The sequence below is a fragment of the Perissodus microlepis genome, chromosome 3 (genome assembly GCF_051167445.1).
Source record: "Perissodus microlepis isolate ML-2025 ecotype Zambia chromosome 3, ASM5116744v1, whole genome shotgun sequence".
NCBI classification, from domain to species: Eukaryota; Metazoa; Chordata; class Actinopteri; order Cichliformes; family Cichlidae; genus Perissodus; species Perissodus microlepis.
The window spans coordinates 38,591,192-38,654,098 of record NC_140463.1 but is presented as its reverse complement, the minus strand read 5'-3'; the positions used below and the strand labels follow the sequence as shown (position 1 = coordinate 38,654,098).

At 38.9% G+C, this 62,907-nt stretch overlaps 4 protein-coding genes and 2 long non-coding RNA genes across 6 annotated transcripts; all 6 read left to right on the top strand.

Annotated features, from left to right (window-relative positions):
* Window positions 1-2,972: 2,972 nt before the first annotated feature.
* Window positions 2,973-6,325, top strand: LOC146391408 (uncharacterized). The gene is made up of 3 exons (XM_084924350.1): window positions 2,973-3,089; window positions 3,225-3,278; window positions 3,456-6,325. The coding sequence occupies exons 1-3, from the start codon at window positions 2,973-2,975 to the stop codon at window positions 3,738-3,740; spliced, it is 456 nt and encodes a 151-aa protein (XP_084780476.1). The 3' UTR covers window positions 3,741-6,325.
* A 6,755-nt stretch (window positions 6,326-13,080) lies between these two features.
* LOC146391407 (uncharacterized) lies at window positions 13,081-19,279 on the top strand. Its single transcript, XM_084924349.1, has 7 exons — window positions 13,081-13,134; window positions 13,895-15,821; window positions 15,911-16,074; window positions 16,156-16,379; window positions 16,659-16,788; window positions 16,860-16,957; window positions 18,014-19,279. The coding sequence occupies exons 2-7, from the start codon at window positions 13,907-13,909 to the stop codon at window positions 18,261-18,263; spliced, it is 2,781 nt and encodes a 926-aa protein (XP_084780475.1). The 5' UTR covers window positions 13,081-13,134; window positions 13,895-13,906; the 3' UTR covers window positions 18,264-19,279.
* Window positions 19,280-25,096: 5,817 nt separating this feature from the next.
* On the top strand, window positions 25,097-32,312 carry LOC146391406 (uncharacterized). The gene is made up of 2 exons (XM_084922817.1): window positions 25,097-26,611; window positions 30,498-32,312. Exons 1-2 carry the CDS (start codon window positions 25,179-25,181, stop codon window positions 32,026-32,028), a joined length of 2,964 nt encoding a protein of 987 aa, XP_084778943.1. The 5' UTR covers window positions 25,097-25,178; the 3' UTR covers window positions 32,029-32,312.
* Window positions 32,313-34,421: 2,109 nt separating this feature from the next.
* LOC146391405 (uncharacterized) lies at window positions 34,422-35,518 on the top strand. The gene is made up of 2 exons (XR_014799155.1): window positions 34,422-34,737; window positions 35,144-35,518. It is a non-coding gene; the product is annotated as an uncharacterized LOC146391405 (long non-coding RNA).
* Window positions 35,519-40,324: 4,806 nt separating this feature from the next.
* On the top strand, window positions 40,325-42,020 carry LOC146391404 (uncharacterized). The gene is made up of 2 exons (XR_014799929.1): window positions 40,325-41,239; window positions 41,646-42,020. It is a non-coding gene; the product is annotated as an uncharacterized LOC146391404 (long non-coding RNA).
* A 1,812-nt stretch (window positions 42,021-43,832) lies between these two features.
* Window positions 43,833-45,584, top strand: LOC146391403 (uncharacterized). Its single transcript, XM_084924344.1, has one exon. The coding sequence runs from the start codon at window positions 43,873-43,875 to the stop codon at window positions 45,298-45,300; it is 1,428 nt and encodes a 475-aa protein (XP_084780470.1). The 5' UTR covers window positions 43,833-43,872; the 3' UTR covers window positions 45,301-45,584.
* Window positions 45,585-62,907: the final 17,323 nt, after the last annotated feature.

Here is a 62,907-nt window from a genome sequence, read left to right as displayed (position 1 = left end):
ACGAGACAAACAAAAGCTTTGTTGAAAACAAAAGTGAAAGGGCTGCTCACACATTAGACGTGGGTTGAGTTAAGTCACATCGTATACAAAGCATTTGCAGCATGTTATCTCATTATGTTTTCAGTCTTTGCCTGTACGGTACAGCAGCTTTTCCTAGATTCACACAGCAGGTAAAAAAAAAAAAATATATTACATTTTTAACAATCTATTGTTCCAAATTTCTTTGTTTTATCAACTTTTTCTCAAGTTGAGCACTTGTTCCACTTTTACAAGCGATGGCAGCAGCAGATTTTTCCAGAACCAGGGGACCAGCTGGTGCCAGAGGCTTATTTCTCATCTTATCTCTGCTGTGCCTCATTTCAGTCTCAACTTCCCTGTATACCGAGGACCAACTGGTGAATTCATTCTTGCTGAATTCCCTTTTATGATACAACCATTACACGTTTCTGTGTAGATGTACGGTTACAAGCTCATTAACTGCTGTTATTTTTTTTCTTTATTTGCAATGAACTATAGATGCTTGAGTACATGAAGATAGTGATAAAAGAAGCAGACAATCGGAAGGTGGGTTGCTTAGGTTCCAAGTTAGTTTTTTAAAATCTGCTGTGTATTTACTTAATGAGTGCATTTCACATTGAACTGTCTATAGTGATAAACTGAAAGTATAGTAACTGCAGTGTACAGGATGCAGAATAATGTGCTATTTTTTCCATCAGGCAGAAGACAAATATAGAAGGGAAACAATCACAAAACTGTTTGATCTGTCAAGTTCACTGAATGACAAGGAGCAACTGGTAAATGCTAATGTTTTCTTTGCCTTTGTTAATTAGTTTTACATATATAATATGTTCTTGTTAGAATTTTCTTCTTTTGCTGTGGTTTTCAATGTGTTCCTCAACCGGCTGTCACACTCACTATGCTCTGCTTCTTTCATTTTCAGAAACTATTCAAGGAAACCCTGCACAAAGCTATAAAAGAAGAACAAAGGCTAAAGGTGGGTCAGTCACTCTCCATGTTACTCACACGTTGACTGAGAAAGTGTTTAATTCATTACATCAGTAACAAAAAACTCCAATAACATCAGCATACATTTACTGATCTGATAATTAGTGATTTGTTTTTGTGATTCTGCTAAAACTTTTATTTTTCTCATTCAGGCACAATTCATGTACAGAATAGCAACATCAGGTGTTGAGGAAATGTTGGAGAAATACACTCATCAGCTGGAAATGGTCAAGAGATTATTGCCTGATTCCAAACCACTGAAGGAAATCGTTAACATCTGTTCGCACATGTTGAAGAATTTAAGAACTTTAATAAACAAGAAGATGAGTTTGCTGCAAAAATAGAGCTGCGTGCGACAAGGAGCTTATATCCCCATGAAGTTATTCATATGGAACTTTACTAAATGAATGTGACACAATGTTGCAGTAAACAGAGAATGTCTTTTGCTTTACTGATATTGACCAATAATTCATTAATGTTCGAATATATATTTAAACATTATACATTTGTATGTATCTGTATCATGTGAAGATTTTTTTCTTGAGCTTTCTTCGTCAAGCCCTAAAGTTAAAATAAATCAGAGCTGATGCTTCTCGTACTAACTGTAGCATCCTCCCCCGCCCACTTACAATGGAGACGATGACAGTCTTACTTTGCTTCCTAACTTTTCTAGAATTTGTTCTTGAAATTAAAAATTCAGAAGTTTATGGATTTTATAAAATATAAAACTGCAAAAAAATATGTACAAAGCCAGATTCAATATGTTACCAGGAAATGTACAGAGGATGAATTGAGGGGAAAATTAAATCCAAAGACTTTTAAAGCAATTAAACAATGAATAGTGGGATTTAACAGAATGTTGTGCATGGGATAGGGATTAATAAGTATGTACATACTTCTTCCTACTCCATTTCAGACTTAATAATTGTAATTTCATGTCATTTAGACTCTATTTTATTTAGTTTCTTTTTTGTTGTTGTTTTGTCTGAGCACATACATGTGTGTATTTACATATGTATTTGTACATGTAAATGCAAGCATGTGTACTTGTATCTATTGGTTTGCTGTATATGTCTGAAATAAAGATACATTAACAATAACAATATCATACCTTTTGTGTTCATACCATTTCTCACTTTTTAAAAATCCAATAAATACTCTCCTGTGTTGTGTTGTGTTTAGTTGCTTAGTGCCGACATGGGACAGTTTCCAATTTCGCTGTACTATTGTACAAATTATAACTGTGCGATGACAAAAAAAAGAGTTATCCTTATCCTTATATCTGATACTGTCCCTGTGAAAAGCAGTTGTTGATCTTCACGTTACTCTGATTCTCAGTGCTCATTAGTATCAGTGAGTATTCAAACTGTATTTGCTGAAGATGTTTTTACCTAAAACGATAGGAAGTATGTGCAACAATCTTTTTAAGACAGATCTTTTAATGTGATCAAGACACGCAGAAATGTCTGCAGTCTGAATGTCTGAACATACACTCACAGATACAAATGTTAAAAATGTGGAGCTGCTTTAAACCATTTACATGTCACTATATAATGAAATAAAAGCTGTCTGTATTTGACAAATATTTACTTTATTACATTTTAACTAGGTGTTTGAGGTTTCACAGTGACCAGCCTTACCCTGTTACCAGGATGACAGACAGCTAGTATGAACCCACAGCAGAACGTGACTTTTTGGAATTGAAATGAAAGAAGTACTTTGACCCACCCACAGCTGAGCCGTGTCATAGAGGAGGGGCCACTCTGTGTGTGAGTTTGTGTGTCCGTCCTTCATGTCAGCATTCATCAGTTCGTTTGTCACTGGCAGGTAAGAACAGCAACATTGGACCATGAAAAAATATTGCAGGCAGATTTTCATGCAACATCTCTACTTGTACATTTCTTTACAAATCCTTATTTATACTTGTTGTTTTATACTTTTTATACTTATGTTTTTCAGAAACTTTGATGGCAGCAGCACAGTTGACCATGAGTGGTATCACAACTGCCAAAGGCTTAGTTATGATTTTGACTCTGCTGTGTGTGCTCCATCTTTCAAGTGCACTGATAAACAAGGACGAACTGGTAAACTGGTTATTAATTTTCTTTTTTGACAGACCGATTAATGGTTAAGCTTTCCTCTTTACTGTTAAAATGCTCATTTTGTCACAGTTACATGTTTCACGCGCGTGTTTGTTGATGTTCTTTCTGGTTTTGCAGGAGGAGCTGAAGGGAAACGTTGAAACATTACAAAAGGAAATAGCGAGAAGGAAGGTGAGTCTGTCAACGATGTTGTGGACATGGATGTTGACAGACTGCTAACAGAAAAATATGTATTGCTATGACAACTAAAACCAAACATAATTTCCCATTACATGAAAGTCTTTTTGCACATAGTTACATATTTTTGTATATTTTGTCACATAAATTTGGTTTATTTTTGTCTTCCAGGCTGAAAATAATTTAGACAGAGCCTATGTTCCAGCTATCTTTGATGATTTTGGACGTCTCATGGATCCTTGGTCTGAAGTTATGAAGCCATTGTTGATTTCTACATCACTGCTTAGACCAGTGTTGGATTTAATGGATGACCTAAAGACTTTCATGGGAGCCAGCAAGGAGTACATGGATAAGTACTTTGAGACAACAGCTGCAGAAATCAATGACAATGAAGAGAAACTACGCAGTGTGATGGCAACACTAACACATCTAGAAAATAATAAAGATGAACTGTAGCATGTTAGTCAGCGTCTGTCTCTGGTATTAAATGTTCTGTATGTGAAAAACTTCTCTTTCATACTGTGCTGCTTCTAAATTAAAGCTAACTGTACACTTGACTTATAAACTTTGACAAGAAAGTTTTTGTCACACTTTTTCATTGTGTTTGTTATATCAGGTCTAACGCAAACACAAACACTAAACTGAGATTTTTGTCTCTTTGGTAATCATATTAAATCTGACAGTTGTTGATTTATGTGTAGAAACACTTCAATGTGAATAAAGACATTAAAACTGTTAAAACTTAAAACTAAAAAACTAAATTAAAATGTATATCACTGACATCAGATGCACAATTTAATGTGCACAATACAATAGTACTATGTTTTGTACATTTTCATTTTGTTATCTTTGTTTGTTTTTAAACATACTTACATGTTCACAGACAGAAAAAAATCAGATAAGAGTAGCGTGACAAATTTTTGTTGTGCAATCACACAGTTCCTCCTAATTACTTTAATAAATATGATACCAAGCAGTGTGCTATCATGTACAGTTCATTTATGATGGTTTTTGGAAAGTCTTACTAAAGTCATAATACAAAACTTTAAAATATGATGCTGTTATTGTTTCTTTTTTCAATTCTTTTTTCTGCTTTATTGAGGGTTTTTATAGTATTTTATGTGACAAAAACAACTAATGGGCCTCTATTCCTATAAAGTGAAGCGGAAAAAGATAGTAAAGTATGATGGCTGCAAAGATTAAAAAGTGTGTGTTCATTTTCTGTCTAGGTGTTGAGGTAAAGTCACCCTCTACCATGTAGGCAACAGAACTGCCTCCATGGTTAAAGGGCTCCCTCGCTGTCATCGCCAAGGACCGGCCCTATGTGGACGTACAGCTCTACTGCCACCCGGCACCACTCCCAGTTTTATTGACTTCACACCAGATAAGAATCCACCACACTTTTTTTCATTCACACTCTCTTGTATTAACACCTGTTTAAACTGTCAATGTCAATGTGCTGATTTAGTATGATGTCATAGCCTTTTCCTTTCTTTCCTTCTCTTTTCTTTTGATCAGCTGTTTCCATAGTCAGCCAATGTCTCTCCTAAGCTTGCAGATTTAACTAAATTAAACCACATCCCACTTCTAAAGAAAGTAGAAGGCGATCTGGATAGATGGATATCTGTACCCATATCACTCAGTGGGAAGGGTCGCTTCAATAAAAATGATGGTCCTGCCAAGAATCAATTATTTATTTTCAATGATCCCGAGTAAACCATCACCAGACTGGTTCAGATCTAAATTCTAAATTCCTTTAGAAAGATAAAGACCTGCGTATCAGCTTAAAAATGCTACAAAGGACCAAGGATAAAGAAGGACTAAATCTACCCATATGGAAAAGAAATAGTAAAAACTTATATGATTTACTCATGAAAGTGGCCACTTTCTCAATACTTTCATATATTGTTTTAGGAAGTATCCAAAACATACAAGTTTCATTATATAATTCTTCAAGGGATCTTATATCTGTTTTCACTCTTGTATGCTTTTCATACAAGTTTCACACAAGACAGATACAAACTTTATAAGATTTATATATATCTTTTCCATATGGGTACCTAACTTTCAACAATACTTCCTGGCCAACAGGCTACAATTCATCTCAGAATGGTTAAAACACACCCTCTTAGATGAGCTCTGGCTAGATCTAGAACAGGCACTATGCGATAATCTAGAGATTTAAGACCTACCATTTATCAGCTTCAAACATCAAGCAATGCAAACGTACACCTATCTGGCACAACCCTGACAAACAACAAAATAATAATATGATTAAATTCCCAGTTTGTAGTTGTAAAGGAATTAAATACAGGCAAAAAACAAAAAAAACGCAAACAAAAACAAAACAAAGTCCAAAGCCTTTGTTAGTCTTTGTTTGTCCAAAGCCTGCTGGTATTATGATGTAGTGTTTCTCAGTTTTCAGTTTGTAAAGGCAGCAGCAGTATATTCTGGAAAAAAGTGTTTTATTTGAAATTTTTGTATATTGGGGATATCAGTAAGAGACATAACTGTGTCAGTGAGGTTGTTCCTCTCTCCTTGTGAGAAAACTTGCATGATGTTGCAGCTGTAATGTTATCAGCATCTGTTTCCCTTATGTGTCTTGTTTCTTTGTCTGAATAGCATTTCCTGCACATCTAATGGTGGATTTCCTGTTAACAAACTAGACCCATTTCAAATAAAGCTCCACATATAGAAGTGCCTTCCAGAAAGCACAGACTTTCTTTTGCATTTGCTGCCTCAGTTCTTCCATTTCTGTGTGGAAACTAATCTATAAACAGAAATGAAAGTATCCTTTCAAGATAATGCATCATTAACACATGAAAAAGATCAAACAAACAAAAATCACGATAAGCATAATCAAGGAAGTGGCCAAACCCAGAGCCCCAGACAGGCCACCAAGACCATATAAGGTTAGACATATCCAGTTCTGGGAACACTTTGGCGTTCCCAGGCCAGACGAGAGATATAATCTCTCCAGTGTGTGCTGGGTCTGTCTACATACATTCATTTTAATAAAAATTAAAAATGAGAAATGTTATATTTTGCTTTAACGATTGATTATGTTAATTGACATTGAAATTGTTTTAACTTTAATTATTTAACTTTAGAAAATCCGTAGGTGCACCTGAGCGGGATATCTTTGGTTGCCAGTCTTGAAGAAAACCAGCACATATCCAAACATGAAAGATGCATGACCCGGATACTTATTTAACACTTAATGGAGCACTGTGGCGAAAGCTGATTATTTCTTGTACATAAACTAAATAAGTTAAGGTTTGTTGTTGTTGTTGTTGGGGTTTTTGTGTGTGGCATTTTCACTGTAGCTACATTAGGGCTTCTTGGTCAGAACGTCAGGGACACTGAGCTGTGCTGGCCCAAGTAAAATGACACCAGTGGCAGCTCCTGAAGTGTGTGCACTGGGCTGATGAAAACAAAGAGGATCAGTTAAAGATATTTGGGTTCTTTTTTTTTTTTTCCCCCAAAGCTTCTGCTCTTTGTGTTTGTTTATTTTACATGAAGTTTTTGTTTATCCAATTTTTTTAACCAATTAAATGCAACTGTTCTTGCTCACAGCCCAACTTTAGGAATAAAGGCAATTTTTGCATCATCAATAGTAGATCAGTTTCCATGTTTAAAGGACTGCCACACTATATGCAAGTATGTACACTTCAATGAATGGACACAACAAGTGAAAAACCTGAATACTGGTCAGTATTTCAATCAGTATCATTGTGACCATAAAAAATAAATATACTCAATTCCAACATTTAAAAATGTAAGCACATGTCTTGATGCATGCTCAATTATCCAGGTAAGTAAATCCCAAAAGGTTGATTCTGTTCATCTGGATGTAGCGTTTTCAGTGGGAGAAACGTTTCGTCACTCATCAGTCATATGCTCATTGTAGATGCATAAATAATAATATTTGTTTTAAATCTTTTGAGCAGTTGGCAAAAAGGTTTGTACAACCTTGTGACAGTATAAAGTATGTGAAACATGATACTTGATCTAACAATACATTGCAAGCATTCACAACCACAGACTGGTCTGCTTTATAGTTGTTTTGTCCTCTCTGAGCAAATGTCAAGCATAGTGTCCGAGCTCACCACTCCGGGATTACAGAGAACTGTATGCTCAACAATGTGAAGCCAATGTGAGCTCTAACTGGACAGATGGAAGGTTTGTCCAAGGCAGCTGCTTCTGCCTGCAGCTTAGAGAACTCACACTGGAGCACGTCCAGAGCACAGACGAGGAACTCGTGGGCATCCTGCACACAGACACACACAGAACAAAACACAGTTTCAGGTGCAAATGTACAAACAGAGAAGAGTGTGCTGCGTAGTGCAAAAAGACAGCTGCTTACTTTCTGATCGTCATCGTCAAACTCTTGATGAGACTTGGTGACTGTGTTTTTAAAAGCAGCAGCTGTTGTGCCAGCTGTCGTTGTTGAAGCGGCTCACTTTGATGTCCACAAACAGACTGCAAACAGCAGAAGTGAAGCAGACACAAAGTTAGTTTGTGTTTCACATGGATCAGCAAATTTGGTGGAGAAACCAAAGAGCGACGGTGTCTTCGCTGTACCTGATGAGCTGGCACTCTGGGTGAAACCTCCACAGCTGCAGCTGGCTGCAGAGCTCCTCAGTAAAGACTCTCAGTGTGAGGAGAGTGTGACAAAGTGGGTGAGAATACCACTTGTCCATATTCTTGTTTTGATTTAGCCCCATCTCATATGTAGTCTGCACCAGGCAAACATCTACTATCCTGGGTTTGTTTATGTTTTGCACCTTTACAGATTATGTAACATAACATCTTGGTTTAAAACAATTCTGGCAAGTTTGTTAAGTTAACATGTTATTTATTTCAACTGTTAATTGGTTTAGTTTGAACTCACCTTGCTTACCTGTGTTCCAGGAACAAAGAGAGGAAATGTAGTTTTACGTCCTGTATTTATAACTTCCTGGTTAATCTGAGGTCACAGGAAGAGGCCAGGTGAAGAAGGGGGAGAATCTTTGTAATTTAATAAAGTTGATTATAGAGTGTGTTTATAGAGAAATGGATTTGTTGTAATATGTATCGACTATACACCGAGTTTTATTGCTAGGAAAGATAGCAGTATACATTTGAATATTGAAATTTTTGCCTTACCTACCAAATGGAATAGTCCAGGGTGAATTGACTATTTAAGCAGATGAACACGGGTGTTCAGGGAAGAAAGGACCAGGTCAGTGTAGCTGTTTGCAGTTTGACCTTAGTTGCTGTTGATTTAAGTTCACTTATGTTTATTTGTACTGAGTTAACTATGGAGTTCAGTTTATTTATTTTTTGTAAATATTGTTTGGTCACAAAATGGTGAATAATGACTCGCTACACTGGACAGCATTTGTCTCCTGCACTTCTTTAACCGCTTAAGTCAAGTCCTACCACAGAGAGTTTGCAGAGCGGGGCCCATGTAGCATGTATGCTTCAGGTTAGGCAATCTTAAACACGAGCACAAAGAGGATGCAAGTCAGAGGATTTTCCTCTGTTGTTCTTCAAATCACTGACTTTAACCTGATATTCGTCTGAACACTGGCTTCATATTCAGTTGAGTGGCATCCATACTCTGTGTCCAACGTAGCCCCCTGGCTCCCCACTGGGGTAGACGGCCTGGAAACTGGCTCATCTCTCTCAGGGACTTCAGAACAGAGCGGCTCATCATCGAAGGTCACCCTTTTCTTTGAGGAACACATCACCAGTTAGTTCAACCAAAATGGACGACATAATGAGAATTCGAGTGTGAATCCTAACATTCAGACTCCACGTGTTGCTATAACAGCTGTTCACGTGTCACACTCGGCTCTGTAGAACGTACCGTGCAGAAAAACAGCAGCGAGTTGGGAGAACACAAAACCTCCGTCTGGACACCAATGTCCTTGACTTCACATTTGTCAGTGCTGATGTTACCGTGATAGAAAGACACAAACAGTGCAGTCACAGTGATGAATTTACTGGAGAAGAAACACAAAGCAATAAATCAGCTTTAAACAGGAACACAGTAAAAGGACCTCATATCTCAGATCTGTAGCAGAAGGTGGCAGGAATGTTACACGTGTCACGGCTTCTTTGTCAGGTACAGCTGAGACTGGAGGCTTCGGACCTGCTGAGTCCTTCTCCAGACCATCCTCAGACTTCATGCGCCACCATGAAGCCTTCATTGTTTTGTTCCTCTGAGCCTCAGCTGGAGGTGAGGCTGGGGCAGCAGAGGTGGCTGGAGTGTCAGGGCCCACATGTTCATTTGTGAGATCCTTTCGTGCACTCACACTGGAAACTAAACGACAGCACAGAAGATCAGTCTGCTGTAATGCACTCAAACTGCCCTCAGCGCCTCAAGAAAGTCAGCTAAACCGACTGCATGGAGCTGTGGACTCCACAGAGGGAACAAATCTACAACTTACACATTGAAAACTGATTCAACTCAAATATTCAGACAAATTAGAAAACTATGCTTAAATGTAGCTAATGTCCAATAAACACCGTAGTGGAGGGAGTTTAAACCTCCATCAGCCTCTCTAACATAATGATGTAATGCAGACCTGCTGTCAGTGTAAATCTCCAGGACATGTCAGCAAAATCAAAGTTTAATTAACTGAAATGGGGGACTTACCTAACACTAATACTTCATATAGTACTTCAATCCACTAATCAGTTCAAGAAGTTTGTTTTAAAATATGATTGAACAGAAAAACACAATGCGCATGTGCAAATAACAGTAGCCAGCTGCTGCCAGAAGATGGCGGCAAAGTAAAGGTTGGCTGCAAAGCTTTATGACACAAGCTGTTTGATAAGAAAGCAGAGAAATTTCTTTACTTTGGGACATTTTGGTCAATGTGTATTATTACATTTGATTAAACAATCACTGCTTTTCCTCCAGGCTTTCTGAAGCTCTGTCAAAGTTTTTCTTTTCAGTCCTTTTTGAGTGCAGTCCTTGTACCCAAAATGTATTGCAGCATATCTCAGACTGGGGTGCAGTGTGTCCATAATTGGACCTCTTTCCTGTCGGGGTGGGGCTCTTCCAGGGGGCGGGTCTTGGGTGCTGACCTTCATCTCGGCTTACACCGAGTTGGCTGCCCATTGTCTCAGGGCTTCCCACCCCTTGTTCATGTGGGCCCCTTTAAGGACCTCCCTCCTGCTCCTGCAGGGATGAGTGCGCAGATATCGCCGAGATGTGTGGCTTCAGGCCTTCGGTACTCTTGTGCAGCTGCAAATGGCTCGGTCTGTCTCTTGCTCGTGGGGGGCATTATTGCGGCTTCCCAGCCTCATTTTCAAGTACATTTTGTGGCAAACAAACACTCACAGTTGACACTCTCTCTCATTCTCTCTCTCACACTCACAAGAATTATTGTGTTCCAGGTGCTGTATGCTTGCTTTTTTCACAGGTGGACAAACATACAAAACAAATACAAAATCAGGAAAGGGGAAAAACTTTTTCACATGAGAGTAATTGAGAGTGGTGCAGGACATGTATAAGGGCAGTGAAACAGTGTAGTAGAAAGGATCGGTGGTTTCGAGGTAGGGGTGGGATTATAGTCCAGTTCATCATACAGGATCTTTGTATGCCGTCAAATAGGTGATAGGATGGTTTCACAGTGTGTGGCATCAACTGTGAAACATAGAGGAGGAAGTGTGATGGTCTGGGGCTGTTTTGCTGAATCCAGGGTAGGTGACTTGTACAGAGTGAGAGACACCCTGAACCAAAACGGCTACCACAGCATTCTGCAGCACCAATACCCTCTGGTATGTGCCTAGTTGGTCAGGTTTCATCCTACAGGAAGACAAAACTACCTGAGGAGCAAAGAACAAGATGGTAAGCTTGAAAACATGGAGTAGCGAGCACAGTCTCCAGACTTGAACCCATCCAGCTGGTTTGGGATGAACTGGACACAAGAGTGAAAGCAAAACAACCTGCAGGTGCCACACATTTGGAAATATTATTGTGACCCACCTGGCACTGGGACACAAACTTGACTAACAAAGCAGTGAAATAAGGTCGGAGTAATGAGTAATATTACAAACTAACCACCTGCTATTACCAGTTTCAATTCACCTTTCACATAAATAAATATTTTTGTACATATGCAAGTATAATTTCAAACTGAATTTCTGTTATTACTTCATTTCAACTGCAGCACCACCATTGTTTGTTTGTTTGTTTGTTTGTTTGTTTGTTTACCAAAGAAAACAATCATTCTCTGTGGGGAAAAAACTCACTGGTGGATCCTCACCTGTCAACTTTTGGCTCAAACCTTTGAGCCAAAAGCTCAAAGGTTTGGCTCTCTTGTGCAATAAAACTTGTGAACCTGCTTCCCCTCTCAGTGTCTGCCTTGTGCCAGTTTTGACTGTTGCAAAGAGGTGAACTTAAATCTAATTTACAACAGCAAAGATGTACACAGCCTTTCTCCTGTGGGAGAAGCTTTATATCTGTGTTAAATATACAAGTTGTGGCCATTTTCATAATATTTGATTGTTTAACATTCACATTGACAAAGTAAGGATTCTGGGGGACACGAGGTGTGCTCCAGCAAATATTTCCTCTGTGGTCCCATTAAATATGGATTTAAACATGAAAGAGTGTGAGATGGCAAAATGAAAGACATTCTGTACTTAATCAGAAATACAGATATTAGAGGTAAAACCACTCCTGTAAAAGTAGCTCTTTGGAGGATTTTTCTACCAGCTATTTTTTTGCAAAGCTAATTGAACCTTGTTCTATATTAATGTATTATTAAAGTAACATTAATACATAAGAAAATTAACTTTACTTGCTTAAATTTTAATTCTCATAAATATAATCAGCTTGAATCAGTTTGGTAGAACATGAGCAGAGAAAAAGACGACAATTTTAAAATATCTCTACATTGTAGAGAGCGACTTTGCCTCTAAACAGAAAAGGAGTAATGAACGGGTTAAAGTGGGATTCAGCAGGTGGGGGAAAATCGGTCGTAGTGGCTCAACAATGGAAAAAGAATCGCAATTCCTATTCAGAGCTCCAGTAGATTTTCTTTGTATACAGGCTGTGATCAGCTGATCTGGGCTGCTGGTGCTTTGAGGTTTACTGCTCTTTGTGGATTTACACACCTGAATTTAACAAGATGTAAGCAGGTGTTTTATGAGTTGTCCTGGCTGACTTCCATCATCTACACTGACAGCACACTGTTTATGTTGTGTTTATACTAAACAGTATGAAGGGTATTCAGTGAATAAATCTAAGCATAATCAGCTTCACTTCAAAATCATCTCAGCTGCACTTGATGTGACCAAATGTATGCAGCAAGCAGGTGAATTCTGTACATTAAGTGAATTAAATAAGAATAGATAATCTGACTATGTTACAGAATAGACAATATAAACATATTTAAAATTAAAGGAATTGGGTGTTTAGGGCCCGGATGGCTTGGGGACAGATGCTCCTCTTGAATCTCTCTGTCCTTGCCCGGATGATGCGGAACCTTCTACCGGATTGCAGAAGTTGGAACAGTTTGTTGCCAGGATGGGACGGGTCCTTCAGTATCTGCGCTGCTCTAGTCCGGCATCTCCTGGTGTCTCAGCAAAAGTAACTATAATTACTAAAATAACTTAAAATTATTCTATTTTCCTTATGCTAAGTGTGTCACATACTTACTGAGAAATATCTGTTCTTATGGAAACACCTTAACAAACCTATGATAATTAGCCTACAAATCCTGACATGCACTCAACCCCTCCCACTCCCAGTCTAACAGGTTTGCTGTATGTGTTGTACAAATGGGAGGAGCCAGAAGATACCTGAGATCTTGACCTAAATGTAACAGCCCTACTTTACGTCGACACTGTAAGTTCATTTCCTTACAATCCTCTGATAGTTGTTTTTTAGGGGAGGGTATTTTTTTAGCCTTTATTGAGAAAAGACAAAAAACTGGGAGAGAGAAAGCAGGGGGCAGACACGCAGTAAAAGGCCTAGGGGAGGATTTGTTTCCGGGCAATAGCATGTGGGTCACATGCTCAGTCAGGTCGGCTGTACCGTTGCCCATAACAAGAGTTTCTTATATATATATATATATATATATATATATATATAACAGTACTGTAACATAATCTCTGCTTGCTTAACAAAAGCACTGATCCCACAGTGAGTGTTGGGTTGTAATTTGATACCATTTGAAATCCTTGGGTTGGGTTATGTTTGTTTGCCTTGTTCAACAAGGAAGTGGCATGGCAACCTTTGTCTAAGATATCTTTATTAAGAATATGCTTTAGTATCTTAGGATGAGATTAAGAACAAGTGTAAATTGTATCCAAATACAAATGCACTATATTATATTGTAATATAACATTGCGTGGGCTGCTGCCCTCACGATCCAGCCCGTATAAGCAGAAGAAGATGGATGGATAATATTACGTTTATTATTTGTGTCCAAATCTGTTGCTGTCTATTCCAAGTTGATATGTTTTCACAGACTTTTGTTTAGGTTTTTGACACCATTTCACAAACTGCTGTTAAAATAAAACAAACCGAGGTGCTTTTCTTAAGTTTAAAGCAGGACCAAATTCAGTATCACTTTGCTAATATTAAAACTTTCTCTCTTCCACAGGCAAGCAAAGAAATGAATTTTCAGTTTCAAGTGACATTCCCCCAACCAACTGACACACATCCTGTAGTACAGTGTATATTTAACAATAACAGCAAAAAGCTCAAGAAGTTACTGAGGCACAATGACATTAATGGACTTTACCCTTCTAGAGAGTGGAAGGAATGTATAACGCCGTTGATTGCTGCTGTTGTAAAACACAACACATATATATGTTCTTATCTTTTAAAACAGGGTGCAGATCCAAATATACCTTCTCAGTGTGGCTGGTCACCTTTGCATTATGTCTCACGTTCCAAAGCTCCACTTTTTTTTGTGGAAAAACTTCTAGAAGCAAAAGCTGATTTAAATGGATGCCATGCTTTCACACCACTGCTTACTGCTGCCACCAATGACAGAGAAGATGTCATAAACATGCTCCTCTCTGCTGGTGCACCGGTAACACTCTTACCTATAACTCATCCTGAGCATTCTGTTCACAACAAAAGATTATCTGAGATGATTCATAATATTTCATCCAAAGGAAATGAACTCTGCTCCAAAATCAGATATTTTTTGGATATGGAAATTGCTATTCCTGAAAAAACACCTGAAGAAGTGTTCAGAACTTTTAACAGTCAGATGCTGTTGGAAGATCCTCAGAGCCATCTAACCATGATTGAACTTCTCTTTACTGTTACAGGGCGAAATGCGGAAAAATACTGTCAGGCGTGTATTAAATGGCTAAAGGAAACTGGAAATGTGAATACTTACATTGCAGGTGCAGCCAGTCGCTTTCCAAACATCTCTAAGACACATGTAAAGCTGGCAGTTGAAAGTTTAAATGCAGTTTTCTGTACAATAGATGACATAACAAATGAGCAAGCACTAGCTGTAGTTCCACAATTACTGAAAGTGCTTGACTCAAAAGACAGTAGTGTTTGTGAAGCAGTGTTACAAACACTGTATGTGATAACACAGAAAACAAAAGGCACACAGGACTGGGACTTAGACTTTTTTGAGAAGTTATGCAGAACAGTTGCCCCTTTTGTAAATGAGAAGCTCCCGACTAACATTAGGGTCTATACATACGGTATATTGGCAAACCTACGGTTAATCGAACAGGCAGCTAACATTTTTACATCAGTGGGTGTAACTTCAGTGCCTGAGGACATACTGACATCAGCTGACATGAAAATGAATGAAAAGCTGAAAGAGGTGCTGAGAAGTCTGAAAGAATATCTGAGCAAACCAAACTCAGAATGTGAGGGAAATGCAGCATCATCTGTGGCCAAGAAGAAAAAGAAAAGGAAAAGGAAAAAGAAGGAAAAGACACAAAAGCAAGAAGACCCAAATGCTGAAGTTTCCACTGCAGCAACTGATCCAACAACAAAAGTTCCTGTTGTAGAATCAACTTCAAATGTGAAGCCTTTTGAATACAGCACCATTGAAAAATCAGAAAAGCTAAACTGGGATCCAGTCAGCAACAGGTGGAAGGACAAACTGGAGATGCTTGCTGGCTCAGATGACAGTAAAATATCCAGAATCAGAAGCATTATTTATGTGAATGATGCAGAATTCAGAATAGCGAAGGGAAGTGATGGTACTGAAGTCTTCTTGGGGCTGAGAGAGGACGGCACAGAAGTTGCCATTAAGAGAATGTCTAAAAGCAACTATGAAGAGCTGAAGAACGAAGAAGTAATTCTACGACATCCAGAACTTGATCATCCTTATATCGTACGATATGTTGATGCTGCAGAGGACAAGAACTTTGGATATCTTTGTCTGCAACTTTGTGAATACACCTTGGAAGAATATATCAGCAATAATGACCATGACCCACTGATGTTAAAGAAACTTGTCAAACAAGTTCTTGAAAGTCTGAAGGTGCTTCACTGTCAAAATCCTAAAATTCTCCATCGAGATATTAAACCTCAGAACGTTTTGATTGGTAAGACACGATTAAATTTCAGGAAAAAAACAAACATTTTAATTCATATTTACCAAATGTGATTTTATTTTATATCATTCCTCCTGCAGATGTTACCGGGAGAGCAAGATTAGCTGATTTTGGCATAAGCAGACGCTTACTCAAAGGCCAAACAACTTTACGTACACGCAGTGCAGGAACCAAATGCTGGATGGCCCGAGAGACTTTAGCAGAAGAATCTGTGATATCATACAAGTCAAGCACAGACATCCAGGTAAAGTCTGAACACAAACTTGATTAACTGAAAGATGGCTTGGTAAACATATCTAAACTGATAACATGTGTTGTTATTAAGGTGGCAGGCATGCTGGTCTATTATATCCTCTCTGGAGGCCACCATCCATTTGGTGACAAATCCTTTGAATGTGAGTTCAACATTGACAAAGGGACGTACAGTTTGGATCACGTTCAAGATGTGGTGGCAAAAGATCTCATCGAGTGGATGATCAACAAAGAGCCAAAGGACAGACCCAAAGTAGAAGAATGCTTAAACCATCCCTTCTTCTGGACTTCTGAAAAGTGAGGGAATTATTGACAATTAATAAAAAACATTTTTTTTTTTTATCATTCTTGGTTTCTGCCTGTCAAAGAGGGATACAGATGTTCATTTTAGAACAAACTGAGCCACAGCTGATCATCCCGGATCAAGCTAGTTAAGCATTAATGCTACAATGTTGTGCTAATGCTAAATCCGCTATTACACACTTCTCCTTAAATTTTTAAATGCTTATTAATGCAGCTTTTTTGTATTTATTTATTATTACTTTTTATATTTATTTTTAATAATTTCCTTTCCAGGAAAACTGAATACTTGAGAAAGATCGGTAACAGGGACAATGTCGCAAACTATCGAAAGGCTGAACAGGAGCTGATTGAATCTCTAGAAAAATGTGCTGTGGATGGATCCTTTAAACAGTGGAAGAATAAGGTGACTGTAACATCAAATATCAAATGTCTAGATTCCTAAAATCCGCTTCATGGCTAATGTGTTTGTTGCAGTTTCCACAAGAGCTGGTTCAGAAATTGGAAGGTAAAAAGCCCTACACTGAAAACACGTTGGGATTACTGCGCTTCATACGCAATCTCCATGAGCATTAGTGAGTTAAACTAATTTACAAGTGACTCTATCTATCTATCTATCTACTAGGGGTGCAACGATACACAAAATTCACGGTTCAGTTCGATACTTTGGTGTCACGGTTCGATATTTTTTCGATACAAAAAAATGTTCATGCCTTTTTAATTTGTCATTTATTAAAATTATAAATATATATTTTAACTCAAAAGTACAGTTTTTAAATGTAATGTTTCTGAAACAACAAAATAATAATAATAATAAAAAAAAATCTATCTGATCGAGAAATCACTCATCTTTGGAAAAGAGAGTTTATTACACAGAAATGGCTCCAAAATAAATCCAATCCAAAATAAAAGCTATACTATACGCGTCTTCTGGGGTATACTCTCAGCAGCATATTAAACATATCAGGTCCCCATAAGGAGAATCATGTGCTAACCGCTGTCTAAATGACTCGGGTAAAGTTTGTAGCATGCTGGTTGCTTTTGTCTGCTTCCACTTGTCTTTGCACTAGGATGATGTCGGCGTAAATGTGCAGTCATATTCATTGTGCTAACGCATAACTAATGCCTTAGCGCTAACTGCGCATTAGTTCCCACCAATTGAGCATTGCGTGGCACATCCGACATACTGTTTTACTTTTGTCCATGACGCGCTTACCATCAGGGTCATGCTTCACATGAAAACCAAGATAGTTCCAAACGCCAGATCTGAATGAGGGTGGGGGAGGTTCAATTTTGGGTAGCGTTGAGGCAGTTGCCATGTTGCAACGAGCTTAGCTTCTGCCTTGCTAGCTTGCGCTGCGCTCAGTGGATCTGAACTCGACAGTGCAGCCTAGGCGGAGTAGTCGAACGCAGATCCACTGAGCGCTCAACACAGACAGCATCGTCAGAAGAAAAGTTGATAAAATAAATAAAACATTTTGTATTGTTCGATACATATGCCTACCGAAATGAAAGCACTGTATCGAACGGTTCAATATCGATACGAGTATTTTTGCACCCCTGATATCTATCTATCTAGAACTCTGCTTGTCTTACTTACCATACAGTAATAAAACCTTCCTTGTTCACAGTGCCAAGGAAGCAGCTCAAAATGATGTTCTGGCATTGTTTCCTGATCTCTTTGGGAGCATTCACACATTTGCAAAACACCAAGGCTGGAATTTAGAGACACCATTAAAGGAAATGTTTCAAAGAGAAGACAGCGAGGATATTAGCACAGTTTTGATGGTGCCATCTAAAAGCACGGAGGAGTCCCTGGGTGTCCCCATTCAAGAGTCTCAACCCAGTGAAGTCAAAGTTGTCAGCAGCCATAAAAAATAAAATAATAACTGCCAGTAGTAGCAGAGATGTCATATCGATGTGCCTCCTGCTGCTCTGTTAGTTCTTAAGGCATCATGACAGAAGACACTGATCTGCTGTGGTGATCCACATGTTTGCACATAGTTGCTGTTCCTTACACAGCCTTACATTTCACCAGCACTAATAATGCACCAACTTGAAGTTAGATTTGTGCCTTCATGGAGCCACGACCAAGACCCTGAGACTGAACCAGCTAAATGGATTTTAGACACGGTGTATGATTTATACTGTCTTGTGTGAAACAAGTGCCTGATGTTTTAAAAAAAGTAGTTATTGATTTTTAAAAGTATGAAAGAAATAGATTAGAATTACTATTTTTCGAGTCTCTTTATTTTAATTTTGTTTTTGTGAGGTTGTGTACTGTATTTACACACAGTTATGCTACTTTTGTTATTCTGTTATCTTTTAGGTTGTAGTTTCTAATTCATTCATACATTCATTAAGAAACACAAGAAGAAACAATGAGGTATACTTAAAGAGTGGAACTTGGTAAGATCGGTAGCAAACAGAGATCTAGGTCTAGAAAAAATACCATTATATTTTTATTCAGTTAATCTTCATTGTAATGTTAATGTAGCCAGGTGGAAGGTCGATATTATGGGACATGCCACTGGATGGCGCTGTTTCTTTTGGGGTAATGCACTGTATGTATTTGAGTTAACACTTGTATTATACTATCTCTGTGGGTAAGAGGGAAAATGTACCTTGTTAACTATTTAATCTTGGCTCTGTATCTTAGCAGGAGAAGCCATGTTTGTTTTATTTCTGTATGTGTTTATATCAGACACAAAATGACGCTAGACGTCCTTGAGTTCCAGATGCTGATAAAGTTGGGGAAATAACCTGCAGTAGCAGTGGGTTACCAGTGCACAAAGCTGTTACTGGATAAGAACTGTCTGTAACAATTTTATTTCTTTATTTTTACAACCTTTCTTTATTTTCTTCTGAGTGCTTACTTTATCATTCAGATTAAAAGAACCCCAAATATAATCTGTGTTCTGGGCTGGTTAATTTAGCCAGGCTACATTAAATTATGTGTGTGTGTGTGTGTGTGTGGCTGGGGGGAGGGGGGTTGAGGAACAGATATAGAGACACTTTTGATTTCTTCCACAAATACAAAGGTAATAAAGGAGCAGTAGTTTACACTATTATAGTTTTAAATACTTCCATTCCTGATCGCAGCCTTTCACAGATTCTAAACAGAATAAATACGTTGGACATGCCTTTTGCTTTGTGGAAATTACCTCGGGCCTATGACAGATTCAAACTGTACAAACATGTATGTCACATAGTAATTGAAAAAATCTTTGTACTTAATATTAAGAGCCACAAGTGGCTTTAGTAAATATTAAGAGTTTGAGATTTTAACCATGCAGGGTTTTTTTTTTCTAGTGAATGGTACTGAAAATTTGCAAAACATACACATTATACATATTTAAGAAACATGATTTCGTATTTTGTTTCTCGTCATGTTTTCTAAAGCAAAATACAAAGTAAACAGTAGATTGATTCTTTCTGTGTAAATAAATCTGTAAAACTGACTGTAGGACGTGTCCCTTCCTGGTTTTTTTGTTGAATTTTAAATCTTTTCACCACAATACAAAGTAAAAGTAAAGCCTAGCTTTCTTTTGTTTTAGCTATTTTGCACTTTAAAGGTCTGAGAACTAAAATATAAACTACACTTTAAGTTGAATTATTATTATTATTATTATTATTATTATTTAATTGTAATTTTTTTCTTATTATTCCATAACAGTGTGCGATAAAAGGTAATTACAGACTTTATGCCGTTATTATAAAATAATATGTTTTTTATCTATGCAGATAAAAGATTTATTGTATTGGTCTCATTTTAAGGGGATTATTACTTTCTTTAATATTGTATTTTATATACGGATATTTTTCTTTTTTTTTCTAGTGTCAGTGTTTTTATGTTACTGTAACTGAAATTATTTCTTCTTTTCCACCTGTTTATTCAGCTCAGGATTTTATTTCCCATTCTTGACTTTATCAACTTTCAAATGTCAACTCCTTCATAGTTTTCTTAAATCAGAAATATTTCTTAGTCACCTTGCAATCATTGGATCTTAGGAAACAGGCATCACCATTATACAATGGTAGTGAAAATATTCATGACACTCATGAAAATGAAAAAAGATCTATTCATATATTTGGATTTATCTTTTTAAGTTAAATATTTCTGTTCTAATAGTTTTGTGGATACAAAATAATATGACAGGTCTTGAAGGAAAGTAACACATTTACTCTCATTTGGGGCGCCTGAGGATGGATCATTGAGTTTGCCACCTACCTTGTGTCCTCATACCTGGTGGTAATGGACAGCATGTTGCCTTATCAGCACTGGGGTCTTTTGTTTGATGGTTCCACAGTGCCTCCCTCTGGCCATGATGAAGTATCACACCCCTCTGCTCTTTCTATTACAGGGAAAGTCTAGAAAGCACAAACCTTTAATAATCACAGCTGAGATCATAAACTGTAGTTATCCTTCCTTCCTTTCCTTCTTCCTTCCTCTTAAGCACTTAAGGGTTGCTGGAGATGGCTTGAAGACTATCCCAGCTGTCACAATGTAAAACTCAGGGCACACACTTTACAGTTCACCACTCATGATCACATTCCCAATAGATGATTGTAATTCCCAAAAGAATCAATAATTAACCTAAAAAAGCGAGTTGTTGGACTGTGAGCCGGAGCACCCTCAGAGAACACAACATGCAAACAGCAGCCAGCAGATTCACATGCACGACCTTCGTGCTGTGAGGCAACAGTACCAACCACTGCACCACCGTGCTGACCTCAGAGTGCAGCCGTATGGTGGAAAATGTTACTGTGGATGCTTTAGATCAGGGCTCTCAAACTCGCGGCCCGCGGGCCATTTGCGGCCCACGTCACCTCTACTTGCGGCCCGCATATTGATGTGAAGACCTTGTTTTTTTTTAAATTATTAAACGGAAAATGACGGCAGAGTGTTACAGGCATGGCCCTTTCAGACTGTAGCCTCATGGGCGGTGTAGTCCATGCTGCAGGGAGAACGTGTGGGACCGCCCCTCCCGCTGTGTGTATGTGAGCGTGAGGGAGCGAGAAAAAGTCGAAAAGTGCGAGGTGCTACCAAGCAGAAACGGGAGATGGAAGCATGTAAATAGAAAAGCAGAGGTGGAAAGAGTACTAAAATATTTTACTCAAGTAAAAGTACTATTACTTTGCTGAAATTTTACTCAAGTACAAGTAAAATTACCTGTCTAAAAATTTACTCAAGTAAAAGTAAAAAGTAGCTCATTTAAAATTTACTCAGAGTTACAGTTACATAGTTACTTTTTTGTCAGCAGGAGGACAGCCTCTTCTGAGTAGGGCAAACAAAGACAATGGGATAAATCTCAAAGTAGTTGTTTTTTAATTAAAAGAAAAACTTTCCAAATTAAAGCGCAGTGGCAGTTAAACTGCAAGTCTATACATCAAAATGGATAATGGTCACCAAACCAACCAACCAAACTGTCAAAACCATATAATTCTTTTACATGTGAATGTGTTTTAAACTGTCAAATAAGAGAACAAGTACTGAATTGAGCTGTATGGCAGCTGCTATAAAAATGTGTTTTAATTTTTTAAACTTGGCCCTGCTCTGTTAATTTTGAGGAGCAATTCAATTCAATTCAATTCAATAAAACTTTATTGATCCTGAAGGTTGACCCCGAAGGAAACTGGGTTAAGGTTGCCGACCTTTGCCAGCGTCATCTTACCCTCCGACCATACATACATTACACAAACATCACATAGGGAAGACAGGTCAGAGAGGTATAACGATGGAAAATGCACCACGTGAGGAAAGATAAGGAGGAAAAAATTAAGTCCCCCTAGACTGAGCTCCAAAAGGGAGATCAGTTTGAGAACAGAAAAAAAACACCTCTGCACATAGCACATGTTATTCTTTTGCCTGCAGTGTGAACATATGTGGGTTAAGTAAGAAAGTAGCCGCTTCTGTCTTCTGTCCAATTTAACTATTTTTTTTTTTAAAATAAATTATTATTATTAACAAACAGGAAAAGTGAACACATTTTCTTTTGGCAATTTACCAATCAAGTAAAAATATTTTAAGTTGCGTGGACAACAACGTGCCCAATAACAGCTTATGTCTTAACTTAATGTGATTAACTTGAGCACAGCCTTTTTTGCTAAAATAAATGTACAAGTTTCATTTAACTTACCTCTGCATGCTTGTGCAGGTTTGATGTGGAATTTTTAAAAGCTGCTAACTCGGTCTCTCTGGGCAAACACAGCTTACACTGCATAATAAAGCTGTTGCCTTTCTTGCACTTGAAGCTGAAATGGTCCCTTAAATACGGCCAGGGGTTCACATCGGTTTCTTCGAGTTCAGGGTCAGCAGAATTCGATGGGGTTTCTTTTTTCGCTGGATCTGTACCACCGATGTCAGACTCCATTTTTATCGTGACCCAACGCTAATTTGTTCTACTACCCATTATTCCCTGCAGTATTTCCAAAGCGCAATGTTGTTTTTTTTTTTTGTTTGTTCTTTTAATTTACTCAGTAACGGGTGTGATTGAAAATGTAGCGAAGTACAATACTTTTTAAAAAATATACTTAAGTAAAAGTAAAATTACCGACTTGGAAAATGACTTTAAAAAGTACAAATACACAAAAAAACTACTCAATTACAGTAACGCAAGTAAATGTAATTCGTTACTTTCCACCTTTGTATAAAAGTAACCACTGCAGCCAAAAAGAGTGCCCAGTTGTAAGTAAGCTATTAAGACTTGACTGTACACTGTGTTCGTGTTTTCCTCCGAAACAATAAAGTTCTGCTGGAGCAGCCTTTCAACGCCTCTTTCTGTCTCTCGCTAGCAAAGTTGACCCAGACAGTAAAGCTAGTTCTCGGCTACGAGCCCGACACGGAACCCAAAGTATTAGCCGGAGGTCTCCTTACCACGGTTTGGAGCCGCGGACCTGGCCGAGGTAACAAGATAGTGCAAACATGTTGAGGGATTGGCTGTGTTCGTTCAGTGAGAGAAAGAAAACAATTTTCACTTGGAGTTGAAAACTAATGTGTACGCTTATACCTGCATTTTTATTTTGTTAAATACAAACAACATTGTAGCAAAAGTGCTGCCACGTGTCTGGCCAGAAAGAGCTGTTTATTTGGTAGTTCAATGAAACTACTGTACTACACTGCTGAGTGACTGCCTTCTGCTTGTCAAATACATTTCATTGCAATGTTGACCCTGTGCTAACTTGCACATGACAAATGAAACTGAAAGGCTTCAGATTGTTAAGAGTGGGGGAAAAAATTGCGTTCATGTTTGCAATTTTGTCTTGTTACACAATATTCTGAATTAAATGGAACAAACAAAACACTACATTTTAGGAAATATTAATGGGTGTTTTTGTGTTTGTTTTTTTGTACTACTTGGACACTAAAGTGGCCCTTCAATGAGATGATGGTGCCAGAAGTGGCCCGTGGCTCATTTGAATTTGAGACCCCTGCTTTAGATTATATTACATACAGAAAAAAGTACTGGTTTATTATTTTAGTGGGCAAAAGAGTCAAGATTGGATCTAAAGGATGTAAATGGAGAAGCGCAGTGCATTTCTACTCAGTCTGAACACTCGACACAGCCTCATTCACACAGCTGCACACACATGATTAGGGGAAACTCAACATTCAGTATCTTCTTTTTTCATCAAAAGACTTTCTCTGTATCTCTGCTCTGTTTGTTTTTGACTTGAAACACTAAATAAAAGTTTTACTACACATCTGTCTCTATTGTTTAATCAGCAGCTGTAATACTAAACTGTCCAAAATTTAAAAGTCTACATTTAGTAGATTTAGAGATATTTATTTCACCACTTTTAGTTAATGATACTTTATAAACCTATTCTGCTGTTTAACAAAGACAGTATCATCATGTTTAAAGCACTTTTAAATCTGACAGCAGCACTCAGTTCTCCTGCACATGTGTGATCTTGGAGTGAACTGAAGGTTCAGATGCATCTCTCAGGTCCTGTGTGGAGACTTTGCTGGACTTTGTCTGTCTGTTAAAGATGTGGTTTTCAGATGCTATTCAGCTGGTGTAGATAGTGGGGGTTTAGGTCTGAAACATCTTCTTTTGTCCTCCATTCATCCAGTTTCATGAGATAACTTTTTGGTACAAGGACTGGACTGAAAATGACTGAAAAGAGAAACTTTGAAAGAGTTTTAGAAGCCTGGAGGAAAAGCAGTGCTTGTTTAATCAAATGTAATAATACACATTGTTTAAATGTCCCAAAGTAAAGAGATCTCTCTGTGAACCTTTAATTCATCACCCTCTTGTGGCAGCAGCTGGCTACTGTTATTTGCACATGTGCATTGTGGTTTTTTATCCCGTTATAATTTAATACAAAACCCTTTAATTAAATTAGTGAGTTAAAGTAATATGTGAAATATTAGTGTTAGGTAAGTCCCAGAGTTCAGTTTATTGGACATTAGCTACATTTAACGAGAAGATATGAGATCCAAATATATGCTTATGTCAACACATGTTCATTTTGATGAAGTTTAGTGAGCAAATTTGAATCATCACAACAACCAAAATGTTAGCAACACATCATAAGTCATGTGGGAGCTGGGGGGGGATGTCATGTGACAACCAGTTTGGCTTCCAGAATCGTGACATCACACCCATTTAGAATCTTACCACCACTTTGGTCCTTTGATCCTTTGATCCTAAAACCTATAAGTAGGGGTGAGACGCAACAACTTTTAGTTCGTTGTTCGCAGCATTTACGTTCGCAGCATTGAAACGTTCGAGAGAGAAACCTTTCAAAACAATAGGATCCTTTTCAGAGCGACTTTTTACACTTTCCAGCATGTCTCTGAAAAAACACACAAGACAAGAAAAAGTACAGCCCAGCTCTTCTCTTCTGGCTCAAGAAGACAACATTCGAGTTCAGAAGATGTGCTTGGAAGAAATGCATGAGGAAAATCTCATGAACAAGCACAACAAGCAACACCCGGCCCAGGCAGAGAGTTTTTTTCAGCAACAAAAGGAGATTATCTTCCTCAGAGAAGAAAATGAGAGAAAGACTGCTGAAGTAGATAAATTGCTCAGCCAGCTTCTTGAAAAGGAAGATATTCAGAAGGAGAAAGAAATGGAACTCCTAGACATGCGTGGAAGGAACTTTGAGCTCAAAGCAAAGCTTGATAAAGCAATAGAAAAACTCAAAGAAATCCTCCAGCAGAAGAAAAATGAGAAAGACAAGGACAAAAAGGATCGGGAGCTGCAATTAAAGCTCGATGAAGCTCTGCTAAAAAATACCGAAATCCTCCAAGAGAAGAAACGGCAGGAAATAGAACTCCAAAACTTGGGGATAAAATACAAAGCATTGCTTCAAGAGAAAAAGCAACAACCGATCAAACAGAAAGAAAGCAAGCTTGAAAGCGAGCTGAAAACAAAGCTTGATAAAGCACTGCAAAGAAATGACCAGATTCTTCAAGAAAAAGAACAACTGGAAATAAACCAGAGAGACATGCGGTGCCAACTCCAAAGCATGGAGAAAAAATGCAGAGTCCTGGAAGTAAAACTTGATAAAACTGCAGTGCACAAGCAGAAATATCAAGAGCTGCTTCAAGAGAAAGAACAACAGGACATAAAGCAGAAAGAAGACAAACGTTTACTCCTGGACTTTGAGAGAGAAAACCAAAAGCTGCAAGAACTTTACAAGAAAATGAACTACAAAGCAACTGAGATGGAAGGAGAGAAGGAGAAACTGCAAAAACAGTGCTCAGCAATGCAGAGTCAGCTCAATGACATGCTGACAAAAAACACCGAACTCGAGGAACTTTCCAACACCTTGAAGTGCAAAAACACTGAGGTGCAGCTGCTAAAGCAGCAGCTCGAGAAAACAAATGAAGACCTGCAGTGCAAACTTCAAGAAACCGAGAGGAAAAGTCAGCAGTTAGAAGACACTCACAACAAATTACAAGAGTGTTATACAGAGATGCAGGAGGCAAAGGTAATGCAGGAGGAAACATCTAAAGAGTTGAAAGGAAGGCTTGAAGACAAACAAGCCGAATTAGAAGAAGTGGAGAAAACATGCAGGAGACTTGAGAAGGAGAATAGCGAAACAATCGATCAGCTGAGAACGCTGATCCTAGAGAAAAAGGTTCTCGTGGAAAAGCTCCTGGAAAAGAAGAAGAAACGCTTCCGCTTCTTCTGGAGGAAGGACACTCCTGCTTTTTCTACTCTTTCTACTTTTTCCACTGCTGATGTCACCTCGTCTTCCTCCACCTCTGTTCCATCGTAATTTTGACCTCCCCTCTCCTGCCCTCTCCCTCTCTCCTGACACCTTGACACCTCTCCCTCCCCTAGCTCCCTTGAACTCCTAACACCTGTCCCATCTCCCTCCCCCCTCTCCCTCTCTTTTCACCCTCACCCCCCAACCAGTCCCGACAGTTGACTGCCCCCTCTAGAGCCTGGTTCTGTCATAGGTTTCTTCCTTTAAAGGGAGTTTTTCCTATCCACTGTCGCCTAGTGCTTGCTCAGAGGGGATTGTTGGGGTTTTCTCTCCTCTATCTCTTTCCTCCTTTCTATCCCTTTCTTTTACCCTCTACTTTACACCCACCCTCCCACCCTTCTATTTCCTCAACAATTTAATAATAAACACAATTGGCTGCATTTTAAATGTGTCTGATCAATGTCTTCATTCAAGAATGAATTGTCTTTGTTACGGAGTCATGTGTATTTTGTGTTTTCCTCGGGCTGGTGATCCTCACGGTTGTTCAGCCAAGAATTCCAGATTAGCAGCAATACCTTCAATTCATTGACATTTGCAAGCATTCCTTTATACACAGCATTTCAGTCAGGTTGAGGTCTGGCCCTTCCAAACAAGCCATACTTGTTTGGTCTTTTTCTAATTAAACTGTCATGAACGTTAACATTTAACATGCTGTCTGAGGCCTGTAGAGGCTCGTTGCCTCATTGGCTAATGCACAAGTTTAATTCAAGGTAAGCAGAGTTTTATTGTCAACCCAACAACATGCACTCAAGTATACAGTGCGACGAAATATCATCGTCCTGGATCAAAGGTGCAAACTGTAAAAATAAAATGGGAAAATTCAAATATACATACATACTTACAACTATTCAGAAATAAGATCATCTAAGAGTAAGTACAACAGTATTGTACTTGAATACAGAGAGAGTAAGAATTGAAATCAATGAGAATAAATAAATACAATAGTACACAGAATAAATACAATAGACAGAGTCGATCAGTACAATACAGGGTAGTGCAAGAATTGGTTGTGAAAGGAGAGTGTTATGTAGTCCAAGAAGTGTGTGGAGAAGAGAGTTCAGTGTGGAGGAGCGCAGCATGGTGTTCAGGAGCCGGACTGGTTTGGGGGAAAATCCCATTGCACAATCTTGCCGACCTGCTCCTGATGACGCAGAGTCGTCTTCTGGATTGAGGGGTGGTAAGCAGTTGGTGGAAAAGGTGATGCGGGTCAGCTATGATGCTTGTGGCTTTCCCAGTGCGGCGTGAGGTGTAAATAGCGGGTTAGGATGCTCTGTATGGTACCTCTGTAGAAGGTGTTAAAGATGGGTTTGGGGATGTGCACCTTCTTCAGTTGCCTCTTGAAATGCAGTCGCTGCTGAGCTCTTTTTGTCACTGATTTGGTTTTTGCTGGTCCAGGACAGGTCCAGGGGCAGATCTAGAGAAATTTTCCTAGGGTGGCGTGGAAATCAAATGGGGAGGCAGAATCTGGTAGTCTTTTTAAAAACACATATGCAGGTGTTACATATGGTTAAAAGGGTTAATATGCAGTAAGTATACACATGTTTCATATAAATATGGTCTATAACTTAATTATTTTCTATAGCCCACAATTAAATATTTCAGTTACATTAAAAAAATTTAATTTTTATTTTATGTACTGTATAATAAATAAATATGTACCCAATAAGTATAAAATCCAGAAAGCTACACAACATTGGGCAAACTTAAGTCTAACTAAATCCTAGTAATATTTATGTTTTCTTTTTACTGTAAAAACCACAGACATGTTTAGTAAATTATTTTTCATAACTTGAAATGCAAATATAAATTGTAAATTTGTAAAAAAAAAAAAAAAATTATGTAAACATTTTGTAAATAATAAAATTATATGCAACTATTCATCTAAAAATGCAGCCAATGCACCGGCGTTGGTTTTTTTTGTAAAGCCATTTAAAAATACTGCTTAATTAAAGTGAGAGAACAATCATTGGTCACAATAAGACGCCCCACAAATTTTTTCTGCCAGTAAAAGAAAAAAAAAAAGAAAAGAAAAAAAACTGTCTACCACAAGACAGAGAAGAACATCACAGGGAGAAACCCTGCAGGCCTGACAGCAGGAGGTGTATCGCTCCTTCTGTTTTCCACCTGGAGACAGTGTTCACACTGCATCCTCACGCTGCTGCAGGATTGCTCTCCCCCGCTTCAGGACACCTACACCAGGAGATGCCGGACTAGAGCAGCGCAGATACTGAAGGACCCGTCCCATCCTGGCAACATCATCCATAAGTGACTTGAGACAGGACTCTCTTCCAGACACTCTAAACCCACCGGCACAATGTACATTTCAAATTCCTTTAATTTTAAATATGTTTATATTTTCTATTCTGTAAAATAGTCAGATTGTCTATTCTTATTTAATTCACTTAATGTACAGAATTCAGATAGTTAAGAGTGGGAAAAAAAATTGCGTTCATGTTTGCAATTTTGTCTTGTTACACAATATTTTGAATTAAATGGAACAAACAAAACACTACATTTTAGGAAGTATTAATGGGTGTTTTTGTGTTTGTTTTTTTGTACTACTTGGACACTAAAGTGGCCCTTCAATGAGATGATGGTGCCAGAAGTGGCCCGTGGCTCATTTGAGTTTGAGACCCCTGCTTTAGATTATATTACATACAGAAAAAAGTACTGGTTTATTATTTTAGTGGGCAAAAGAGTCAAGATTGGATCTAAAGGATGTAAATGGAGAAGCACAGTGCATTTCTACTCAGTCTGAACACTCGACACAGCCTCATTCACACAGCTGCACACACATGATTAGGGGAAACTCAACGTTCAGTATCTTCTTTTTTCATCAAAAGACTTTCTCTGTATCACTGCTCTGTTTGTTTTTGACTTGAAACACTAAATAAAAGTTTTACTACACATCTGTCTCTATTGTTTAATCAGCAGCTGTAATACTAAACTGTCCAAAATTTAAAAGTCTACATTTAGTAGATTTAGAGATATTTATTTCACCACTTTTAGTTAATGATACTTTATAAACCTATTCTGCTGTTTAACAAAGACAGTATCATCATGTTTAAAGCACTTTTAAATCTGACAGCAGCACTCAGTTCTCCTGCACATGTGTGATCTTGGAGTGAACTGAAGGTTCAGATGCATCTCTCAGGTCCTGTGTGGAGACTTTGCTGGACTTTGTCTGTCTGTTAAAGATGTGGTTTTCAGATGCTATTCAGCTGGTGTAGATAGTGGGGGTTTAGGTCTGAAACATCTTCTTTTGTCCTCCATTCATCCAGTTTCATGAGATAACTTTTTGGTACAAGGACTGGACTGAAAATGACTGAAAAGAGAAACTTTGAAAGAGTTTTAGAAGCCTGGAGGAAAAGCAGTGCTTGTTTAATCAAATGTAATAATACACATTGTTTAAATGTCCCAAAGTAAAGAGATCTCTCTGTGAACCTTTAATTCATCACCCTCTTGTGGCAGCAGCTGGCTACTGTTATTTGCACATGTGCATTGTGGTTTTTTATCCCGTTATAATTTAATACAAAACCCTTTAATTAAATTAGTGAGTTAAAGTAATATGTGAAATATTAGTGTTAGGTAAGTCCCAGAGTTCAGTTTATTGGACATTAGCTACATTTAACGAGAAGATATGAGATCCAAATATATGCTTATGTCAACACATGTTCATTTTGATGAAGTTTAGTGAGCAAATTTGAATCATCACAACAACCAAAATGTTAGCAACACATCTTAAGTTATGGGGGGGGGGATGTCATGTGACAACCAGTTTGGCTTCCAGAATCGTGACATCACACCCATTTAGAATCTTACCACCACTTTGGTCCTTTGATCCTTTGATCCTAAAACCTATAAGTAGGGGTGAGACGCAACAACTTTTAGTTCGTTGTTCGCAGCATTTACGTTCGCAGCATTGAAACGTTCGAGAGAGAAACCTTTCAAAACAATAGGATCCTTTTCAGAGCGACTTTTTACACTTTCCAGCATGTCTCTGAAAAAACACACAAGACAAGAAAAAGTACAGCCCAGCTCTTCTCTTCTGGCTCAAGAAGACAACATTCGAGTTCAGAAGATGTGCTTGGAAGAAATGCATGAGGAAAATCTCATGAACAAGCAACACCCGGCCCAGGCAGAGAGTTTTTTTAAGCAACAAAAGGAGATTATCTTCCTCAGAGACGAAAATGAGAGAAAGACTGCTGAAGTAGATAAATTGCTCAGCCAGCTTCTTGAAAAGGAAGATATTCAGAAGGAGAAAGAAATGGAACTCCTAGACATGCGTGGAAGGAACTTTGAGCTCAAAGCAAAGCTTGATAAAGCAATAGAAAAACTCAAAGAAATCCTCCAGCAGAAGAAAAATGAGAAAGACAAGGACAAAAAGGATCGGGAGCTGCAATTAAAGCTCGATGAAGCTCTGCTAAAAAATACCGAAATCCTCCAAGAGAAGAAACGGCAGGAAATAGAACTCCAAAACTTGGGGATAAAATACAAAGCATTGCTTCAAGAGAAAAAGCAACAACCGATCAAACAGAAAGAAAGCAAGCTTGAAAGCGAGCTGAAAACAAAGCTTGATAAAGCACTGCAAAGAAATGACCAGATTCTTCAAGAAAAAGAACAACTGGAAATAAACCAGAGAGACATGCGGTGCCAACTCCAAAGCATGGAGAAAAAATGCAGAGTCCTGGAAGTAAAACTTGATAAAACTGCAGTGCACAAGCAGAAATATCAAGAGCTGCTTCAAGAGAAAGAACAACAGGACATAAAGCAGAAAGAAGACAAACGTTTACTCCTGGACTTTGAGAGAGAAAACCAAAAGCTGCAAGAACTTTACAAGAAAACGAACTACAAAGCAACTGAGATGGAAGGAGAGAAGGAGAAACTGCAAAAACAGTGCTCAGCAATGCAGAGTCAGCTCAATGACATGCTGACAAAAAACACTGAACTCGAGGAACTTTCCAACACCTTGAAGTGCAAAAACACTGAGGTGCAGCTGCTAAAGCAGCAGCTCGAGAAAACAAATGAAGACCTGCAGTGCAAACTTCAAGAAACCGAGAGGAAAAGTCAGCAGTTAGAAGACACTCACAACAAATTACAAGAGTGTTATACAGAGATGCAGGAGGCAAAGGTAATGCAGGAGGAAACATCTAAAGAGTTGAAAGAAAGGCTTGAAGACAAACAAGCCGAATTAGAAGAAGTGGAGAAAACATGCAGGAGACTTGAGAAGGAGAATAGCGAAACAATCGATCAGCTGAGAACGCTGATCCTAGAGAAAAAGGTTCTCGTGGAAAAGCTCCTGGAAAAGAAGAAGAAACGCTTCCGCTTCTTCTGGAGGAAGGACACTCCTGCTTTTTCTTCTCTTTCTACTTTTTCCACTGCTGATGTCACCTCGTCTTCCTCCACCTCTGTTCCATCGTAATTTTGACCTCCCCTCTCCTGCCCTCTCCCTCTCTCCTGACACCTTGACACCTCTCCCTCCCCTAGCTCCCTTGAACTCCTAACACCTGTCCCATCTCCCTCTCCCTCTCTTTTCACCCTCACCCCCCAACCAGTCCCGACAGTTGACTGCCCCCTCTAGAGCCTGGTTCTGTCATAGGTTTCTTCCTTTAAAGGGAGTTTTTCCTATCCACTGTCGCCTAGTGCTTGCTCAGAGGGGATTGTTGGGGTTTTCTCTCCTCTATCTCTTTCCTCCTTTCTATCCCTTTCTTTTACCCTCTACTTTACACCCACCCTCCCACCCTTCTATTTCCTCAACAATTTAATAATAAACACAATTGGCTGCATTTTAAATGTGTCTGATCAATGTCTTCATTCAAGAATGAATTGTCTTTGTTACGGAGTCATGTGTATTTTGTGTTTTCCTCGGGCTGGTGATCCTCACGGTTGTTCAGCCAAGAATTCCAGATTAGCAGCAATACCTTCAATTCATTGACATTTGCAAGCATTCCTTTATACACAGCATTTCAGTCAGGTTGAGGTCTGGCCCTTCCAAACAAGCCATACTTGTTTGGTCTTTTTCTAATTAAACTGTCATGAACGTTAACATTTAACATGCTGTCTGACGCCTGTAGAGGCTCGTTGCCTCATTGGCTAATGCACAAGTTTAATTCAAGGTAAGCAGAGTTTTATTGTCAACCCAACAACATGCACTCAAGTATACAGTGCGACGAAATATCATCGTCCTGGATCAAAGGTGCAAACTGTAAAAATAAAATGGGAAAATTCAAATATACATACATACTTACAACTATTCAGAAATAAGATCATCTAAGAGTAAGTACAACAGTATTGTACTTGAATACAGAGAGAGTAAGAATTTAAATCAATGAGAATAAATAAATACAATAGTACACAGAATAAATACAATAGACAGAGTCGATCAGTACAATACAGGGTAGTGCAAGAATTGGTTGTGAAAGGAGAGTGTTATGTAGTCCAAGAAGTGTGTGGAGAAGAGAGTTCAGTGTGGAGGAGCGCAGCATGGTGTTCAGGAGCCGGACTGGTTTGGGGGAAAATCCCATTGCACAATCTTGCCGACCTGCTCCTGATGACGCAGAGTCGTCTTCTGGATTGAGGGGTGGTAAGCAGTTGGTGGAAAAGGTGATGCGGGTCAGCTATGATGCTTGTGGCTTTCCCAGTGCGGCGTGAGGTGTAAATAGCGGGTTAGGATGCTCTGTATGGTACCTCTGTAGAAGGTGTTAAAGATGGGTTTGGGGATGTGCACCTTCTTCAGTCGCCTCTTGAAATGCAGTCGCTGCTGAGCTCTTTTTGTCACTGATTTGGTTTTTGCTGGTCCAGGACAGGTCCAGGGGCGGATCTAGAGAAATTTTCCTAGGGTGGCGTGGAAATCAAATGGGGAGGCAGAATCTGGTAGTCTTTTTAAAAACACATATGCAGGTGTTACATATGGTTAAAAGGGTTAATATGCAGTAAGTATACACATGTTTCATATAAATATGGTCTATAACTTAATTATTTTCTATAGCCCACAATTAAATATTTCAGTTACATTAAAAAAATTTAATTTTTATTTTATATACTGTATAATAAATAAATATGTACCCAATAAGTATAAAATCCAGAAAGCTACACAACATTGGGCAAACTTAAGTCTAACTAAATCCTAGTAATATTTATGTTTTCTTTTTACTGTAAAAACCACAGACATGTTTAGTAAATTATTTTTCATAACTTGAAATGCAAATATAAATTGTAAATTTGTAAAAAAAAAAAAAAATTATGTAAACATTTTGTAAATAATAAAATTATATGCAACTATTCATCTAAAAATGCAGCCAATGCACCGGCGTTGGTTTTTTTGTAAAGCCATTTAAAAATACTGCTTAATTAAAGTGAGAGAACAATCATGTGTCACAATAAGACGCCCCACAAATTTTTTCTGCCATAAAAAGAAAAGAAAAAAAACTGTCTACCACAAGACAGAGAAGAACATCACAGGGAGAAACCCTGCAGGCCTGACAGCAGGAGGTGTATCGCTCCTTCTGTTTTCCACCTGGAGACAGTGTTCACACTGCATCCTCACGCTGCTGCAGGATTGCTCTCCCCCGCTTCAGGACACCTACACCAGGAGATGCCGGACTAGAGCAGCGCAGATAATGAAGGACCCGTCCCATCCTGGCAACATCATCCATAAGTGACTTGAGACAGGACTCTCTTCCAGACACTCTAAACCCACCGGCACAATGTACATTTCAAATTCCTTTAATTTTAAATATGTTTATATTTTCTATTCTGTAAAATAGTCAGATTGTCTATTCTTATTTAATTCACTTAATGTACATGTAACCCAGATCATTGTTTGAGTATGGGATTTCTGATTATTTGTAGTCACTGAACGCACCACTGTGCCGTGCGCATAGCCACTCTCTAGTCCAGCTACAGAGTTTTTTCCTTCTGTTCGTCCGATGAGGCGCATGCTGCTCTCGTGCCCTCTGCGAGCTGGAAATTCGGGTACAGTAGACATTTGAGTTGCTGTAAATAGTTTTAAAAACCTTTATATGTGAAGCTAATGATTTAATATGTTGTTAGAAAAAGGAGTCTTGTAGCGGTTACGAACGTGAAGCTGAGCTGAATCCGACAGCCATTCGCCATTACATGAACCCCTCTGGTGAGTTAGCTTGCAGCGCATGTTCGCATGAAATGTTTTGTGCCTTATTATGCTGCAGCGAAGTATCAAATCTACCACTGTCATGTTTGTTAAGAAAGAGGCTAAATATTGTATAATGTGTGTTATTGGCTGACTGTTAGCAAGCTAGCCGTTAAGTGAGCCTGGCTAATGTCCTAAAATGGCGGCCGACACGAGGTCAGTTACAGTGTTATTATGTTATGCCTAAGAGAACAGCATTAATAAGCATTGTTAACAGCATTTATGTTCTGTTATATTTTTATTTTGACAAACCTGTATTATTATAATGGTAAGACTGTTAAATAAGCCGTTAGTGACATGGACACTGAGTCAGTGGTATTGAGACTTATGAACATTTTAGTTAATTCTTCTGCACACTTGTGTGTAGGCTTGTTTGTTTGCCCTTTTGGTGCCCTGGATCCTACTGGATGAACTGCCTTGTGGAAGTCCTCATCTGATGACTCTGCTGAACCGTCCTGGCTAGTAGATGGTCGTTGCTGCGGGTGGATGCTTCTGCTTGCTGGATGTTATTATTGGATGCTACACCGTTCCAACAGAGCGGTAGGAACAATTCAAAGGGCCCAACGATGCACTTTATTTTTTCCCTGAGCTCAGGTGATTTTCTTTTGGCCAAAGGACCTTGAAGGGATACATATTTGAGTTTATTTATTTATTTTATTTTTCTTGGGACACTGAGTGGAAAGACACTACAAAACAAGGGTTTATTATTTAAAATTGTGCCTAATAAATGTGTTTATGTTAAGTAAGTGTGGTGTCCATTGTGTGCTGGAAGCCTTATTGTTCCTGTGGTGGAGCAGCTACTACCAATCTCCTTTACGAAACTAGCCTCTGATGGGATACAGATATTTGGGACACATTTGAATTCTTGTAACCTATTTCTAGAGAAACTGTGATTCTGGGCTTAGACATCGGGGTGAAATTGATGACACCGACACCTAGTGAACTGCCCAAGGTCAACAGTCCTGATTTCCACGCATTAAAGGTTTGGCGTAAGTACAGATTGCGTTGCAAGTGGCGAGCCAGCCAGGAGATTGGTGAAAAGTAGCACCTTGACTTTCCGACACAGACTGCAAAACAGAGTGAAGCATCTAAGCTTGAGAGGAGAGTGGATGAGCTTTCAAAGCAGGTAGAGAAACTGAGTCAGAGGTCCAAGAATTCTCCTTTTGACAGTGAGCTTAGTACAGCGTTAAAACAGAGACAAGAAGAAACTGTTAAACTTGAAAGTAAAATAGATGAGTTGTCTAAGCAACTCAGAGAGCTCACTCAGAACCAAAAATGTCCTAAAGAGAATGATAGTGGCAAAGACTTCCTTACGGCAAGAAATAGCAGTGCCAGGAGACCAGTTAAGGTTCCCTCTATGCCAAAAGCATGGTTCTGCTTTAGATGTGGTGAAGATAACCACATTGCCGCTCGGTGTCCAAATGAACCCAACCAGGCACTAGTCCGTCAGAAGAATGCTGAGTTAAAGGAAAAGCAAGGAAGGTTCCAAGCCCAACAGGTTACTGAGCCTTTTGCTTTAAACTTGTAGCGGCTCCTGCTGTGGGACGTCCAGGAGCTGAGACCAGCATTAGTCCCGCCTCAAGTGACCAAAGAATTGATGTTCAGAGCAAAATGAAGACCCAGACAATGGTTCAAGATTTCAGTTCCCAATCCCGCTTGCCACCCGGTCTGATAGGTCCTCGTTGTTCAGCTTCTGTTTTGGTTGAGGGTGTGCAATGCAACTCTATCATGGATAGTGGTTCACAAGTCACTACAATCTCCGAATCATTTCACAAGGATAAACTGGCACATCTCCCCATTCAGCCCATTCAAGCATTGCTTGAGATTGAGGGTGCGGGTGGACAGCACGTTCCCTACCTTGGTTATGTTGAGACCCACGTCACTTTTCCTCAAAACATTACAGGCAAAGAGGAAGAGTTGGTTGTTTTGGCTCTTGTTGTGCCTGAGTGCCATTTTAACAGCAGAATACCAGTTTTGATTGGTACCAATGCACTGTTAAGACTCCATGATAAGTTATCTGAACGTGACGGTCCAGATTTCCTTCACAGACTGTGTTCCAGAGATGTAACACTGGTTCTCCAGCACTTGGCTAAACAAATGGATGATTGCCACATACGCCCAGTGAGGTTGCACGGGAAAGTACCAGTCACCATCCCTGCCAACCACAAGTGCTGTTTAATGGGCGATGTTAGGCTGAGAAAGAACACTCCTAACGTAAGTTTTGTCCTTGAACCAAATGAACACGACAAGTTACCTGGTGGTTTATTTCTTGAAACTGCTTTGATAGACATCCCTTACAAAGCTAAGAGTAAGGTTCCAGTCGTCTTGCAGAACTTGAGTGGGCACAGTATTGTGTTGCAACCAGGAAGTACAGTTGCCCAGGTATGTGTAGCCCAGCACATTTCACCCCTGGTGCCTGTTTCAAATGCTTCTTCTCATGACAAGTTTGATGGAGAGAAGCTAAAGTTTAATCTTGATGAGTCACCCCTCTCTGAAGAATGGAAAGGGCGCATTACCACCAAGCTCAAGTCTATTTCAGAAGTGTTTGCGGTTGATGACCTGTCTTATGGTCATACCACTGTGGTAAAACACCACATTCGGCTGAACGATGACACGCCGTTTAAGGAACGGTCGAGGCCCATCCACCCAAGTGACAGAGAAGCTGTCAAGCAACACCTCAAAGAACTGCTTAATGCAGGGGTTATTAGGGAGTCAGAGAGCCCCTACGCATCTCCAATAGTAGTTGTGCGTAAAAAGGACGGTTCGATCAGGTTGTGCGTTGATTACCGCAAGTTGAACGCACGGACCATTAGGGATGCTTATGCCCTCCCAAACATTGAGGAGACCTTCACGGCCCTTAGTGGTGCCAAGTGGTTCTCGGTCATGGACCTCAAATCAGGCTATTATCAGGTTGAGATGGCCGAGGAAGATAAAGCTAAAACTGCTTTTGTCTGTCCTCTTGGGTTTTACGAGTTTAATCGCCTGCCTCAGGGCGTTACAAATGCCCCAAGTACGTTTCAACGACTGATGGAGAAGTGTGTTGGGGATTTGAACTTGAGTGAGGTACTTGTGTTTTTGGATGATCTGATTGTGTTTTCAGACACCCTGGAGGAACATGAGGTGAGGCTCATGAGGGTGCTGAACCGGTTGAGGGACTTTGGGTTGAAGCTGTCCCCAGAAAAATGTCATTTCTTTAGGCCCTCGGTGAAGTACCTTGGCCATGTGGTGGATGCCCAAGGAGTTCACACAGATCCTGATAAGATCTCAGCTTTGAAAACATGGCCTCATCCTACAAACAAGAGAGAGCTGAAATGTTTCCTAGGCTTTGCCGGTTATTACCGGAGATTCATTGACGGATACTCAAAGATCGCAAAGCCTTTAAATAGTCTAACGGCCGGTTACTACTCACCCAAAAAGAGGGGTAAAGTGTATCTTGAAGAACGTTTCAGACAACCGTCAAACATTAACTTACCTTTTGGAGAGGAGTGGACACCTGAATGCGAAAATGCATTTAAGACTTTGATTGAGAGACTGACATCGGCACCTGTCCTTGCTTTTGCCAATCCACAGCTACCATATGTCCTGCACACTGATGCCAGTCGTGAAGGCTTGGGTGCAGCACTCTACCAAGAGCAGGACGGGAAGCTGAGAGCTGTGGCTTATGCAAGCAGGGGACTTTCCAAAAGTGAGAGAAACTATCCCACTCACAAGCTTGAATTTCTAGCTTTGAAGTGGGCAGTTGTGAGAAGTTTAACAGCTACCTTTATGGCGCTAACTTCACCATTGTGACGGATAACAATCCTCTCACGTATGTACTGACATCTGCGAAGTTAGATGCTGCTGGTCATCGCTGGTTAGCTGCGCTGTCTACTTATCAGTTCACCGTTAAGTACAGGGCCGGTCATGCCAATCGCGATGCAGACGGGCTGTCCCGACGACCACAAGCTCCTCCTTTTGAAGATGAGGATTTCATCAAAGAAAGGGAGAGAGTTGATGACATGAAAAACCGTCTTCTAGAGGTGAACAACGAGATGAGTCACGAGGTGGTATCTGCCTTATGTCAGCGCCATCTTGTGGTGTCAAAGATCGAGCACTGTTCAAATCTAGAACAACCTTTGGCTGTAGAGTCTCTTGCTGTTGATCCCTCAACAGTTGCGGATGTATTTGGAGAAGACACATTACCATCTATGACAAGCTCTGACTGGTATAAAGTTCAGAGGGATGACCCGGTTGTCTCACGTGTCATTACCTTCGTTGAAAGAGCTCAAAAGCCCAGTTTCAGAGAAACAAACCTTGAAGCTCCTGATGTTAGGCTTCTTCTCAAGGAGTGGAGAAGGCTCGAACTGAGAGATGGAGTATTGTACAGGAAATGGACAAATAGAGACAACATTGTATGGCAGTTAGTCCTACCTGAACAGTTCAGAGGGAAAGCGTTGCGTGGAGTGCATGATGAAATTGGTCATCTTGGTTTTGAACGAGCACTGCATCTTGCCCGTTCCAGATTCTATTGGCCAATGATGACAAAGTCTGTAGAGGAGAAGTGCAGACAGTGTCCACGCTGTGTCAGGAGGAAAGCAGTGCCTCAGAAGGCAGCGCCTCTTGAAAATATTATAGCAACTTACCCGCTTGAACTCGTTTGTATGGACTATTTGTCAGTTGAGCCAGACAACAGAGACACCCGGAACATATTAGTTATCACTGACCATTTTACAAAGTTTGCTGTGGCAGTGCCAACTAAAGATCAGAAGTCCAGGACCATTGCAAAAGCTCTATGGGAGAACTTCATAGTTCATTATGGGTTTCCCAGTCGTCTACTCAGTGATCAGGGTAGAGACTTTGAATCTCACACAATCAAAGAGCTATGTGCGTTGATAGGAGCAGACAAAATCCGCACTACACCTTATCATCCTCGCGGAAACCCGGTGGAAAGGTTTAACCGGACGCTTCTTGATATGTTGGGTACGTTGGAAGAGGAAGACAAATCTCACTGGAGGGACTTTGTTAAACCCTTAGTTCATGCGTATAACTGCACGAGAAACGACACGACTGGTTTCTCTCCATATGAACTGATGTTTGGCAGACAACCCCGACTACCCATTGATCTGGTCTTAGGTATCCAACCTGAAAATGCCAACCATAAGTCTCATTCAGAGTATGTGAACAACCTTCGTCAACGTCTGGAGGAGAGCTACACCCTAGCTGCAAAAAACTCCCAGAAGATCGGAGACAGGAATAAAGCTAGGTTTGACAAGAGGATTAGAGTGGCCGAGCTCTGTGCAGGTGACAGGGTTTTGGTTAGGAATATGAGTATCAGAGGTAAACACAAAATATCAGACAGGTGGGAACAGAAAGTACATGTTGTGGTTAAACGAATCAATGATGGCCCTGTCTATGTTGTGGAACCCGAGTTGGGGAATGGACCAAAACGCACCTTACACAGGGATCTCCTTCTACCGTGTGGGTTCTTACCTGTGGAAGAAATAGCAGGGAGCAGATCTCATGGGCCCTCTAAAGGGAAGAAACCAAGAAACAAAGCCGAAAGGGAAGTAAAATCTTCTGATAACCCTGATGGTCAGGAAGATGAGGTATACAGTGATGAGGAAGTGTATCCAGCTTTTGTGGTTCCAGAAATAATAACCAGAGGTCCTTTTATCCAGACTGAAAGGCAGGTTATCACACCTCAGCTGTCCACTGGGGATGTGTATTCTAGCTTGCCCCGTGCAGAGCCACAAGACGAGTCACACGCACAAGAAACACCCAGTCATGTTTCTGAACCTGGACCTTTGTTACACTCAGAAAGCAATGAGGTGACCACATCTCCCATTCCATCTGGTGAAGGTCCAGGTTGGGTTGTTATTGACATTCCTGAACAGACAGAACCTGTTGAAATGAATCAAGAAAGCAGTGACACTGCTGAGCAGAGTTCAGAGCCAGAGACAGTAGAGTTGCGGCGTTCTGGGAGAGAGAGACGCCAACCTCGTAAACTAACTTATGACGAGTTAGGTGAGCCTTTAATTTTAGCTCTCAGTTCCTTTGTGTCAGAGTTTCGCAATTGTATTCTCTCAGAGCACTTTCCTTCACACACCTGTTAAGTCAAGTGTGCATGCAGAGACTCATGCACTTTAGAGGGGGAGAGTGTAACCCAGATCATTGTTTGAGTATGGGATTTCTGATTATTTGTAGTCACTGAACGCACCACTGTGCCGTGCGCATAGCCACTCTCTAGTCCAGCTACAGAGTTTTTTCCTTCTGTTCGTCCGATGAGGCGCATGCTGCTCTCGTGCCCTCTGCGAGCTGGAAATTCGGGTACAGTAGACATTTGAGTTGCTGTAAATAGTTTTAAAAACCTTTATATGTGAAGCTAATGATTTAATATGTTGTTAGAAAAAGGAGTCTTGTAGCGGTTACGAACGTGAAGCTGAGCTGAATCCGACAGCCATTCGCCATTACATGAACCCCTCTGGTGAGTTAGCTTGCAGCGCATGTTCGCATGAAATGTTTTGTGCCTTATTATGCTGCAGCGAAGTATCAAATCTACCACTGTCATGTTTGTTAAGAAAGAGGCTAAATATTGTATAATGTGTGTTATTGGCTGACTGTTAGCAAGCTAGCCGTTAAGTGAGCCTGGCTAATGTCCTAAAATGGCGGCCGACACGAGGTCAGTTACAGTGTTATTATGTTATGCCTAAGAGAACAGCATTAATAAGCATTGTTAACAGCATTTATGTTCTGTTATATTTTTATTTTGACAAACCTGTATTATTATAATGGTAAGACTGTTAAATAAGCCGTTAGTGACATGGACACTGAGTCAGTGGTATTGAGACTTATGAACATTTTAGTTAATTCTTCTGCACACTTGTGTGTAGGCTTGTTTGTTTGCCCTTTTGGTGCCCTGGATCCTACTGGATGAACTGCCTTGTGGAAGTCCTCATCTGATGACTCTGCTGAACCGTCCTGGCTAGTAGATGGTCGTTGCTGCGGGTGGATGCTTCTGCTTGCTGGATGTTATTATTGGATGCTACACCGTTCCAACAGAGCGGTAGGAACAATTCAAAGGGCCCAACGATGCACTTTATTTTTTCCCTGAGCTCAGGTGATTTTCTTTTGGCCAAAGGACCTTGAAGGGATACATATTTGAGTTTATTTATTTATTTTATTTTTCTTGGGACACTGAGTGGAAAGACACTACAAAACAAGGGTTTATTATTTAAAATTGTGCCTAATAAATGTGTTTATGTTAAGTAAGTGTGGTGTCCATTGTGTGCTGGAAGCCTTATTGTTCCTGTGGTGGAGCAGCTACTACCAATCTCCTTTACGAAACTAGCCTCTGATGGGATACAGATATTTGGGACACATTTGAATTCTTGTAACCTATTTCTAGAGAAACTGTGATTCTGGGCTTAGACATCGGGGTGAAATTGATGACACCGACACCTAGTGAACTGCCCAAGGTCAACAGTCCTGATTTCCACGCATTAAAGGTTTGGCGTAAGTACAGATTGCGTTGCATACAGAATTCAGATAGTTAAGAGTGGGAAAAAAAATTGCGTTCATGTTTGCAATTTTGTCTTGTTACACAATATTTTGAATTAAATGGAACAAACAAAACACTACATTTTAGGAAATATTAATGGGTGTTTTTGTGTTTGTTTTTTTGTACTACTTGGACACTAAAGTGGCCCTTCAATGAGATGATGGTGCCAGAAGTGGCCCGTGGCTCATTTGAATTTGAGACCCCTGCTTTAGATTATATTACATACAGAAAAAAGTACTGGTTTATTATTTTAGTGGGCAAAAGAGTCAAGATTGGATCTAAAGGATGTAAATGGAGAAGCAGAGTGCATTTCTACTCAGTCTGAACACTCGACACACCCTCATTCACACAGCTGCACACACATGATTAGGGGACACTCAACGTTCAGTATCTTCTTTTTTCATCAAAAGACTTTCTCTGTATCTCTGCTCTGTTTGTTTTTGACTTGAAACACTAAATAAAAGTTTTACTACACATCTGTCTCTATTGTTTAATCAGCAGCTGTAATACTAAACTGTCCAAAATTTAAAAGTCTACATTTAGTAGATTTAGAGATATTTATTTCACCACTTTTAGTTAATGATACTTTATAAACCTATTCTGCTGTTTAACAAAGACAGTATCATCATGTTTAAAGCACTTTTAAATCTGACAGCAGCACTCAGTTCTCCTGCACATGTGTGATCTTGGAGTGAACTGAAGGTTCAGATGCATCTCTCAGGTCCTGTGTGGAGACTTTGCTGGACTTTGTCTGTCTGTTAAAGATGTGGTTTTCAGATGCTATTCAGCTGGTGTAGATAGTGGGGGTTTAGGTCTGAAACATCTTCTTTTGTCCTCCATTCATCCAGTTTCATGAGATAACTTTTTGGTACAAGGACTGGACTGAAAATGACTGAAAAGAGAAACTTTGAAAGAGTTTTAGAAGCCTGGAGGAAAAGCAGTGCTTGTTTAATCAAATGTAATAATACACATTGTTTAAATGTCCCAAAGTAAAGAGATCTCTCTGTGAACCTTTAATTCATCACCCTCTTGTGGCAGCAGCTGGCTACTGTTATTTGCACATGTGCATTGTGGTTTTTTATCCCGTTATAATTTAATACAAAACCCTTTAATTAAATTAGTGAGTTAAAGTAATATGTGAAATATTAGTGTTAGGTAAGTCCCAGAGTTCAGTTTATTGGACATTAGCTACATTTAACGAGAAGATATGAGATCCAAATATATGCTTATGTCAACACATGTTCATTTTGATGAAGTTTAGTGAGCAAATTTGAATCATCACAACAACCAAAATGTTAGCAACACATCATAAGTCATGTGGGAGCTGGGGGGGATGTCATGTGACAACCAGTTTGGCTCCCAGAATCGTGACATCACACCCATTTAGAATCTTACCACCACTTTGGTCCTTTGATCCTAAAACCTATAAGTAGGGGTGAGACGCAACAACTTTTAGTTCGTTGTTCGCAGCATTTACGTTCGCAGCATTGAAACATTCGAGAGAGAAACCTTTCAAAACAATAGGATCCTTTTCAGAGCGACTTTTTACACTTTCCAGCATGTCTCTGAAAAAACACACAAGACAAGAAAAAGTACAGCCCAGCTCTTCTCTTCTGGCTCAAGAAGACAACATTCGAGTTCAGAAGATGTGCTTGGAAAAAATGCATGAGGAAAATCTCATGAACAAGCAACACCCGGCCCAGGCAGAGAGTTCTTTTAAGCAACAAAAGGAGATTATCTTCCTCAGAGAAGAAAATGAGAGAAAGACTGCTGAAGTAGATAAATTGCTCAGCCAGCTTCTTGAAAAGGAAGATATTCAGAAGGAGAAAGAAATGGAACTCCTAGACATGCGTGGAAGGAACTTTGAGCTCAAAGCAAAGCTTGATAAAGCAATAGAAAAACTCAAAGAAATCCTCCAGCAGAAGAAAGATGAGAAAGACAAGGACAAAAAGGATCGGGAGCTGCAATTAAAGCTTGATGAAGCTCTGCTAAAAAATACCGAAATCCTCCAAGAGAAGAAACGGCAGGAAATAGAACTCCAAAACTTGGGGATAAAATACAAAGCATTGCTTCAAGAGAAAAAGCAACAACCGATCAAACAGAAAGAAAGCAAGCTTGAAAGCGAGCTGAAAACAAAGCTTGATAAAGCACTGCAAAGAAATGACCAGATTCTTCAAGAAAAAGAACAACTGGAAATAAACCAGAGAGACATGCGGTGCAAACTCCAAAGCATGGAGGAAAAATGCAGAGTCCTGGAAGTAAAACTTGATAAAACTGCAGTGCACAAGCAGAAATATCAAGAGCTGCTTCAAGAGAAAGAACAACAGGACATAAAGCAGAAAGAAGACAAACGTTTACTCCTGGGCTTTGAGAGAGAAAACCAAAAGCTGCAAGGACTGTACAAGAAAATGAACTACAAAGCAACTGAGATGGAAGGAGAGAAGGAGAAACTGCAAAAACAGTGCTCAGCGATGCAGAGTCAGCTCAATGACATGCTGACAAAAAACACCAAACTCGAGGAACTTTCCAACACCTTGAAGTGCAAAAACACTGAGGTGCAGCTGCTAAAGCAGCAGCTCGAGAAAACAAATGAAGACCTGCAGTGCAAACTTCAAGAAACCGAGAGGAAAAGTCAGCAGTTAGAAGACACTCACAACAAATTACAAGAGTGTTATACAGAGATGCAGGAGGCAAAGGTAATGCAGGAGGAAACATCTAAAGAGTTGAAAGGAAGGCTTGAAGACAAACAAGCCGAATTAGAAGAAGTGGAGAAAACATGCAGGAGACTTGAGAAGGAGAATAGCGAAACAATCGATCAGCTGAGAACGCTGATCCTAGAGAAAAAGGTTCTCGTGGAAAAGCTCCTGGAAAAGAAGAAGAAACGCTTCCGCTTCTTCTGGAGGAAGGACACTCCTGCTTTTTCTACTCTTTCTACTTTTTCCACTGCTGATGTCACCTCGTCTTCCTCCACCTCTGTTCCATCGTAATTTTGACCTCCCCTCTCCTGCCCTCTCCCTCTCTCCTGACACCTTGACACCTCTCCCTCCCCTAGCTCCCTTGAACTCCTAACACCTGTCCCATCTCCCTCTCCCTCTCTTTTCACCCTCACCCCCCAACCAGTCCCGACAGTTGACTGCCCCCTCTAGAGCCTGGTTCTGTCATAGGTTTCTTCCTTTAAAGGGAGTTTTTCCTATCCACTGTCGCCTAGTGCTTGCTCAGAGGGGATTGTTGGGGTTTTCTCTCCTCTATCTCTTTCCTCCTTTCTATCCCTTTCTTTTACCCTCTACTTTACACCCACCCTCCCACCCTTCTATTTCCTCAACAATTTAATAATAAACACAATTGGCTGCATTTTAAATGTGTCTGATCAACGTCTTCATTCAAGAATGAATTGTCTTTGTTACGGAGTCATGTGTATTTTGTGTTTTCCTCGGGCTGGTGATCCTCACGGTTGTTCAGCCAAGAATTCCAGATTAGCAGCAATACCTTCAATTCATTGACATTTGCAAGCATTCCTTTATACACAGCATTTCAGTCAGGTTGAGGTCTGGCCTGCTCGCTGCATACATGCTACTACTGTACATTCACCTAATGTATATATTATATATATAATGTTCTTCCTATATACCCCCCCCCCCCCCCACCCCAAATAAAGAACCTTGCACCTTGAACCTTGAACCTCACTGATACACAAAACAAAACGACTACACAACACACTAACTAACACACCAAATGTACGCTAAACGTCACAAATCTCGAACATCTCAAAACTCGTTCGCTCTCTCTCTCTCTCACTCGATCACTCGCTCTGTCTCGCTGCCGTTTACATCACCTGGGCTGAGGCAGTCCAAAAATCCCACTTTGATCAATCAAGTGTTTTTCGGATATTCTGCCACCCCAACCATTTGATATAAAGGAAACTCTCCCTGGTGTGACACCAGTTGAATGTTTCATTGTATAACAATGTTTGTAATCAGAGTATGTTTCTGACCTCGCTTTCAGGTCTTTAGGTTTTCAATGAAATATTCAAAGCAGTCAATAATACAGGCACATCTGCAAAGAACATCTCAATAACAAACAGAAAAGAAAGGGAAATACAGCAAAAATACTTGATCAGTTCTAAATTCATTGAACTAAGATTAAGTGATAGATAGATAGCTCTTCTCTATACAGTGATATTTGTTCCTGTGTAAGGGACACTCCAAGCTTTGACCTGCCAGCATCTTTGCTTTAGTGAGAAAAAGAACCCATGTTGTTCATCAAAGGGAGTGAAGCAGCCAGCACATTTGATTTCTGGTAATTAGACGTTGTAAACTAAAACTTGAGAGAACAACAGAAGCTCATATAACCCATCGTAAATAAGGAAAAATTCCAAAGTTAATGAGCTCCTAATTACTGGCAGTGTTTACATGTATGTGCAAATAATCCTATTGTTATTATTATATAAAGAGATTTTATCAAAGATGAATTCACCAGCTGTCCAGCTTGTAATGTAAATAAGGAACAGGAGAGATAAGATGAACAGAGCTGACACAAGCTCGCTCTCTTGTTCTGGTGCTTCTGTCATCACTGTTAGAATTAAAACAATCTATCAGGTTTAAACAACAACATGTCAGGGAAATAAATAAGGAACTCAAACACACACACACACACACAATTTTTAATCTTTGCAACCATCATACTTTACTCATCTTCCCCTTTTTGTTTATAGAGGAAGAACCGTTGTGCTGTACTGATGAAGAATGACAACATGATGAGGTGGTGTGTTTGAAATGCTCTCTATACTCTGTTGTCCTTTCACTTTCTTTCAGCTTTCATTTTCACTAAAGTCTTTTTCTAGATCACTTTATAGGAATAGGGGCCCACTGGTTATTTTTGTGAGTGAAAGCACTCAATAAACCACAAAAAATCATATTGTAAGGTTTCTTAATATCACTTTAGTAAGACTTCCCAATAACCATCATAAATGAATTGTAAATTATAGCACACTGTTGAAAAGAAATAGGAACTCCTAATTGTTACTACAGGGATATGAATCTGAGGAGCACTGCTTACAGAAGTACCACCAGTGAGCATGTTTGATGTTCATGTCTCTGACAAAACTATAAGAAAAGCACTCTATGAGGATGGCATGAAGTCCATCAGTGTGTTCACAGACCAGTGACCAGATCATTTGGCATTTGTGTGAGAACACCTGAACCTGCTGTTATCTTTGAAGAGAATGGCACAAAAAGCAGGTCTGACAAGTTTCGGATCCCATCTTTGATGCAACCATCTGTTTGGTATCATATTTCTGAAAGTAATTAGGAGGAACTGAGTGATTGCGCTACAAAAATCTGCACGCTACTCTTATCTGAATCTTATTCCACTAACTTCTTCAAGTATGTTTTAAAACAAACAAAGATAACAACATGAATGTGTACAAAACATAGTACTATTGTATTGTGCACATTAAATTATGCATCTAATGTCAGTGTCACTGATTATTTATATAATATGAAAGGGAGCAAATAATATACACAGTGTTTTTATAGCATGTCATGCAGAATTACACATTATTTTTTTACTCTTTGTAGTTTTGCCTCACTGCACCACAACAGTTAACTTTAAACTAAACAATCAAGATCTGAAGTGCAGAATATTACTTTAATTCAGCTGAAGTATTGCAGTAACTGTTAATTACAGCAGTCTTTACACACAGTCAACCAGTTTCAGCAGCTCACTAACAATAAGTTTTGTTGACTCTTAGTTGAAGTACATAATGTTTGTACATTATTGTATATTTTATGTCTACTTATATGAGTTTTTGTAGCAGAAAAATTAATCATTTTTACATCATATATATTTATAATAGTAAATGGCCTGTATTTGTATAGCGCGTTACTTAGTCCCTATGGACCCCAAAGTGCTTTAAACTACATTCAGTCATCCACCCATTCACACACTGGTGATGGTAAGCTACGTTGTAGCCACAGCCACCCTGGGGCGCACTGACAGAGGCGAGGCTGCCGGACACTGGCGCCACCGGGCCCTCTGACCACCACCAGTAGGCAACGGGTGAAGTGTCTTGCCCAAGGACACAACGACCGAGACTGTCGGAGCCGGGGCTCGAACCGGCAACCTTCCGATTACAAGAAAGAAACTGCCAACTCTTGAGCCACGATCGCCCCGTAATAACAGAGCAGCTAATAGAACTATAACAATTATTATTATGATCATATGAAATTTTATGTATTAGTAAATATTTGTTATGAATTTTGCTAGTTCTCTTTTCCAGGATGTCCAGGATTTTCCAGGATTTACAAGTCAAATAAGATGTGGTGTTTTTTTGTGGTCTGTAATGTGATTGAGTATAACACTGCACTAAACTCACCTTGTAACACCAGTATAAAGCATCCACACACAAACGCACACACACACACTAGAGAAAAATCAGCAACTGCTTCTGTCTTTAATTACAAATGTCGCAATTTGCAGAAACACCCAATAATACCAGTTTTATCATTAACTGTCAGATTTAATATGATTTCTAAATAGGCAAAAATCTCAGTTTAGTGTTTTGTGTTTGCATTAAACCTGATATAACAAACACAATGAAAAAGTGTGACAAAACGATTCTTGTCAGAGTTTACAAGTCAAGTGTTCAGTTAGCTTTGATTTAGAAGCAGCACAGTATGAAAGAGAAGTTTTACAGATACAGAACATTTAATACCAGAGACAGACGCTGACTAACATGCTACAGTTCATCTTTATTATTTTCTAGTTGTGTTAGTGTTGCCATCACACTGCGTAGTTTCTCTTCATTGTCATTGATTTCTGCAGCTGTTGTCTCAAAGTATGTATTCAGGTACTCCTTGCTGGCTCCCACGAAAGTCTTTAGGTCTTCCATTAAATCTAGCAATGGTGTAAGCAGTGATGGAAAAATTTTCATTGACTTTATAAGTTCGAACAAAGGATCCATGAGACGTTTAACATCATCAAGAATAACTGGAACATAGGCTCTGTCTAAATTATTTTCAGCCTGGAAGACAAAAATAAACCAAATTAATGTAACAAAATATACAAAAATAAGTAACTATGTGCAAAAAGACTTGTATAATGGAAAATTATGTTTGGATTTAGTTATCATAGCAATACATATTTTTCTGTTAGCACTCTGTCAATATCCATGTCCACAACATCGTTGACAGACTCACCTTCCTTCTCGCTGTTTCCTTTTGTAATGTTTCAACGTTTCCCTTCAGCTCCTCCTGCAAAACCAGAAAGAACATCAACAAACACACGCGTGAAACATGTAACTGTGACAAAATGAGCATTTTAAAAGTAAAGAGGAAAGCTTAACCATTAATCGGTCTGTAAAAGTGTTTAATTAGAAATTAAATTCTCTATTAAAACAACAACAAAAAAAGAAAATTAATAACCAGTTTACCAGTTCGTCCTTGTTTATCAGTGCACTTGAAAGATGGAGCACACACAGCAGAGTCAAAATCATAACTAAGCCTTTGGTAGTTGTGACACCACTCATGGTCAACTGTGCTGCTGCCATCAAAGTTTCTGAAACACATTAAAAAGTATCAATAAAGTTTTAAAGAAATAAAGATTTCCAAAGAAATGTACAAAGAGAACTTTCTAAGTTTAAGTAGAGATGTTGCATGAAAATCTGCCTGCAATATTTTTTTAATGGTACAATGTTGCTGTTCTTACCTGCCAGTGACAAAAGAACTGATGAATGCTGACATGAAGGACTGACACACACAAACTCACACACAGAGTGGCCCCTCCTCTATGACACGGCTCAGCTGTGGGTGGGTCAAAGTACTTCTTTCGTTTCAATTCCAAAAAGTCACGTTCTGCTGTTCTGCATTACATGAAAATATCAACTTCATTTACAGGAACTACTGAGATCTTGAAAGACATTCCACAGAGAACGAAACGAAACAGAAACTTGCAGAAATATTCAGAATATGCATGTGGGTTGATGGGTTCATACTAGCTGTCTGTCATCCTGTAACAGATAGCTTGTATTGTCATAGTCATAGTTACGCACATAATTCCTTCATTTTCTGTTTCATCACTAGGGATGGGTATCGAAAACCGGTTCTTGTTGAGAACCGGTTCCCACTGTTTCAATTCCTTGGAATTGTTTTCCATTTTTGCAAACGATTCCCTTCTCGATTCCAGTCGCCCCAAATGACGTCACCACGTTGCGGAGCATCATTTACCTGGCAGGAAACACGGCGCCTAAGCGGCTCAAACGCTCAAAAGTTTGGTTATACTTTACGAGAACGGATGACAACAGGGCGACTTGCAATACTTGCAAAGTAGATATTTCATTTAAGGGAGGAAACACTACGAATATGCAAAAGCATTTGCTCACAAAACACGTGATGACCTTAAATGAATGTCGTGTTTTTAATTCCGCTCCGGACTCGTGAATCTCAACCCAGCAGCAGCGGTAACGTTTGCACGTCCTCTCCCGTTAATGCGGCAGGTAAATAATCAACTAACAGTGCATATTATGTTAGCGCGATCTGCCTTATTACAAAACCTGCCATTACTGTGCATTTAGGTGACCATGATGAGAGAGACAGAGTCTGGCTGGCTCAGATGCTGGCAGTTCTCGCTGCAGTTTACCGGTAGCGTCTCCTTTCAGGCCAGGATAGACGAATGTCACCGAGCAGTGACTAAGTTTGTGGTCAAAGGCTTTCACCTATTTGCCACAGCAGATGATTTTCAGTAAGTGAATGTGTTTAATTGTAGGCAGGGACATTACTGGATATTCTTGTGTAACTGCTACAGAATAATTTATGTTATACTTTGTTATTGCTACAGAAGAATATTTATTTTATTATTTTACATTTACAGTTTTTTTTCCTGGGGAACCTGTGACACCCAATTGAAGAGCCGTAGGCTGGATCTCTTAAGATCTTGCTGTTGGTCTTGTAAGGCCATGTTACTCCTAAATTTCTATCTTGTTCAAAGAGAAGATATAAAACAAAGTTCTAAGCTAATCGACCTTAGTGTTCTCCTTTTTTTAAAAAAGAATCGATAAAGAATCGAATCGTTAAACAGAATCGAAAATGGAATCGGAATCGTGAAAATCTTATCAATACCCATCCCTATTCATCACTGTGAAAAGGCCTCAAACACCTAGTTAAAAATGTTATAAATTAAAAATTGGTCTAATACAGACAACTTCTATTTCAGTATAAACTGACACGTCAGTGGTTTAACATTTGTATCTGTGAGTGTATGTTCAGACGTTCGGACTGCAGACATTACAGCATGTCTTAAAATGATTGGTGCAAATGCTTCAAATTGTTTTAGGGACAAACAGCTACAATAAATACAGTTTGAATACTCACCAACACTAATGGGCCTTTGCATTGAGAATCAGAGACAACTGCTTTCCACAGGGAGAGTATCAGATATAAGGAAGGATAACTCTTTATTGTCATCGCACAATCATATTTCGTACAATTGTACAACAAAATTGGCACTAAGCACAACTAAACACAACACAACACAGTAAAGTAGATTTTTAAAAATTCCCAAGAAAGCTATGAGCAAAAAAGGTATTGGCTTAATAAATGAAACGATGCACAATATTGCCCCAAAAAGTCCAAGGAGGTAGCCAATCAGGTCAACTGTTAGTATTGATGAGGGCTATTGCTCTTGTTGTAAAATCTGTACTTGAGTTTGTTTGTCCGCGACCTCAGCAGCCTGAATCTCCTGCCAGAGTGCAGCAGCTTAACCACCCGGTGTCCTGGGTGTGAGAAATCCTGTAGCCATCTTGAGACAGCGAGTGCTGTACAGGTCCTTCACGGAGGGAAGAGGATGTCTGATGATTTTTTGAGCCATATTAATGACCCTTTGAAGTGGCTTTTTGTGTGCCATGCTGCAGCTGGAGAACCATACAGAGTTGCAGGATGTCAGCATGCGTTTAATGGAGCAACAGTAGAAGATGATCAGTCTGTAAATCTGTAAAATATGAAAATTATGTGTCAGATTTGAGGTCGTTTCGGGAGTACATCCAGGATTCATTTTCCTTCTTAAATGTGAAAATAAACAAATATTCAATCTGTTGGTGAAGCATGAAAGAAATAAAGTGATTCTTTACATGTTCGTGTAAAGTAGCTGGAAGTCATGTGACTTCAGACACAGTAAATTTGGGCAAATATAAATTTAAACATCCAATTCTAACATATAATTCTGGTGGCGACATATTCAAATAACTTCTACTTACATATAGTTGTTTGAACTGATGCTCTCTGAATCTGCAGATGTTTGGAAATGGGGAGACTTACCCGACTTTTGTAAATCTAAAATTCTCCTTCTTACATCTTTACTGGGTTTCTTTGACTTTATGATTGTTATAAGCACTGTTCAATCCGATTACTGTTGTCAAACAAAGTTTGTTTATGCTGGCGAGGAGAAACTACTGCATGAGGTCAAGCACGACAGCAAGAAATTATAAGACCTTGGCTTCGTCAAGTTAAACCCCAATCACAGCATAATGGAATCTCAACAGTGATAAGAATTTGGACAGGAACCCCCAGATGAAGGTGGAGGTTTGGATGGACTCTGAACGACCAGCGTGTGGTGAAGTTGGGGAGGAGGTGGGTTACATAAATGGGAGTCTAAAAGGCAGAATAAGACAGAGAGATTTAAAGTTCCCAGAGTGGAGGCTGGCTGCCTCGGAGAAGTTGAGCAAGAAGCTGATTAGAACAGAGCAATGATGTCAGCATTGAGTTTGACAATTATGATATAACATGTGGACAGCAACAAAAACAATGTAATATTATATCAAAACTCATCCAGTTAGTGCATCTACCTTTATAATCAAATTTAGCTGTAATGTTTAGACAGAAGTGCTAACCAGTTTTAAAATTATTGAAATGCAAAAGAAGTTATTTTACACACTAGAAGCAGAAAGCAGACTCAGTGTCATGTGTGGGCTGTGTGCAGGCTGGAGTGGCGGTAAGGAGGATCCAAAAGTGCAGACTCAAAACAAAGATTTATTACTAATTAACAAAAACAGAAAACTGGCTAAACTGGGAATACAGAAACTAAACTGGCAGGAAGATGGACAGAACACACAGCATGGGATGATGGAGATCACAACACAGACAAAGGAGAACTCAGGGCTTAAATACACAGAGGAGCAATCAGGGAATGGGAAACAGGAGGGAAACACAGCTGGGACAAATCAGGGCTAACGAGACAAGGGCAGCAAAACCAGATACATTAACATGAGACACACACTCTCAAAGTAAAACAGGAAACATAACACAGAGACGTGGACTTGACACGGGGACACAGCAGACGGGAAAAGAGCAACTACACAGAACAGAAACCAGAAGGCAGAACTCTGACAAAGAAACCAAAAGACTAGAAATTATCAATAATATCAAAATCAAAGTTCAATAATAATGTAAACTCAAAACTCTGGGTCGATGACGAAGGTCTAACACTCAACTCTCATATGTGAGTTTGTGTATCTGAATAAGACCCCAGCTTACAAATCCAACAACTTCTTAAAGTTGCACTTTATATGTTTAAAACTAAAACTTAACTCTGAAAACAAAATGTAAAGTTAATGCTACTTTTTAATTAAATGTACAAATGAAACTGAAAAGTTAGATTTTGTTGTACACAAAGAAAATAAGATAAGATAACTCTTTATTGTCATTGCACAGTCATACATAGTACAGTAGTACAATGAAATTGGAAAACTGTCCTACGTCGGCACTACATATAACACAACACGACACGATATGACACATCACAACACAACACAAACAACACAGCACAGTATATTAACTTAGTAATAAAAAAAGAAGAATATGTGTATGTGTATTGCACACTGTGACAGTGTCGATGACACGGTGGAGAAGTTTCCTTGAATCTTATCTGGATTGTTTGATTTAAAACATTACACTGTGGGGCTGTACAAAGGTAAAATAGAAGGGAAGTGAGTAAATAAATAGATAAAAATAAAATGAAGAAATACATTAATTATCCAAATACTTAGAAAAAACATTATGACTGCCATCATCTCTGTTGTAAGTGGGCAGGATGGTACAGTTTCTACAAGCAGCACCAGCTCTGATTTCTTGTTTTTACTTTAGGGTTTGACAAAGAAAACTCAAGAACATTTTTTCACATGATACATTTATTTAGATAACATACAAATGTATAATGTTTAAACATATAATTGATTAACAGTAATGAATCACTGATCAATATCAGGAAAGCAAAAGACATTCTCTGTTTACTACAACATTGTGCCAAATTAATTTAATAAAGTTACATATGTATAACTTCATGAGGACATAAGCTCCTCATCGCACCCAGTTTCTTTTCTGAGTTCTCTAATTTTGCAGCAAACTCATCTTCTTGTATATGTAAGTTCTCACATTCTTCAACATGTGCAAACAGATGTTAACGATTGGGCTATCAGGCGATAATCTCTTCACCATTTCCAGCTGACGAGTGCTTTTGTCATACATTTCCTCAAAACCTGATGCTGCTATTCTGTACATGTATTTTGCCTGAATGAGAAAAATAAAAGTTTTAGCAGAATCGCTAAATCAAATCACTAATTATCAGATCACTAAAGCTATGCTGATGTTATTGGAGTCTTTTGTTAGTAATGTGATGAATTAAACACTTTCTCAGCCAAAGTGTGAGTAACTTGGAGACTAACTCACCTTTAGCCTTTGTTCTTCTTTTATTGCTTTGTGCAGGGTTTCCTTGAATAGTTTCTGAAAATTTCCCAGAAAGAAGCAGAGCATAGTGAGTGTGACAGCCGCTTGAAGAACACATTGAAAACCACAAAGGTTAAGGAAACATTAGCATTTACCAGTTGCTCCTTGTCATTCAGTGAACTTGACAGATCAAACAGTTTTGTGATTGTTTCCCGTCTATATTTGTCTTCTGCCTGATGGAAAAAATAGCACATATAAATTTACTAGATTATTCTGCATCATATACACTGCAGTTACTATACTTTCAGTATATCACTATAGACAGTTCAATGTAAAATGCACTCATTAAGTAAATACACAGCAGATTTTAAAAACTAATTCGGAGCCTGAGTGACCCACCTTCCAACTTTCTGCGTCTTTTATCGCTGTTTTCATCTGCTCAAGCATCTATAGTCCATTTCAAATAAAGAAAAAAAATAACAGCAGTTAATGAGCTTGTAATTGTACATGTACACAGAAGCGTGTAATTGTTGTATCATAAAAGGGAAATCAGAAAGAATGAGATCACCAGTTGGCCCTGAGGATACAGGGAATTCGCGACTGAAACGAGACACAGCAGAGAGAAGATGAGAAACAAGCCTCTGGCACGAGCTGGTCCCCTGGTTCTGGAAAAATCTGCTGCTGCCATCGCTTGTAAAAGTGGAACAATGCTCATCTTGAGAAAAGGTTGAGAAAACAGAGAAATTTGGAGCAAACAAAGAACAATTGATGTTTGTGCTAATTATATATATATATATATATATATATATATATATATATATATATATATATATATACATATATATATATATATATATATATATATATATATATATATATATATATATATATATATATATATATATACATATATATATATATATATCTTCTTACCTGCTGTGTGAATTTAGGAAGAGCTGCTGTACCGTACAGGCGAAGAATGAAAACATAATGAGATAACATGCTGCAAATGCTTTGTATGCCATGTGACTTAACTCAGCCCACCTCTCTCACGTGTGAGCAGCCCTTTCACTTTTGTTTTCGTCTTTTGTTTTTGTCTAGTCTGCTTTATAGGAATAGAAGCCCATCATTTATTGTTAGGACATAACATGACAAAACACGTTTTTCTACTTCAAGCTCTTCCCTTGAGTGTTTAATAAGTGCCAGTAAAGTTTGGATTATATTACTTATTTGAGCCATTTCCTTTAATTAAAAATTACAATTAAAATCCAAGCAGATAAAAAGCTATAATGAATATATTCTGATGGCACTTTTTGTAGTTGTCAGTACTGATAACTGAGTCTGTTCTCTGGTGAAATGATAACTAGTTCAGTCAGTTTAAAATTCATGTATTTTAGCAACTAAACAGGGGAGTGCAGATCTGCAAAAATGTCTTTATCAGCTGGTCATTTTCCACTGTTACTTTTAGACAAATGGGTTTGATGCACATAACAGACCTTTATCAAATCACCATTTGAAACCAACATCTTTGTATGCATGAATATATGGGTTAATCGGTAGTGCATAACAAATACAGAGTATGATACACATAAAAACAATTGCACAGTTATAGCAATAATACATAGAAAAAGCAGATCTGACAAGTTATGGAATGTTTCAATGATTATTATCTTGTTAGTATCATGTTTCTGTAAGCAGACAGGGAGAACTGTGTGGTGCCTACTTATATTTGTTTTCTTTTGGTACAGTACGACTCAGTAACTCTCAACCTGCTATAGTAGTTACATACTTCTAATTCTTTCAGTTTAAGGGAAGAAAGAAAATAGTATATAGTATGCTTTTATAAAGCATGTCTGCTATATGCATTCGAATGATAGAAGATGAGGAAAGAGTAAAAAAAAAGTACACACAGAGCAATTAGTACGATATAATTTATTTCAACTAAGACAATTATTTAGGGCTAGCCCTCATTGTTGTTGTTCAGAATTCGAAGTTAAATAGAAGGGGGAAAATAACAGACAATCCAAGACACAAATAAAAGGGAACACAGTAAGATAACAATATGTGAATACAAGTTTCTATTTTGTTTTTTTAACAAAAGTTAGTAAAAAGTACTTTTTTCTAAGTTTGAGTTTAATACCACCTGGATTACCAGTCTAATGTGCAAACTGCAAAAATGGCTGCTTCCCAATGAGAACGGCATAGATAACATGTGGCTGTCATTTCTCTTACAGAAAACCACTCAGTCCTTTCATATTTAATAATTCTTATTCTTATTATTTGTTTCATATTATTATTTATTTTAAAGACATTATACAGTAAGTTTTAAAGTTTATTCCATTGACTTTTAGGATGATTTTCATGTTTTCCACTTTTGTTTCCCCGTTTTCACCATTTTTCTTCTTCCTCTCCGCCTATTGGGATGCTGGTTCTCTCAATAAAGCGTCTCAAACTATTTACTACGTCCATCATTGCAGGAAAATCATCAAAAAATGATGATGTCTTTATTAGTTCTTCCAAAGATTGAAGAAACTGTAGTTTTTCATCAAGTTCACTTGCTTGTTTCTTCTTGTATTCTGCCTGAAGAAGAAAACAACATTTATTTTTAGAAAAAGTCTAATTTACCTCTACAGTCAGACCGAGTCACATTTCTCTTAGTGTGCACTGTATCACATCACTGCAAATGCACTGATACGCAGTTGTTGTTTCCTGCATCACCAAATTTGACTGATAACATGCGATAGACATGAAACTGAGCAAACGAACTTCCGTCCGGCTGCTTTTGCTTTTTCTGATTTCCTAAGTTGATCTAAGAAACGCTTCTGAATTTTTTGAAATTTGCAAAAACAGGATGCATCAGTTCAAACTGTGATTTGCTTATAATGACTTAAATAGTGTCTGTAGTTTTACATTTGCAAATAAATGTTTCATAGAAGTACCTTCAGCAACAATTAATTCAGCAGTCACTTTGTTCTTACTTTCGTCAGTGAATTTGTGACATAAACCAGGGACAGCAGAAAGATGAGGATTAAAACGTTGCTGTTTCTGACACCAGCCAGTCCTCTGCTTCTGAACGCTGCTGCTGCCATCACTGTGGAAATAAAAACAACATTTGAGCTTGAGAGAAAATGAAAGAAAATAAAAGAAATGAACAAATAAAGAATCAAATCTATGTTTCCTCTTGTTATGTTATTAATATATTATAGAAAATCTCTTAAGTATAAACCATCATATGGTGTAGTTTTGCTGATCTTACCTGTCTGCTGAAAGGACAAAGAGCTGTTTCACTGTACAGGTGTAGACTGAAAACACAAGGGAATCACACGCTACATACTTAATGTTGTCCTGGTGTGATTTCCCTCTGGTCTGTGAGCTGCTCTTTCACTTTCATTTCACAGGTGTGATATGATCTACTTTACAGGAACTGAGGCCCATCCCTATGACTTTAAACAGTCCAAGAACATTCCACATATTTAAGCTTTATCAAGATCCATGGCAGCAGGTGGCAGAAAAAGAACGTGAATGTGGTTAAGGACTGCAACTCAGTGTCATTTCAAGACAAACTCTTGATCATTTGTGTATATGAACAGGATAAAATAGATAGCTTTAATAAATAGCTTTCCTGGGACTATTTCACAAACTGCCCTGAGACTGGGCTTGGTCAACACATTAACTACGTTTAAAGACAAAGTTTAAAGACACTGGAATAGCATATAGAAATGAAGCAGAAGTCAATCCAGTGTTAGAGCCAGCACCAAGTTTGTTAAATATGACACCAGTCCATAGTGCAGTTTTGTAATAATTCAAATTTTAGATTTTTAATTTAATATTCATTTAATATTTTTCAGATAATAAGTAGTATATCTTAACAATAGCACGGTGCAGCATGGTGGCACGGTGGTAATATGGACATTACAGAGGACTGACCAATATATGCAATAAACTGTTGTCTTTTCCACTTTTTGGTCATTTTTTCTTGCTGAGCCTAAGCAAGCACATGCCTGTAAGTAGTTGCTATCCTTTGTTTTAAGCTTTCCCGCGATAATTTTGTGTAAGAGTTTAGAGTTTTGTGTGAAAAACGGCTGCAATGCTAACACATTAGTCCGTCTAGGGAATTTCCTATGTAACATTAGCATTAAGCTAATCGCTAATTACTTCGAGCAAATTAATCAGTGAAGGTGTCAGGATATGTTGATGTGTGATGTACATGGTAGTTCATGGCTCAGTGTTTGATATTGTAAAGAAAAGTCAATTACAGCAGAAATGTAACATTTTATTTTTGTTTCTGTACCACAGTTTCACAGTGCGTCCAACAATAAACATCTAAAATGTCCCTGCTGACTTCTGGATGTTTATTGTGGACCTTTTAGCTATCTGCCAAGCTAGAAATCAGCTTGAGGGTAGAATAGCGACCCAGGTACTATGACAGTTATCGAATTTAAATTTTTGGCAGTGAGCAAACACTGGGCAACAATCAGCCAACTGTTCTACTTTTGTGTAAATTTCACAATGTTCAAGAAATAGGGGTAATGATTGCAGTTTTATTAAGTTTTTATTCACATTAAAATGTTTTTTTCATATAATTCATTAATAACTGTCAACTAGTTAAATACAAGATTTCCATGATTTGTATTGATTTGTATTTACATCAGAGCTCTCTTATAAAAAGGGAAAACATGACAAGTTAAGCTTAAACCTAAGTTTGCATTAAAATTCTCAAGGCAAAAACTTCAAACTGAAACTGCATGGTATAAAAGACATGTTTTCCAAACACAACACACACAATATAAGAGACAGAGGCAGGCTATTATGCTACAACTCTTCTGTTTCTATAGGTGTGTAGGCCATTTCATCACACCAAATAGTTTCTCTTCATAGTCCTTAATTTCTGCAGCTGATGTCTCTATCTGTCTATGTAGTTCTTGCTAGCTTTCAGGAGTGTCTGCAGGAATGTCATCCATTAAATCCAGCAGTGATGGAAAATCTCCCATTGTTGTATTTAGAATTTCACACAAACGGTCCATTAAGTGTGAAATATCATCATAAAATGCTGCAAAACAGGATCTGTCCAACTTGAGATTGGCCTGGAGGAGAAATTAAAACTGAATATTTGGCTTTGGCTGTTTAATAGATTTACAAATATTTATAATAACAGTGACACCCCAGATTTAGAATACCTGAAAGTTCAGTGAAGCTGCTGAATATCATTATGTCAGGTTCATTTTAAACATGACTTACTATTAGTATAAAACGTTTATACACTCATTGGTTGCAACATAGATCAGATGGTGTTGCCACCATGAGGTGAAAAGAGAAATTACACTTTAATAATTCTGTTTATGGTGGTGAGCCATGAATTATAAATTTTAAGGTAGGAGTGAAGGGCCTGACCTGGGACTGCGTTTGGCTGCCTGGCTGGACATCGGACGTGTCCGGTGTAAGACAATGTTTAGTCCACATTGAGTCATGAGTTGTATATATTCTGGACAAACCCATCGATGCCATCACTCTTATAAAAGAAAAAAAAAAACAGAACATAAAGTAAAATTAAAGATTTAAGAAGGAATTTTGCAGTGTGACTCTTTTTTGTTTTGTTTAAGAAGCTCACTTTCCAAACCCTGGTCAATGATGCACTCAGAGATTAAACCGCTTTTATTTGTAGTTGACTCGGACGACATCTTCCAAAGATCCAAAGAACACCAAAGTCCCGACCATTTAGTTCTACATTTCTACAACCATACAGTTTTTTTCTAGTGAATGGTATTGTAAACTTGTAAAACATATAAATTACACATATTTAATAAACATTATTTCTTATTCACAAAACTAAACACAAAGTAAACTGCAGATTGATTCTTTCCTGTGTAAATAAATGTATAAAACTGTGACTGTAGGACGTGTCCCTTCATTATTTTCAGATTAATGTTAAAAATACAAAGCGACAAGTGAAACCTAGTTTTTTTGTTTGTTTGTTTTTTGCACTGTGCGTGAACTAAAATGTTAAAATAATATAAAATATAAACTACATTTTCAGTGTAATTTGATTTTAAATTGTTATTTAATTTAAATGTTTGTCTTATTATTCCATAACAGTGCGATGTAAACGGTAACATATTTAATGATGGAATTTGTCCTTTATTATAAAACTAACTTTGTGTCTTCTTCACTTCTGCTGTTTGCAGGCTGTTTGTGGACATCAAATTGAGCCGCTTCAGAAACGACAGCTGGCACAAAAGCTCTGTCCTGCCTTTAAAGACACGGTTGCTGCGTCTCATCCAGAGTTTGACGATGATGATCAGAAAGTAAGCAGCTGTCTTTTTGCACTACGCAGCACACTCATCTCTGCTATAGTTTGTACATTTGCACCTGAACCTGTGTTTTGTTCTGTGTGTGTGTGTGCAGGATGCCCACGAGTTCCTCGTCTGTGCTCTGGACGTGCTCCAGTGTGAGTTCTCTAAGCTGCAGACAGAAGCAGCTGCCTTGGACAAGCCTTACATCTGCCCAGTTAGAGCTCACAATGGCTTCAAGATATTAAGCACAAAGAGCTGCAACAGGTAGGAACAAAGTAAACTTTAAGTGTTTTTCTTCAATGTGAGTCTGTAATCTTTGAAATTATGTGATTCGGCAGATGTGCACATCTGCCGAATCACATCATTTCAAAGATTATGGGCGGGAGGACTACCTCCACCTCTCCCTGGACCTGGTACATTGAGGCTCAGTGAGACTCCATTCTGTGAGCAGCCTTCCACAAATATGTAATTCATCTGTGAAAGAGTTCAACTCTAATGCACCTGTTCCTCTTGCTCCCTGCTGCAGTTGCTCATAGTTGGACTCATAGTTGGACTATGAGTGCCAGTGTGGAGCTAAGAAGCTCGAAGAGGAGCTGTCGTTCTTGAACCTCAGATCGGTCCCCAAAGGCCTCAAACCACCACGGTTCAGTCGGTGTCGGGCTAACAGTTTCTTTCATGTCATGTCCTCCTATTGTGTGAAGTTGCACTGGGTTGGGAGTGGTTGTGTGTGTCACATTTGCAGTGAGCCAAATGGCTGTAATGGGGTTGGACGAATTGGAGGCAGGTGTAATTGACTGCACTCATACGCTAGTCTACTTATAGCCCACACTATACAAACACTGCTGTGTTATTTTGTCTCTCTGTGCAGGTATGTAATGTGACAAAACCTCGGATGACCTGATATGTTTGGGATGGGTGGGTTGTACGCTGTGAATTATATAGTGAACCGTGTTATTTTGTCTCTCTGTGCAGGCCAGGGCCTGTAATATGCCGCAGCCTAAAGACAGCTGAGCTGCAGAGGCCAGTGATCACTGGCTATCTACTTACGGGGTGGTGGGTCTCAGAGGACAACTGCTACCCCTGTTGAAGTGAACAACGTGTGGAGTGCAACTGGCTTTGTGGCATAGCTGGCTCTGGCCTTGGACTGTGTGTTTTTACTTTGTACACAAATAGGACACTGGACTGTTTCATCTTTTATTTTTTGATCATTGTGTTAATACATTACCTTTAAGAATTTTACTGTTGACTGTCATCTTTTTGCCCACGGTCAGACCTAGAATCTTTTTGTGAGTGTGTTACAGACCTGTTAACCATGTAGACAAATTGGTGAGCATCAAAGGTGGGAGGGATGAAAATTGCTATCAATATTACTGATTATTCATCTATGATGTTATCGTGTGTGAGTGTGTGTGTGAACAAGAGTGAAAAGTAGAATATGAGAAGCTGTGTTTGCTCCAGCATAACATGACAGTAAAGGCATAAAAAATTGTTTCTCAATGGCATATAACAGGAACATAATGCAGTTGTTACGCTTATTTCCTGACATTTCCTGTTGTTTATCCGCTGGTCTCCTCTTTCTAGCGCAAAGTAGAGA

Excerpts from the sequence above, each read along its gene's own strand:
- LOC146391408 (XM_084924350.1), top strand. The coding sequence starts at position 2,973 with ATGGCAGCAGCACAGTTGACCATGAGTGGTATCACAACTGCCAAAGGC. Across the intron at positions 3,090-3,224 it reads TGATAAACAAGGACGAACTG|GAGGAGCTGAAGGGAAACGT; the intron begins GTAAACTGGTTA and ends CTGGTTTTGCAG. Across the intron at positions 3,279-3,455 it reads AGGAAATAGCGAGAAGGAAG|GCTGAAAATAATTTAGACAG; the intron begins GTGAGTCTGTCA and ends TTTGTCTTCCAG.
- LOC146391407 (XM_084924349.1), top strand. The coding sequence starts at position 13,907 with ATGAATTTTCAGTTTCAAGTGACATTCCCCCAACCAACTGACACACAT. Across the intron at positions 15,822-15,910 it reads ACCTCAGAACGTTTTGATTG|ATGTTACCGGGAGAGCAAGA; the intron begins GTAAGACACGAT and ends TTCCTCCTGCAG. Across the intron at positions 16,380-16,658 it reads TTCTTCTGGACTTCTGAAAA|GAAAACTGAATACTTGAGAA; the intron begins GTGAGGGAATTA and ends TTTCCTTTCCAG.
- LOC146391406 (XM_084922817.1), top strand. The coding sequence starts at position 25,179 with ATGTCTCTGAAAAAACACACAAGACAAGAAAAAGTACAGCCCAGCTCT. Across the intron at positions 26,612-30,497 it reads TCCTCCACCTCTGTTCCATC|TTCGTTGTTCGCAGCATTTA; the intron begins GTAATTTTGACC and ends AACAACTTTTAG.
- LOC146391403 (XM_084924344.1), top strand. The coding sequence starts at position 43,873 with ATGTCTCTGAAAAAACACACAAGACAAGAAAAAGTACAGCCCAGCTCT.